General features: G+C 42.6%; 2 protein-coding genes across 2 annotated transcripts; one reads left to right on the top strand and one right to left on the bottom strand.

The window, feature by feature from the left end:
- Positions 1–14,833: 14,833 nt before the first annotated feature.
- Positions 14,834–40,274, top strand: npy8ar (neuropeptide Y receptor Y8a). Its single transcript, XM_021590663.2, has 6 exons — positions 14,834–15,059; positions 35,250–35,869; positions 35,998–36,239; positions 36,325–36,471; positions 36,851–37,067; positions 37,276–40,274. The coding sequence occupies exons 2-6, from the start codon at positions 35,561–35,563 to the stop codon at positions 37,489–37,491; spliced, it is 1,131 nt and encodes a 376-aa protein (XP_021446338.1). The 5' UTR covers positions 14,834–15,059; positions 35,250–35,560; the 3' UTR covers positions 37,492–40,274.
- A 22,984-nt stretch (positions 40,275–63,258) lies between these two features.
- actr1 (actin related protein 1, centractin) lies at positions 63,259–71,694 on the bottom strand. The gene is made up of 11 exons (XM_021590661.2): positions 71,455–71,694; positions 69,187–69,251; positions 68,988–69,063; positions 68,728–68,853; positions 68,457–68,581; positions 68,151–68,367; positions 67,908–68,000; positions 67,581–67,755; positions 67,356–67,417; positions 67,155–67,195; positions 63,259–65,256 (listed from the first exon to the last, which is right to left on the bottom strand). The coding sequence occupies exons 1-11, from the start codon at positions 71,500–71,502 to the stop codon at positions 65,154–65,156; spliced, it is 1,131 nt and encodes a 376-aa protein (XP_021446336.1). The 5' UTR covers positions 71,503–71,694; the 3' UTR covers positions 63,259–65,153.
- Positions 71,695–72,089: the final 395 nt, after the last annotated feature.

Here is a 72,089-nt window from a genome sequence, read left to right as displayed (position 1 = left end):
TTGGTGATCCTAACTGACCTACAACAGGGGATTTTAACTAGGATTAAATGTCATGAATCGTGAAAAACTGGAGTTTAAATGTATTTGTCTAAGGTGTATGTAAACTTCTGACTTCAACAGTATATGTATAGGTGACTAGGCATCAGGATATATGATAGACAGAGTAGCAGCAGCGTATATGATGATTGTGTCTCTCTCTCTCTCTCTCTGAGAATCTCTTACAGACTTTATAATGTCCCTCTGTATAATTCGATATCTGCCTGAATCTCACTCTGACTCACTCTATAATAATCCATTTCCAGAAGTGGGTGGCTATCGACCAGCACAGAACCTCAATGTGAAAATCAAACCAAGTTATTTTTATTATTTTCACGCTTCATTTCACTCACCCACATGCACACAGCAGTGGCGGTTGGTAACGTTTCTTGTTGTTGTTATGAGCTCGGCCTTATTTCTATTACAGCATATTGGATGACGGTCATTCCTATTCCATTCACCCAGCTCAATGTAACATCGATAGGTTTAGGCTACTACATGACACGAAAATGTTCCCTGTACCCATCATGGGGTTGCTACAACCTATCATATGAATGAAAGTTTACAACTTAAGTGCACAGGTCGAGAATTTTTTGTAATAAAGGTGACAGACAGTGACACATTCAATACCACCTTGCACAATCTTGCCTGCATCTAGCTGATCTAGGGTGTAATCATTAGTCCAATATTTGCAAATGAGAGTTTCTATTGGACTAATTCAGGTATGTTTATTCCCGTTTCGTTTCGTTGGCTTCCATTTAAGAAACATTTTTCAACAGAATCGGCGGAATGAATACACCCCTGATATATTGTAAAATACATTTTTGGTTACTACATGATTCCATGTGTTTTTTTCATAGTTTTGATGTCTTAACTACTATTCTAATAATACAAATAAAGAAAAACCTTTGAATGAGTAGATGTTTCCAAACTTTTGAATGGTACAGTGTATTTACAATCAGCAAAATGATCATGATGTTTATATTTGACTGCTATTAGAGTGAACTGTGTTTGCGTGTATTGGTATTTGTATTTATCATGGATCCCCATTAGCTGCTGCAAAGGCAGTAATGTTTTTAAAATGTATAACTGCCTTAATTTTGCTGGACCCCAGGAAGAGTAGCTGCTGCCTTTGCAGGAATTAGTGGGGATCCATAATCAATACAAATCTACTTGTACATCTACTCATTCAAAGGTTTTTCTTTATTTTTATTATTAGAATAGTAGTTAAGACATCAAAACTATGAAAAAAACACATGGAATCATGTAGTAACCAAAAATGTATTTTAGATGTTTGATTATTCAAAGTAACCACCCTTTGCCTTGATGACAGCTTTGCACACTCTCGGAATGCTTTTTGAACAGTCTTGAAGTAGTTCCCACATATGCTGAGCACTTGTTGGCTGCTTTTCCTTCACTGTGTGGTCCACCTCATCCCACCATCACACCTTCTCCTCCATGCTTCATGGTGGGAACCACACATGCGGAGATCATCCGTTCACCTACTCTGCGTCTCACAAAGACATGGCGGTTGGAACCAAAAATCTCAAATTTGGACTCATCAGACCAAAAGGACAGATTTCCACCGGTTTAATGTCCATTGCTCGTGTTTCTTGGCTGCAATTTCATAGGCTGGTAACTCTAATGAACTTATCCTCTGCAGCAGAGGTAACTCTCTGTATTCCTTTCCTGTGGCGGTCCTCATGAGAATCAGTTTCATCATAGCGCTGGATAGTTTTTGTGGCTGCATTTGGAGAAACTTTCAAACTTCTTGCATTATTTCGTATTGACTGACCGTCATGTCTTATTAAAATAATGATGGACTGTCGTTTCTTTTTCTTATTTGAGTTGTTCTTGCCATAATATAGACTTGTTTTTTTTACCAAATAGGGCTGTCTTCTGTCTACCACCCCTACCTTGTCACAACACCACTGATTGGCTCAAACGCATTAAGAAGGAACATTAACTTTTAACAGGGCACACCTGTTAATTGAAATGCATTTCAGATGATTACCTCATGAAGCTGGTTGAAAGAATGCCAAGAGTGTGCTAAGCTGTCAACATAGCAAAGGGTGGCTACTTTGAAGAATCTGGGGTGATAAATTAATGAAACCAAAATACCTTGCCTTGGAAGAGTTCCAGTGTTGGTTAACCATAATCAGCTAGCGAACATAGCATCCCTCTCTGTTTGAGCCGCTTGTTTGAGTAGGCTAAACTAGCTAGCTGCATTTGTAAAGTGAAAGTAAAAAAATATATATACAACCAAATAGCTCTCTCTCAATTTTGGAATAAATTAATTTGTTCAAAACTGTTAAACTATTGTCTTTCTCTCTCTTTGAGTCAACTACTCACTACATTTTATGCACTGCAGTGCTAGCTAGCTGTAGCTTATGCTTTCAGTACTAGACTCATTCGCTAATCCTTTGATTGGGTGGATAGCTGCTAGAACTCTGATAGGTTGGAGGACATCCTCCGAAGTTGTCATAATTACTGTGTAAGTCTTTTGAAGGGGGTGAGAACCATGAGCCTTCTAGGTTTTGTATTGAAGTCAATGTACCCAGAGGAGGACAGAAGCTAGCTGTCCTCAGGCTACACCATGGTGCTACCCTACAGACTGCTTCTGAGGCTACTGTAGACCTTCATTGAAAAACAGTGTGTTTTAATCAATTATTTGGTGACACGTGAATATATTTAGTATAGTTTTATCTAAAAAGGATAATTTAGTTAATGTTCACTATTTTATTTAGATGTGTCACGCCCTGACCTGAGTATTCTTTGTTTTCTTTATATTTTTGGTTAGGTCAGGGAGTGACATGGGTGATTATATGTTTTTGTCCTGTCTAGGGGTTTGACCTGTCTAGGAGTTTTGTATGTTTATGGGGTTGGGACCAGTCTAGGGGGTTTTGTATGTCTATGGTTGCCTAGATTGGTTCTCAATTAGAGGCAGCTGTTTATCGTTGTCTCTGATTTGGGACCATATTTAGGCAGCCATATGCTTTGGGTGTTTTGTGGGTGATTGTTTCCTGTGTCAGTGTTTGTGCCACACGGGACTGTTTCGTTTCCATTCACTTTGTTATTTTGTATTTCTGTTGTGTTCAGTTTTGTGCTATTAAAACATGGACACTTACCACGCTGCGTATTGGTCCGATCCTTGCTACTCCTCTTCAGACGAAGAGGACGATATCTGTGACAAGATGAAATTCACTGAGTTGAATGGTCATCCCCTTCCTCCTCTGTGGAGCCTCCACTGGCACACATATGCCTACATATACCTACAGCCTACTGATGGCACACCCTGATCTGTTTCACCTTGCTTTGTGATTGTCTCCAACCCCTCCAGGTGTCGCCCATCTTCCCCATTAACCCCTGTGTATTTATACCTGTGTTTTCCGTCTGTCTGTGCCAGTTCATCTTGTTTGTTCAAGCCAACCAGCATTTTGTCTCAGCTCCTGCTTTTCCCCCAGTCTCTCTTTTCTCACCTTCCTGGGTTTGACCCTTGCCTGTCCTGTCTCTGAGCCCGCCTGCCTGACCACTCTGTCTGTCCCTGAGCCTGCCTGCTGTCCTGTACCTTTGCCCTTCCTCTGGATAACCAACCTCTGCCTGACCGGACCCTGAGCCTGTCTGCCGTCCTGTACCTTTCCCCCTCTTCTCTGGTCTATTGACCCCTGCCTGCCTTGACCTGTCTATTTGCCTGCCCCTTTGGGATTATTCAACTATTGGTTATCTGACGTGGTCTGCATCTGGGTCTTACCTTCATATCTGATAACTCACACACATCTACTAGTGCATTTATCTAATTCAATGATTTCCCTATGGAACCAAACCTCATTCATCTGACCCCTCACCTTTACATTGTAATAACATCTGTCCCACACATACGCTTACAGTTGACACCCCTGATCATGCTTTGTCAATCTCATCAGGTGTGACTAGGCAGTGCATGTACGCATGCACATACATGAGAACGACCTGAAGTTCAAGTAATGGGTAGGACAGACGTGTTTCATGGCGTTAGAGAGAGGGGGAGATAACATTTTTCAGATGGAAGGATAGCAAGGTGTGATAAGCTTCTCTGGCAGTAGACGATTGGGTTCACATCAAATCAGTTTTCTGATGGTTTGGAGAATATCCCACCAAACTTGCACAGAACATTACCATACATTTGGTGACACTTAACTCTTCTAAATGCAAATATGCAGTGAGCCAAGTAATCATAACTTCTTTTAATAGGAAATATTCAAACATGTGTTTGGAGAACTGTCAATGTTTTGTGTTCTCTCTCATTCCATTTCATTAGAGACGACACCCAGCGACACTCACTCTCTCAGCGGACAACTGTATGTTTTAAACATTGGAATAAAACCCCATAGAATAAAACCCCATCAAAAACTTCCCAGCTAACAACCAACGTTCCCACAACTTGAGAGAATGTTGGAGGTGTTTAGTCTCGTTAGGTCGTTACCTAACGTTTTCAAAGGAATGTTCCAATGACATGCAAGGACGGTTTCCAAGAGACCATCCCCTTAATGTCAGAACAGAACTTACCCAGAACGTGGTTACCATGTTCTCAGAATATTCAATATTAACATTCTAGACACATTTCACAGGAACAATGGAAGAACAGTCATGATGAAGGATGGAGAGAGAAACTATTATTCAAATGGAGAGAAGAGATGATAACAGGGTGTGATAAGCTTTTCTGGCAGGAGAAGATTGGGTTCACATCAAATCACATTTCATGCGCCTGCTCCCCCTCTCACCCCTACTTATCCCTCCATGATCCCATCTCTCCTCTCCTCTGGCTGTGTAATAATAGAGCGTTGGGCTCCAGGCTGTGTCACTCCCAGGGGAAGGAGCTAAGATGATTTCCCATCCTAGAGGTCTCCAACTGGGGCTCAGATACCCATCAACCAGCCTGTGTGGAGCGCTGGTACTGAGAGAGTGTTACTAAGAGAGAGAAATAGAGAGAAGGGGGGGGAAAGGAGAGAGGGGAGGAAGACAGAGGAGAGAAGAGACAATAGAGACTGTCCTTCAGATCGATGAAGATGCAGCTAATAAAAAAACACAAATCATTTCTGAAGTCTTTTTAATGTCACTGAGAGAAAACGGTTGGGGTGGATGTTGTGTTGATGAGCAGAGAACAGGATGTGTGTGTGTGTGTGTGTTGAGATGATGGTTGGCTGCAGAAGTCCTGTCTGCTTGATTTCACACTCACGGCTGCAGGTGTTTCTGAGGGCTCTAAGCTGCAACGAGCAAGCGAGCAATTGCGCTCGTCACACACGCACACAGGCACGCACGCACACACGCACACAGGCACACACGCACACAGGCACGCACGCACACGTGCACACAGGCACGCACGCACACAGGCACGCACGCACACACGATCATTTTTGAAAACATTACATGCGCTATTCATTATGTGGGATGAATGCTGTAACAACACAGAATAAAAACTATGAATACAAATTATTTGATGGTAGTGACTGCCCATTACTGCTTATCACTTATTAAACATAATTCGTTCACTTTCCTTTAATAATATATTACATTTTTTTTTATTTAAAGACTTTATTATTTCATTCCAAGTCATCATCTCATCTCTATAGAGCTTCTGCCTATGCACTATTTTAGCAGTTCTTCAAAGTAAATAAGCCATACCTTTATTACTGCCTAATGAATAGCAATTATCAATAATTTTGACCATGTATTTTCAGGTAGAGATACCTCATGAAGCAACTGCTCTCTATCCCTCTTGATCACGCATTTTTCTGTCTCTTTTATGTAGCAGGCAGAAAAGAAACATAGACCGGACAAGTAGGCGGGCAATGGATTATGGTCATTGTAGTTAATTACTGTGTTTTCTGCGCTAAACTATGTTGAATATTGGACTGTTAGAAACTACAACTCCCTACTACATTGCACGGTTCGGGCTTGATCTGATTCATCTCTAGAGAAACTGTGAAATGTGCACATTGAGCTCACAGAAAAAAACACAAACAAAATGGAATTCAAATAATTTGACAGATGTCAGTCAATTAGTTGTTTAAAAAATGAAAAATAACCAAAATGTCAGTTAATTGCTCAGCACTAATGGCCAGTTTGTTTCATATATGAATGGGACCTGGAGATGATTGAGAATGTGTGTGTTATTTCTGTACCCTGATATGACATCACCCATCGCTGATATGGCCCTGTGTGTGTGTGTGTGCTGTTCGTCTCCCACCTTCATCCAAAGTAGTGGCTGATGTCACAGAGCGGACACACACACGCATACACACACACACACACACACACACACACACACACACACACACACACACACACACACACACACACACACACACACACACACACACACACACACACACACACACACACACACACACACCCTCACGCCATCTGGCCTCTGATGAGATAAATCATCCTCTGTGTGAGTCAGTCAAAAGATCAAACCATTATAATCTGTTGAAATTATCTCTTAAAGTCTGACTATTACTGTGGCTTGTCTCTGTTAAAGCCTTTGCAGACTGTACAATTTTAGCCATGTTATGCCTGGATTTTGCTGTCCAAGACAAGATGTCGTGGGCAATGTCGTGGGCAAATTCTTGGTTGTAAACGATTGTCGGACATCTTGGCTCGTTCAGTGTAACAGGGTTTAGGTCCGCCGATTAAGTACCACCACGTGTGGTCGTAGGCTCAGACAAAGTTCTGGTCGTGTCAGAATTTTTTGGCCTTTATCATGTAGTGTGTGGCTGGTGTTACAAGCTGATCCCGGTGACTGACCAATAGGAACACAGCCGGCACTGAGTATGCACACAATAATACGATTATTGTGAATGGTCAGATTGATATAATAGTTCAATTTAAACATTACTAACATGCTGTGCAAGAAGAACGATTTCCCTAATAATCTTGTTTACATGACACATCTGAAATCAGCCTACCTGTTGTGATTTTGATAAATGCGTAAAATCGCCAATCAAAATAAACGTTCCACCACAGAAGCCATGTTATTTTGGGGAAGCCTTCTTTGATTCTGAGTTCGGACATGCAATGAGTGTACAATAAATTAGGAACTCCTGCTCTTTCCATGAATCCAGGTGAAGGCTATGATCCCTTATAGAGTACCACAGTACGAGTCATAATACCCATAAAATCTAGTTGTCAAACAAGGAAATAGTTCCAATTGTTTTCCACCATTCATTTTTCCCATGGGGGAATTTAGAAACACTTCAAATAAGGGCTGTGTTTCTTGTAGGCTTGCCCTGGCGTGACATTTTGATAACTGTGTAAATCTCTCTAGGACAAGGTGATTTTTATCAATATATTTGTCTGTATTTACCCCACCAAAAATGCACAGAATATGGTCGCCATGTTCTCAAAATATAAGATATGACTAGTGTAACTTGCTCTCTTTTACTCTCTCTCTCTATTTCTCTCTCTCGTTCTGAGAATCTCTACAGACTTTAAAATGTTCCTCTGCCTGACTCTCACTCTGACTCAGTCTGAAATAATCCATTTCCAGAAATGGGTGTCTATCGACCACAACAGAATCTCAAACTTAAAATCAAGTTCCCGACCTGTTCCGGGGATGTTCCTAAAGTCATGGTCCCGAATAAATGTTGTCAAGCCCATACATTTCTTTGTCTGTGGGCAAGGTTAGGGACACCCCACATACACAAACAGTGTTTCAACACAGAGCTTTTTCAACTTACATATTTGACACAATTTGACATCAGGAATGGGTAACTTTGATGGGGGGTGGGGGCCACAAAAATATCTGAACTCATGAGGGGCCACAGTTGCTCATGTGTCTGCGTACCCACATGTGTGCACCCCTGACTTAATTTATTGATTTGAGGGTCTTCAAAAGAGGGACAGCGGGCTGCATTGCTGAAACAATTCAATCAAATCAATGATGAGAGAATATTTAGATTAACGGATAACAGAAACAAACATGGTGGCATAGCAGGACGATCGGAATGCCGTGACATGTTGAATAATATTTACTGTACAAATTAACATGCACTATGTAACCAGGTGTGTCAAATATGTAAGTTGAAAGCATTGTATGTTAAGAGCACTGTGTGTGGTTGTCTCTAATGTTGCCACAGACAAAAATCTGTAAATAGACGATCTGTTTAACAATCAGGGCCTTGATGGCCTCGGCAAAAGTAACAAGGGGTGGTATGTAAAGAAACACATTTTATGGTGGAAAACGTTTCTTTGGGACCATCAGGGGACATCCTATAAACGTCTTAAACTGCCCCGGAGCAAGCTGGGAACTAGACAAAACAGAAGGCCCTATGTTTTGCACGTCATTGGTTACAGGAATGGTCTTGCAGAGTTCCAATGAATCGTGTCCAGAACCTTAATATTGATTATTCTGAGAACATGGTAACCACTTTCTGGGTAAGTTCTGTTGAACATTAACGGAATGGTCTCTTGGAAACTGTCCTTGAACATCACTGGAACATTCCCATGAAGACATTAAGTAATGACCGAATGACACTCTTAAATGGAACATTCTCGAAAGATGTGGGAACATTTGTTGTTAGCTGGGATCTTTGTGTCTCGCTCGCTCTCTCCCTCTCTCTCTCTCTCCCACCCTGTTTCCCTCCACCCCTCTCTCTCTCTGTATTTCTCTCTCAGTATGCAATCCATCTCGGAGAATCAGAAACTCATTATCAAAGTAAATTGCGAACAATTGTGAACAAAGGAAGCTCTACAATCTGCTTGTTTCATTTCTCCCAAAGTGGCTTTTTTGTCAGCATAGGCAGCACTTATTCTGAACAATGTGTAAACTCAGATTGCACAGTGAAAGGTGCATCACTGGAACTTGTATATAATATTAGCAATGATTTCCCCCCCTCCCCCAACATGATGTGGCCCCCATAGAGACGTGAGGCATCGTGTCCATACAGACACCTCAAAGAGAGAGTAGAGGCCTGTTGAGCACTGACACACGCACACTGATTCCCAATTACTCATGGCAGACAGGAACTCTACTTACATCTGCCTCAATGTAGCGTTTGTAAAAGACAGCTGTGGTTCAGCTGGGCTTGAACCAGCATCCCCAGGAATAGGGCAACCAAACCTGGCCTATAAAGGTGTAGACCTCTGGTCAGGGTTTGTAGTGTACCCACATTCAGCCAGATACATCACAAAAATGTATTTAGGTGAGAGAGTGGCTAGCTGACAGGTTGACATGATACCAAGGGAATGCGTCCCACAGGAGGTGATTGATCTGAGAGGAGAGGTGAGGGATATTCTGTCCTTTTACACTTGATAAATATTGACAGGAATAAAAATTTCTGGCAACAGTGGACATTCCTGCGGTCAGCATGGCAATTCCACGCTCCCTCAAAACTTGAGATATCTGTGGCATTGTGTTGCGTGATAAAACTGCACATTTTAGAGTGGCCTTTTATTATCCCCAGCACAAGGTTCACCAGCTTCTTGATATGCCAAACCTGTCAGGTGGATTATCTTGGCAAAGAATGAATGCCCACTAACAGGAATGTAAGAACTTGCAACCAAATTTGCAAGCAACCATCAAGAGTTTAAGAGCGTTGCCACAATCATGACTAGCCATTTGGTGAAAATAAAAGTACAGTGCATTCGGAAAGTATTCAGATCCCTTCACTTTCTTCACATTTTGTTACGTTACAGACTTATTCTAATGGGTTAAATGGTTTCTTCCTCATCAATCTACACACAATACCCCATGATGACAAAGAAAAAATCGTTTTTTAGAAATGTTTTGCAAATGTATTAAAATAAATAACTCCAATATCACATTTCCATAAGTGTTGAGACCCTCTACTATGAGACTCGAAATTGAGCTCGGGTGCATTGTCTTTCCATGGATCATTCTTGAGATGCACCTTTGCCAGAGATTATAGCCTCGAGTCTTCTTGGGAATGACGCTACAAGCTTGGCACACCTGTTCTTCTCTCTCAAGCTCTGTCAGGTTGGATGGGGAGCGTTGATGTACAGCTATTTATAGGGCTCTCCAGAGATGTTTGATCGGTTTCAAGTCCGGTCTCTGGCTGGGCCACTCAAGGACATTCAGAGACCTGTCCCGAAGCAACTCCTGTGTTGTCTGGCTGTCTGCTTATGGTCGTTGTCCTGTAACCTTCACCCCAGTCTGAGGTCCTGTGAGCTTTGGAGCAGGTTCTTATTTAGCGTCTTTCTGTACTTTGCTTCGTTCATCTTTCCCTCGATCCTGACTAGTCTCCCAGTCCCTGCCACTGATTAACATCCCCACAGCATGATGCTGCCACCACCATGCTTCACCATAGGATGGTATTGGCCAGGTAATGAGTGGTGCCTGGTTTCCTCCAGACGTGATGCTTGGCATTCAGGCCAAAGTGTTCAATCTTGGATCCATCAGACCATCTTGTTTCTCATGGTCTGAGAGTCCTTTAGGTGCCTTTTGGCAAAGTCCAAGCAGGCTACCATGTGCCTTTTACTGAGGAGTGGCTTCAATCTGGCCACTCTACCATAATGGCCTGATTTGTGGAGTGCTGCAGAGATGGTTGTCCTTCTGGAAGGTTCTCCCATCTCCAAAGAGGAACTCTGAAGCTCTGTCAGAGTGACCATTGGGTTCTTGGTCACCTCCCTGACCAAGGCCCTTCTCCACCGAATGCTCAGTTTGGCAAGGCAGCCAGCTCCAGGAAGAGTCTTGGTGGTTCCAAGCTTCTTCCATTTAAGAATGTTGTAGAATGTTGTATCCTTCCGCAGATCTGTGCCCCAACACAATCCTATCTCATGGCTTGGTTTGTTTTTTCTCTGACTTGCACTGTCAACTGTGGGACCTTATATAGACAGGTGTGTGCCTTTCCAAATAATGTCCAATCAATTGAATTTATTACAGGTGGACTCCAATCAAGTTGTAGAAACTTAAAGGATGATCAATGGAAACTGGATGCACCTGAGCTCAATTTCGAGTCTCATAGCAAAGGGTCTGAATACTTATGGAAACATGTTTTTTATGTTGTGTTTTATTATAAATTTGCAAAAATGTCTAAAAACCTGTTTTTGCTTTGACATTATGGTGTATTGTGTAGATTGATGAGGATATATATATATATATATATATATATATGTATATATTTTTTTGAGGATATATATATATATATATATATATATATATATATATATATATATATATATATATATATATATATATATATATATATGTATATTTGTTTTACCTATTTCTGAATACAGCTTTAACATAACAAAATATGGATAAAGTGAAGGGGTCTGAATACTTTCCGAATGTGCTATAAAAGCTTGGTCGCTGGCAATACCTTTCATATATAAAGAAAAGTAGGCAAGAAAACGTCTCGGTTGGTTTGAATGGTGTATTAGTTCACTAAATGCTTTTTGGGGGGTGGGATTGTTTACTATACACTTTAAAAAGGTAAGATTTCAACTGTCTTCAAAGATGGGCTGGGAGTATGCTGTCCTAGCTTCAGGAGGAAGCTGGCTCCACCATTAGAGTGCCAGGACAGAGAAGAGCTTGGATTGCGCTGAGCGGGAGCTGCCCTCTCATAGGGGTGGGAGGGCCAGGGGACCAGAGGTGGCAGAGCCCTGTGGGAGACCAGAGGTGGCAGAGCCCTGTGGGACACCAGTAATGAAAGACACAGATCCTCTCTACGCAGTGGTGGAAAAAGTACCCAATTGCCATACTTGAGAAAAAGTAAAGATACCTTAATAGAAAATGACTCAAGTAAAAGGATTTCAAAATCCTTATATGAGGCAAACCAGACGACACAACTTTCTTTTTCTTGTATTGTACGGATAGTCAGGGGCACACTGCAATACTCAGACATAATTGACAAACGAAGCATTTGTGTTTTAATGAGTCCGCCAAATCAGAGGTAGTAGGGATGACCAGGGATGTTCTCCTACGAAGTGTGTGAATTGGATCAATTTCCCTGTCCTGTTAAGCATTCAAAATGTAACGAGTACTTTTGGGTGTCAGGGAAAATGTATGCAAAAAATATAAATAGTAAAGTACAGATACCGCAAAAACAACTGAAGTAGTACTTTAAAGTATTTAAAAAAAAACTTTAAGTACTTTACACCACTGTCTCTATGTCACCTGGTAGGAGTGGCCTGCCAGGCAGGATGCGATCCAAGAGTGTGCAGAGCATGAGACGCCCAGCCCTGAGAGGGTGGAGAGGAGGATCTGAAGATTCATGGTGTCGAAGGCAGTGGATAGATCTAGGACAGGGATGGGCAACTTTGATGGCGGTGAGGACCACAACAGAAATCTGAAGTCACTGCAATGCATCTGTTTTACAGCGAGTTCCATGCAATTCAACACATTTGACCATAAGGTTAAGAGAAATGTTTGCCGTTTTAAATTAATAGGATATCTGAGTGAGACTAACTAACAAAATCAATGGGGACCCCCCTGCCGGTAAGTCGACCATGATTACTAAGTTTAGATAGTTGGCAGCTAGACTAACTTACCAATCTAAAAACATTTAGCTGATGGGCTAATTGAGTGACTATCAGTGACTGACATAACCAGAGAAAACTGCTGATGCACAGCCACATTTTGAAATTGCACCTTGTGTATTCTACTGCTGTAACTTGCAACAGAAGGTCGAGACTCCAACTGACTTTTTACTTTCATGCATCCGAGGGCCTTCAAAAGGGTGGCCGTGGCCTGCCGGTTGCCCGTCCCTGATCTAGGAGGATGAGAACAGAGGAGAGAGTGTCAGCTTTGGCAGTACGGAGAGGCTCCATGACACAGAGAAGAGCATGCTCAGCGACCTGTCTTGAAGCCTGACTGGCTAGGGACAAGAAAAATGTTCTGAGAGAGATAGTAAGAGAGTTGGTCGGAGACTCAAGTGTTTTGGAAGAAAAGATTAAAGGAATTACCGGTCTGTCGTTTTGGACATCAGAGTTTTGGTTTTTGAAGGTGGGGAGCAATTTCTGCCTGTTGAAGTCAGAGGGGACGTAGCCAGTGGCCAGGGATGAGTTGATGAGGGAAGTGAGGAATGGGAGAAGGTCTCCACAGATGGAAAAGAGTTTCCTATGGTGGAGGCAAGAGCATGAAATTTAGAGTGATAGAAAGTGCCTCTAGCAGCGGATACAGATGAATAGAAGGTAGAGAGTAGTTGCCAAAGCTACAAAAGAGCAAAATGAGATCAGCTGAAAATAACTAGGTAATAAATAGCTCAGCAGAACCATCTTTGTTTCAGCGACAGTCTTAGTTTTGATGAGACCGCCGTTGACACAGACAGTATTACCAAAACCACAACAGTCAAATTGCCCTGCCCTTTAATCCTGGTTGATGTGTCAACAATCATCTGCAAGTTATGAGCAGTAAGCAGGTCACACACCAAGTAGGCTACTGCGAAGACAGGCAGCACTTAAAGTAGATGGTCCTAGTTAGCAAAAAGATAGTACTAGACAGAGGTGGAAAAGGTATCCAATTGTCAAACTTGAGTAAAAGTAAAGATACCTTAATAGAAAATCCCCCAGTAAAATACTTGAGTAAAATTCTACAAGTATTTGATTTTAAATATTCTTAGGTATCAAAAGTAAATGCAACTGCTAAAATAGACATAAGCATTAAAAGTAAAAGTGTTCATCATTTTTATCATGACACTAGACGAGACCCAAATGCAGACACAGGAGGCAGATGGTTGGAGTTTAAGATGTTTATTAAATCCAAAGGGAATAGGCAAGAGAATGGTAGTGGACATGCAAAATCTGATCTAACTAGATCAGAGTCCAGGAGGTCAGGGCAGGCAGAATGGTCAGGCAGGCGGGTACAGAGTCCAGAACAGGCAAGGGTCAAAACCGGGATCACTAGAAAAAGGAGAAAAGGCAAAGCAGGAAAAACCGCTGGTAGGCTTGAACATACAATATGAACTGGCACAGAGAGACAGGAAACACAGGGATAAATACACTGGTACAGAGACAGGAAACATAGGGATAAATACACAGGGGAAAACAAGTGACACCTGGAGGGGGTGGAGACAATCACGAGGACAGGTGAAACAGATCAGGGTGTGATCATTTTAAATTCCTTGTATTAAGCAAGCAAACAATTTTCTAGATGTTTTAATTTACGGATAGAGAGGGACACACTCCAACACTCAGAAATAATTTACAAACAAAGAATTTGTGTTTAGTGATCAGAGGCAGTAGGGATGACCAGGGATGTTCTCTTGATAAGTGCGTGAATTGGACAATTTTTATTGTCCTGCTAAGCGTTCAAAATGTAACAAGTACTTTGCGTGTCAGGGAAAATCTATGGAGTAAAAAGTACATTATTTTATTTCGGAATGTAGTGAAGTAAAAGTAAACATTTTCTAAAACATAAATAGTAATATACAGATACCCCAAAATACTACTTACTTTACACCATTGGTACTTGACAACAACAAATGAAGACAACAATTATACTTAGATATCAGGAGTCAACCAGCTATAGAACAAAGCATACTGTGTCCATTCCCGTTAAACTCTTTATTTTTCCCTAGTCTAGGCCTATGTTTGTCCCTCTCTAAGAGTATCCAATGACAATCGGCTAAATAAGACGCGTCTGACTATTAACTACGTTTGACAGTCTCTTCTAGATAAAAGAAGAATATGCACAAATATGATGACTCATGCCTTCATATGTAATTTGAGATTATTAGACATATTCACACCAAAATTATCTTCCTCTTGATTTAATAATCTGTTTAAATGTCTTAGAAGAAATGCACGTTTTTCCCAAGAAGTTACCTTATTACCCCTCTCTCTCTCTTATCATAAGACTCGCTGCCGACTGCCCCCTACTTGTCTCTCCCCTCCCCTGTTTCTCCCCATGCTCCTCTCGTTATAAAGCCGCGTTTACGCGCAGTGAGTCCCTCCACACAGCACAGCCCAGAGGCGGCAGCAGAGAAGCACCGATATATCACACACAAGAGAGAGAACGCATCTGTTCTGTCCGTGTAGCCTACAGCAGGTGACTTGGCTGAGCATTCGGAGATAGACACAAGGTAAACGTCCTCTCAATCTCATTCAGACATTTGGTTTCATTCTTCACCGAGATGTGTGTTGTCCAGCTCTGATGCGCCTGTATTCTCCGATGCTACCGTTTATTTATGAGTGTAGTTGTTGTCTTCTTGAAATCTTGTGTTTTTTTAAGATGTTGTCAATCACTTGGTTTCGGGTAGACAGCTGTTTCAGCACGAGGGAACCATACTGACACTGATAAAGCGTGAATGGTTCTCACTCAAGTACAGTGATCTGATTTACTGATAGCTAATGAAGTATAGAGAGCAAGAGAGAGAGAGAGTTCCAGGCGTGCTGTTTACCCAGGCTACTCCTGAGAAAGGATCAATACCAGACATCGTGTAACTCTTTGTCTGTGTGTTATAACATGCACAGTGTTGAAGACAGACCATTTTCAGTAAAACACATGGTAGTGTAAAGCAAACAACACATTTCCCAGAGCAGGCCAAAAACATACACCATGAAGTCTTACACAATAACACAGCAGCTAACACTGCAGAATAGGACACTGAATATGGAGGGCATGACTGCAGTGGGAATCACTGTGTGTGTGTGTGTGTGTGTGTGTGTGTGTGTGTGTGGCAGCTATGCCATTAGTCATAGAGTCAGACCACAATAAAGTGAATTTGGAAAGTATTCAGACCCCTGCACATTTCAGCCTTATTCTAAAATTGATTAATAAATAAATTGTTTTCCTCATCAATCTACACACAATACCCCAATACCCCACAAAGTGAAAAGAGTTTTTTTGCAAATGTGTTAAAAGTTAAAAAAAATTAAAAAAAAACAGAAACCTTATTTACATAAGTATTCAGACCCTTTGCTATGAAACTCGAATTTGAGCTCAGGTGTATCCTGTTTCCATTGATCATTGTTGAGATGTTTCTACAACTTGATTGGAGTCCACCTATGGTAAATTCAATTGATTGGACATTATTTGGAAAGGCACAGAACTGTCTATAAAATATGCATGTCACAGCAAAAACCAAGCCATGAGGTCGAAGGAGTTGTCCGTAGAGGTTCGAGACATGATTGTGTCAGGGTACAAATCTGAGGAAGGGTACCAAAACATTTCTGGAGCATTGAAGGTCCCCAAGAACATAGTGCCCTCAATCATTCTTAAATGGAAGAAGTTTGGAACTACCAAGACTCTTTCTAGAGCTGGCCACCCGGCCAAACTGAGCAATTGGGGGAGAAGGGCCTTGGTCAGGGAGGTGAGATTGAACTCTTTGGCCTAAATGCCAAGCGTCACATCTGGAGGAAACCTGGCACCATCCCTACGGTGAAACATGGTGGTGGCAGCATCATGCTGTCAGGATGTTTTTCAGAGGCAGGGACTGGGAGACTAGTCAAGATCGAGGCAAAGATGAACGAAGCCAAGTACAGAGAGATCCTTGATGAAAACCTGCTCCAGAGCACTCAGAACCTCAGACTGGGCGAAGGTTCACCTTCCAACAGGACAACGACCCTAAGCACACAGCCATGACAACGCGGGAGTGGCTTCGGGACAAGTCTCTGAATGTCCTTGAGTGAACCAGCCAGAGCCTGGACTTGAACACGATCAAATATCTCTGGAGAGACCTGAAAATAGCTGTGCAGCAACGCTCCCCATCTAACCTGACATAATTTGAGAGGATCTGCAGAGACAGGCGTGCCAAGCTTGTAGCGTCATACCCAAGAAGACTCGAGGCTGTCACTGTCAAAGGTGCTTCAACAAAGTGCTGAGTAAAGGGTCTGAATACTTATGGAAAATGTGATATTTCAGTAAAAACATATATTTAAATTAGCAAACACTTGTGTTGCTTGATGAGGGAAAAAAAACAATTTATAACATTTTAGAGTAAGGCTGTAATCTTAACAAAATGTGGAATAAGTCAAGGGGTCTGAATACTTTCCGAAGACCGAGTATGTGTGTAGCTAAATGTATTTACAGTTTTATTCACGTTTTCAAGTACTGGTGACAAGTAATGCATTCTGATTATTGCTTAGATTGTAATGGACACGTGATTTGTGTAAAATACTTTTTTGAAGGTTGTACTGATTATAATGAGCTAATGTTAAGCTATTTGCCAGGTATGTGTGGAGCCATGTTTGTTGACATTATACAATGTGTTCTGGGTGTCACGTAAATGTCGCTCTTTCCAAAGATATTATTATGAGGTGAAGGAATGTGTCAATCATCTCTCAAGTAAACTTCCCGGAAGTGAATGAAGGGACGTGAATGATCGTAGACGACACACCCCCTTCAACATGCACACTGCAAACAGACCAAACTCATCTTGTCTCCTCTTATTATCTTTGGTTGATACAAAAAAAACAATCATGGCGGCGCGCACAAACTAGCCATCGTCGGATTACTTTTATTTTCTAGAAAGTATTTTACTCATTTATTTTGATCAATGCTAAGGTTACCTGTATTGTGTTGAATTATAAACAGTAATTGCTATTAGCTAATTTATATTGTGGTTTCTGACAGCAGAGTTATCTAAAAATTATGGCTTGAGTTACGTCAATCTCCCCTCAGTTAGTGCTAGGACTAATGTAGCCTACATATTCCGGTTTGGATGATTGTGTATGCCGTCACTTCTTCTGTGAATGTCTGAACATTGCATCCCCCCAAAAAAACAGTATGGCTAGCTCAAATGCCGACTGTTGCCTCAATCGAAACTGTATGTTCTAAATAAGCATTCTAATCACACCGGTTTGAGGGTACACTGCAGGGACCACTGTAGAATGATCACACTTGTTTGTTGGTATGTGTTGTGGTAAACCGTGGGGTGTTGGGTTGAGCATGCAGAGATTGATACAGAGACAGGGAGGTTTTAGTCCGCAAAACAACTTTACTAGGACAGAAAAAAACAAAGAAAATCACTTAAGTTTGGCGCGGTCCTTCTCCTCTACTTTTGCTTTGTGTCGGTCTCTCCCCGTTATCTCTCACGGTGTGCCACAGTGCTCCTTTTATTTGGCCTCCACGGCTGGTTGGCACTTTCCGCTAAATACCTCCACCTGGAGCTGTCCGTGTCGGGGTGCCCAGCTCCCGTATTCCCAGCAGAGTGAGCCAACGTCGCCTCACGTACCTCCCCTCTATTACCCTCCCCCAGGGTAGACCTCCTGGGATACCCCCCCCCCCCAACCCCTGACTGGGAGGGAGGCATACTCAGGGTTAGGTTTGCATCCCTCCTGGAGAGGGCATCCGCATTGCCGCGCTGAGCCCCCGACCTGTGGATTACAGAAAAAGAGAATCGCTGGTGGGTGACACGGTCATTCGTGTCCTTACCTCTTGCCATCCACACAAGGGGGGCATGGTCAGTGATCAGGGTGAACTTCCTCCCGAGGAGGTAATACTTGAGGGTGTCCAGTGCTCTCTTCACGACAAGGCACTCCTTCTTGACAATCCAGTGTTTCTTCTCCCTCGGGAGGAGATGCCTGCTGACATACATGATTGGGTGCTCCTCACCTTCCTCCTCTTTGGACAAAACAGCCCCTACCCCTGTGTCAGACGCGTCTGACTGGACCAGGAGGTATTTTAGGAAAGTCTGGGGTGACGAGTACCGGATGCGAACATAGTGCATCCTTCAGGGCCTGGAACTCCGCCTCTGCAGACATCTTTCATCACACGAGACATGAATGTGGTGCCCTGGTCCATCAGAATTTCCCACGTAATACCCACCCGGCTAAATAAATGGAAGAGCTCCCGTGTGATACCTTTGGCTGCCACCGTGCGTAGCGGGATTGCCTCAGGATACCGGGTGGCGTAATCCACAATTACAAGGATATATTGGTGTTCCCTCGCGGTTTTCATCAACGGACCCATTAGATCCATTGCCACCCGCTTGAATGGCACTCCTATAATGGGCAAGGGAACCAAAGGGTTTCTATAATGCACCCTCGGAGCTGTGATCTGGCACTCCGGGCAACTACGGCAGTAGTCCTCCACGGCGCGCTTGACTCCGGGCCAGTGGAACCGGTTCCCAAAACGCTCCCTGGTTGTCTCCATCCCCATGTGTGCCCCAATCAGGTGGGTGTGGGCAAGCTGCAACACAGTCTTAACATACTGGCTGGGTATGAGTAACAAGTATTTTGTCTCCCCATTACGCTTTACTACCTGATACAATAAATTATGCTTGATGGCGAAGTGGGGGTAACGCCAGTGGGGGTAGCGCCAACCCCAAGACACAGTACACCATCCACCGCAATCACCTGGCCCCTAGCGTTTGGGGTCTTATAACTGGGCAGTCCCGACCTGACCCGTGAAGATTCCCGTGTTGGGAGGTCCATCTAGGTCCTGCATCTCCATAAAGGGGAGCCTGAGGTCTTCCTCACACGGTGGCTCGCTTGTCGGAGCGAGCCTCCTGGTCCGACTCGGCCCAGTGGGTTGGGTTGCACAGGCTAACGTCCTTTTTCCTTTTCTTCCTACCTCCCTTGCGTGCCTCCCCAGGTCACTCCTCCACAGCGCCTGGAAGAGAGGGCAGTCTCGACCGAGGAGAATGGACATGGGCAGGTCACACGCGCATCTGGCACTCCCCCCTTGGGGTGGTTATCCTCACTGGCACCTTTGGGTACCTCTTCATGTCCTCGTGTACACAGGACACTGTCACCTCCTCGTCTCCCAGTTCCTCCTTCCCCTCTCGTGTGAGCCACTGCGGGTGGGCCAGGGTTACCATGCTGCCGGAGTCCAGCAGAGTGCGGACAGCTCCAGGTGAGGTGCTCATAGCAGCGTCTCTGATCTGGGTCCAGCAGCCACCGACGTCGTCAGTTTGGGTCACCCTCCCGCTTCACAGCCTCAGCTGGTTCCGTCCGGGCCCCCTTCAGCCGCTCGCGCCTCTTTGTGTTGTTCTTCCCCCCCGCTGCGTCGCCTCTCTCCGCTCGGGCCCCTCTCAGCAGGTCCTGGGTGTTCTGGTGAATTTCCACAGCGGTCAGCAATTCCTCCAGGCTCTTGGGGTTCTGCATGTTCAGTCTTCTTCATTTCGTATTGCAGGGCCCGAAAGTATTTATCCAGGACGAGCTTGTCAAGCATCGGGAGGGATGGTACTTCCATCAGTAGCCAGCCCGTGGTCAGGCGCACCAGGTCGCTCATCTGAGCATGAGGGGAAAGGGTCGGGTCAAAGTCCCTGTCGTGAACCAGTTGTGCACAGCGTGCGAGATTGAACCCATAACGGCTCAGGATCTCCCGTTTGAGTCCCTCACAATTCGCGGCCTAGTCAACATTCAAATCAAAGTAGGCCTTCTGGGCCTACCCAGAGAGGTAGGGTGCCAACAGGCTGGCCCACTTAGGCTTGGGCCATCCTTCCCTCTGTGCCGTCCTCTCGAAGGTGCACAAATACGACTCCACGACTCCACCTTCCTCCCTTAACTGAACCAGGAACGGATTCGGGTCAGACTCCTGAGCCCTCCCAACCTTCAAATGGGCTACCTCCACTGCCAGTCTGCGGTTTTGTTGGTGCTGCTCCTCCAGTGCTTGCTCCTCGAGAGAGACTGTTGCTTCTACTGGCTGAGGATGAACAGAGAAACATAGAAACGTGCAACTTTCACATATGTTGATGTTGGGTTGGTGCTGGAGATGATGAATATGAATTTTAAAAATGCCCCTTTAAGTTAATGGTTAATGTTAGGGATAGGGTTAAAACAGAAACAACTTGACAGTTAACCTCTAGCGACGAGCAATCCCGTATCTGGGAGCGTAATCATAGCCTCAAGCTCATTACCATAACGCAACGTTTCCTATTCATGAAAATCGCAAATGAAATAAATATACTGAAACACAAGCTTAGCCTTTTGTTAACAACACTGTCATCTCAGATTTTCAAAATATGTTTTTCAACCAAATTGTAAGAGTATTGATAGCCTAGCATAGCATTAAGCCTAGCATTCAGCAGGCAACATTTTCACATAAACAAGAAAAGCATTCAAATAAAATCCTTTACCTTTGAAGAACTTCGGATGTTTTCAATGACGAGACTCTTAGTTAGATAGCAAATGTTCATTTTTTCCCAAAATATTATTTGTGTAGACGAAATAGCTCTGTTTTGTTCATCACGTTTGGCTAAGAAAAATACCGGAAAATGCAGTCACTTACAACGCCAAACTTTTTTCCAAATTAGCTCCATAATATCGACAGAAACATGGCAAACGTTGTTTAGAATCAATCCTCAAGGTGTTTTTCACATATCTATTCGATAATCTATCAGTGGTGGCAGCTGGCTTCTCATCAGAAACAAACGGAAAAATACTGCAGCTGGAGATTACGCAATAATTGCAACGGAGGACACCAAGCGACCACATGGTAGATGTAGTCTCTTATGGTCAATCTTCCAATGATATGCCTACAAATACGTCACAATGCTGTAGACACCTTGGGGAAAACGCGGAAAACGTAAGCTGACTCCTAGCTCCTTCACAGCCATATAAGGAGTCATTGCCATGAGGCGGTTTCAAAAAATGCGGCACTTCCTGATTGGATTCTTATCTGGGTTTCGCCTGTAACATCAGTTCTGTGGCACTCACAGACAATATCTTTGCAGTTTTTGAAACGTCAGAGTGTTTTCTTTCCAAAGCTGTCAATTATATGCATAGTCGAGCATCTTTTCGTGACAAAATATCTTGTTTAAAACGTGAACGTTTTTCATCCAAAAATTAAAAGAGTGCCCCCTATATCGAAGAAGTTAAGTTTAGGCATTCATTCTGACTAGTTAAGGTAAGGGTTAAGGTTAGGAATTAATTCTGACCACACAACTGGGCAGTAGTCCAGGTGCGACAAAACTAGGACCTGTAGGAACTGCCTGGTCGATATAGTATATAGTAAAAAGGTAGTGCACTATATGGGGAATAAGGCTCAAGTGGAAAGCACTATACTGCATGTGGAATGGCGTGTCATTTGGGACTGCATTTCAGTCTAAGCCAAAGCCTCTGTATGTGTCAGGTCATAACTAATGTCATGCTGTTTCTTTACTGTTGTTCAGAACTCACAGTGATGTTCTCAGTTAATTATCAACCTAAGCCAATTGATATTAGATTATATTCTGGGAGCTGTAACTTTATGAGTTGATATGAATAATAAACCATTTAGGACTCCTGATGGTTGTCATCAGACTGTAGTGTGTGTCTGCGTGTCTCTGTGTGTGTGTGTGTGTATGAGATTGTCTTGAGACTCGTCCTTGTAGAAAACAGTGAGAGGAGAACAAGATCTCTCTCTTGAAACGCAAAGCGGTTGCATCTCATTTTGTCATATAGATGAGTACACTGTGAATGAAGCAACATGTGATGGGAGCTAAGGCTTTAATTCAGGGAGGGAATGCTCTACTGGCAATCTTGAACTGTACTGTTAGGCTGCCCACTTCCCGGCAACAAGGTGCATGATGTGTGATGAATGTATTGTTGAAGAAAAAGTTGAGTCGAGTTGAGCAGAGGCAGTTTTAGGATATCCACCCATGGGGAACATTTGTTAGCAGGGCCCAGAGAAGAATTGGCCTTTAAAAATGCATTTGTACTTAATTTACATGATAGAAGCTGAATATTTTTTTAATACTACACAAATTACCGAAATGAGTTGCTCTTTTGACGCTGACAAACTGAGATCAATCTGGTCTTGAATTCAAAGACTGATAGTATTATTGTGTGTGTGTGTGTGTGTATATATATATATATATATATATATATATATATATATATATATATATATATATATATTTGCCATATATACTGTATATTGTAGGCTAGAGTAGACTGACTCACCTAATGATGAAGTTGAAGCCATAGACTACTACTCAAGGTGATGGTCGATGCATGCGTCTTTGCAAAATCCTATCCCAAGATGAGCTTCTTTGAAAAACAGTGCCGCTGTTCGCTAAAAATTGTGAGTTGTTGAGAAATAGTAGGCATTTTCTCTCCAAACTGTCTGTTTTTCCAGCGATTGTATATTGAAATTTGCAAAAGACAAAGAGCCACAACCAACCATTGAAATAAAATCCATAGATGGCAGTTCCCATTCAAGTCAGGACTGGTAGCCATATCTAGTGTACCCATGACTTTAATAGTCAAATTGAAAGGGTAAGAGGTTCCAAAACCCTTTTATACACTGAACAAAAATATAAACACAACATGTAAAGTGTTGATCCAATGTTTCATGAGCTGAAATAAAGGATACCAGAAATTATCCATACACACAAAACGCTTTGTTGTGCACAAAATGTTGTGCACAAATTTGTTTACATCCCTGTTAGTGAGCATTTCTTATTTGACAATATAATCCATCCACCTGACAGGTGTGGCATGAGAAGCTGATTACATTTAGCATGTAAATCCTGGTGGGGCACCCCCCCCCCCCCCGACAATATTTTTTTAATGCATGTCAGCAAAGCAACTACACAACACAATAACAATACATGAATTGTACTATATTGGTGACAAATGGTGCCCACAAACTGTTAGGGCCTACATAAATCTGTCGCAACAGCAGAGCTTTCTTTTCAGCACCATGGAGTGAATCCTTACCACTGCTACACCTGGTTATCAGCGGAGCCTTGTCTGGCAGTGAAACAATTCATTCAGCCTCATTTACTGCCTTTAAAAAAACATAGCTGATATGGCTGACTTCCTTAAAGGAATGTGGTTTCTACTGACAATTGAGATGTACAAACTATGGCATAAGGGAACGATGAGCGGATAAGAGTAATTTCAATGGAGACATTAATGAGCTACCTAAGACGGACGTAGTCAATATAACTATTTCTTCAGCACTGAAATGTACAGCGACAGAATTCAGAACATGGGCCGTTCTTACAGTATTCTCCCTGTACACCAAGTCAGAATAAATAAAGGGGGGATATATTAGCCACTGATTCCTTCCAAACCACTCATTATTGAATTTTGCGATTTCCAACTTGTTGTGTAATGTTTATTTCCAGTGGCCGATGAGCACCTATAACATCTCTTCAAATGACAAGGATTGAAAATGATTTGCCGACTTGATTCACGACGACTGCTTGTCTAGCTTGCTAGCTAACATTTTGAAAGTATGATCTTGACATGATCAGTCCAATCAAAGCTACGGTAGATATGTGATTTGACGTCATTTTATGTGGCAAGTTACCTTGGATAGGCACTTCTAACGTAAACCTATGGCAGCACCCAAGGGGCTTGAATTTTTGAGCTCTCTCCATAGATTTTGCGGTGGTGTATTGTCCCCCAAATACTTATTTTCAACCATAATTTGCAAATAAATTCATTCAAAATCCTACAATGTGATTTTCTGGATTTTCTTTTCTCATTTTGTCTGTCATAGTTGAAGTGTACCTATGATGAAAATTACAGGCCTCTCTCATCTTTTTAAGTGGGAGAACTTGCACAATTGGTGGCTGACTAAATACTTTTTTGCCCCACTGTATGTTGAGCACTTGTTGGCTGTTTTTACTTCACTCTGCGGTCCGACTCATCCCAAACCATCTCAATTGGGATGAGGTCGTGTGATTGTGGAGGCCAGGTCATCTGATGCAGCACTCCATCACTCTCCTTCTTGGTCAAATAGCCCTTGCACAGCCTGGAGGTATGTTGGGTCATTGTCCTGTTGAAAATGAATGCTGTGGTAGCCATGCTGGTTAAGTGTGTCTTGAATTCTAAATAAATAATTGACAGTGTCACCAGTAAAGCACCCCCCACACCATCACACCTCCTCCTCCATGCTTCACGGTGGGAAATACACATGTGGAGATCCATTCACCTACTCTGCATCTCACAAAGACACGGCGGTTGGAACCAAAAAAAATTAAGATTTCCACCGGTGTAATGTCCTTTGCTCGTGTTTCTTGGCCCAAGCATGTCTCTTCTTCGTGTTGGTGACCTTTAGTTGTGGTTTCTTTACAGCAATTCGACCATGAAGGCCTGATTCACACAGTCTCCAACAGTTGATGTTGAGGTGTGGCTGTTACTTGAAGCATTTATTTGGGCTGCAATTTCTGAGGTTGGTAACTCCAATGAACTTAACATCTGCAGCAGAGGTAATTCTGGGTCTTCCTTTCCTGTGGCTTTCCTCATGAGAGCCAGTTCCATCATAGCGCTTGATGGTTTTTGCGACTGCACTTGAAAAAACTTTCAAAGTTCTTGAAATTTTCCGCATTGACTGACCTTCATGTCTTAAAGTAATGATGAACTGTCATTTCTCTTTTCTTATTTGAGCTGTTCTTTTATTTTTACCAAATAGGGATTCTTTTGTATAACCACACCTACCTTGTCACAACACAAATTGGCTCAAACGCATTAAGGAAAGAAATTCCACAAATTATATTTTAACAAGGCACACCTGTTAATTGAAAGGAATTCCAGGTGACTACCTCATGAAGCTGGTTGAGGGAATGCCAAGAGTGTTTAAAGCTGTCATCAAGGCAAAGGGTGGCTAATTTGAAGAACACTTTTTTGGTTACTACATGATTCCATGTGTTATTTCATAGTTTTGATGTCTTCACTATTATTCTACAATGTAGGAAATAGTAAAAATAAAGAAAATCACTGAAATGGTCATTACACAGATGCACCTTGTGCTGGGGACAATAAAAGGCCATTCTAAAATTTGCAGATGTCTCAAGTTTTGAGGGAGCGTGCAATTGGCATGTTGCCTGCAGGAATGCCCACCAGAGGTGTTGCCAAAGAATTTAATGTACATTTTTCTAGAATTTAATGTACATTCTAGATGATTATGTGCTTCCAACCTTGTGGCAACAGTTTGGGGAAGGCCCTTTCCTGTTTCAGCATGACAATGCCACCGAGCACAAAGCGAGGTCCATAGAGAAATGGTTTGTCAAGATCAGTGTGGAAGAACTTGACTGGCCTGCACAGAGCCCTGACTTCAACCCCATCGAACACCTTTGATTTGAAATGGAACGCCGACTGTGAGCCAGGCCTAATCGGCCAACATCAGTGCCCAACCTCACTACGTCTCAGGTGGCTGAATGGAATTAAGTCCCCGCAGCAATGCTCCAACATCTAGTGGAAAGTCTTCCCAGAAGAGTGGAGGCTGTTATAGCAACAAAGGGGGGACAAACTCCATATTAATGCATATGATTTTGGAATGAGATGTTCAACAAGCAGGTGTCCACATACGTCTGGTCATGTAGTGTATGTCTGACTATGTACCATAGAAAAACACATTTAAAAAGAGAAACAAAACAAACCATTGGTGACAGAATATAACCTATAACATCTGTGCGAGTTCACGACCTCGGTCACTCAAGATGAACTCAGCCTAAAACCGTGGGTGTTGAAGATGTCCATCGTCGCTTTGGAGGTGGCCTCGCCAGTCTCATCCTTGATAGGTATCATACAAAACGAGAAAACATTTTTGGTTCCAAGCACCCTTAATGGGTTACAGAAGGGAATTTAGAGTTAAGCACATTCTCTTTCTTTACTGGCCTTAATGTGTATTGCTTCCACCCACTTGGTAAAGTGGTCGGTCGTCGTCAGAAACAACTGATGGGCTTCAACTCCAGCGCCACAGTCTTCACCCTCTCAAACTGCTGGTAGGCTAGACAGGGTACTGACCTTTTAAGCACAAAGTGACAAATTTAAACATTGTGTGTTCTTTGATTATGACAGTCATTGAAATCATAATAATTTCAGATATAATAGAATGTGATTGTTACTTCACTTGCCCAGCTGTCCACATCCTTGACAATCACACAACAGAAGAAGCGTAGGTTTATTTTGGCAATCATGCGCTTCACTCCAAAATGGCAAGCATGCATCTCGGTCAGCACAGCCTCCTTCTAGTCCTTAGTGAAAATCAGCCTCCTGTCTGGCTGGCCATCCTTCCCCCGTACATGTGATTGCCTAACAAATTGGAAGAGAAGAGTTGTTGAAATACTCAAGTCTAAGTACATTTGCACTGCTGTCTTTCACTCTCTGTTTCTCTCTCCGTCTCTCTCTGTCTTCCACTCTCTTCCCACCTCTCTCTCTCTCTCTCTCTCTCCCACTTTCATCCTTTCTCACCCCCCCACCTCTCTCTGTTTGTGTAGTCTAGCTAAGAGACCTAGTTAAGGGCAGTTGGAATTACCATAATTGCTTCCACCTATCCATTTGTTTGATCAGGTTTAACTTATAACTCGATACCACAATATGACAGACATATAACTAACTGCATGTATAGCTAGCAACATGTAGATGACCAACTAGCTAGATGGAAAATGGTTGTTGAAAAATGGTTGTACGTAGCTAAATCCTTCCGGTTATCTAATAGAAGTTAACTGCTTAACGTTACCCTGAATTGTGAATTTCTGTTGTCAAGATCAGGGGTGTCTTCATAGTACTTCGCCTGGTTGGAAGAAAATAATTGAGGTGCAAGTTACATACAAACAGAAAGCTACAATAACAGTTAGTTAGCTAGCTAACATTAGCTAAATAAAACTGTCTGGCTAGCTAGCTGACTAGGCAGGTTGAGCTAAATAGGTACATTAGCTAGCAACGTCAATCTGAAAACAGCTAAAATTATTTCTTCCTATTTAACAATATTTTCTTATATAAAGACATTTATATGGTAAAGAAAGAGTGTTCTCTTTCCAGTCTTCTCGGTCCTCCGAAGCAGTAGGTAGCAGGTAACAGTTAGTCGCCGTCAAAAACACTGTCCTTGGGGAGCAATTCTGAGCTAATAATTTTGCACAGACTGAGCAAGCGCTGATGAGGTGAAATAGAACTAGAACTGCCCGCGTCCTCTGTCCTCCATGACCGCTAGGTAAAATGGAGCCAAGCAACCAGCAGAGCAACGGATGCTTTGGTTCATTACGTAGACCGGTCAGAATGTTGCAAGTTCTAGCAACAGCCCTAGCAACAGAAGCTAGAACTCATTGAATCCCATTGTGAGGCATGGGGAGACACCTTTTGGCAGGTGGACACTATTTGGAATGACAGGCCCCCCACAGGCCTGGGCCCAGGGGCTTCAGCCCCGGTAAACCCCTGCATTAATCCAGCCCTGAGGCAGCCTGCTGTGAGATACTCAAGTCATTAGGGATGTAGTGGGAAAGAAAAGGTGGGGGGAGGGGAGAGGGGTTAGGAGATAAATGGGGTTAGGAGAGGAAATAAATGGGGTTAGGAGAGAAGAAGGGGTTAGGAAGAGGATCATAGCCCCATCCCTACCTTCAGGCTATGCTCAAACCCTACACCCCAATCCGAGCACTTCATCTACCACCTCTGGTCTCTTGGCCCTCCCACCCCAGATTCTGCTCACGCCAGTCCAAGCTCTTCTCTGTTCTGGCACCCCAATGGTGGAACCAGCTTCCCCCTGAAGCTAGGACAACAGAGTCCCTGCCCATCTTCCGAAAACATCTGAAATCCTACCACTTCAAATAGTATCTTAAATAATCCCATCCACCAGCAAATTGATCTGACCCATTCGGATCCTCACAGTACAGTCATGACAGAATATTGAATGAGTCCATATCCAGCTGTAGGAAATGTCCATGTGTGATATTCGGAGTAATCCCAATATCATATATGTTTAAAGGACATATCTGGTTTGAGATTTTTTCAGGATATGGTGCATATCCACAAAACTCAAAATATGCATTGGAAATGGTCTGTATTCTTTAGAATATAAAAAACATGTCATGTAAAGATATCCCCTGTAATGGACCGTTTTCGCCCAGTGACTAAAATGTAAGAGAAGAGGGGTTAGGAGAGGAGAGAATAGGGGTTATGAGAGGAGATGGAAGGAGAAAAGAGGGGAGGTGAGTCAGTTTCTACTGTTTGAGAGAGAGAATACTCCTGGCTACATTTTCGGCTGGGGTTAAGGCGGCGCTAGTGTCAAACGCATGTTAGTTTGTAATTTTGTAATGTAAAAACTGGTGCACTGGCATTTTCCAGCCCTAATATTTTCCAGCCCTAACGCCAGGTTCAGTAATTTACCTGTCTCATATCAGCTCGCTTGTGCTCAGATAGGTGTGGTGGAAATATTTGAGGTGTGTCCTTAAAAGCATGTTCCAAAGTACTAATTTCAGGCAGCGCTGATCTAATATATTAGACCAACCAAAAGCTGGTTTTAGCGGTAACAGTTGGTTATGGCATGAATTTTGACTGCAGAAACGCAGACTATGAAGCGGCTGTGAAGCACACTGCCCATATGCGCATGAAACAAGAGTAGCCCAATGTGCTTTTGGTGCCTGTATACTTCGTATTTAGAAACCTACATAAAAAAAAAAAAAAAGTTTTATTTGATTAAAATCCAAGCATAGCCTCCCCTCCTCACAATTAATCCTTTTTTTCTGCCCAATGCAATCTCATAGTAATCAAGACTGTCGATAATGGGTTTGGCTCCGAAGACCGCTTAAGTTTGAAAGGAGCGGTAGGCCCACAATATTTTAGCCATGCAGTTCCCGTTTTGGACGTGCGTAAAAAACCCTCCATGATGTAGGCACGTGTCCATGCCCATTATGAAATTAGCGATAAGTACCTTGGTGAATACCGGTGAACCTCGTATTTAGAAGTTATCTGTAACACGGAACACAAACCGGCTGATAGAGCACGTGCACAATTTATTTTGCCCCCCCACACCAAACACGATCACGACACGCAGGTCAAAATATCAAAACAAACTCTGAACCAATGACATTAATTTGGGGACAGGTCGAAAAGCATTAAACATGTATGGCAATTTAGCTAGCTAGCTTGCACTTGCTAGCTAATTTGTCCTGGGATATAAACATTGAGTTGTTATTTTACCTGAAATGCACATGGACCTCTACTCCGACAATTAATCCACACATAAAACGGCCAACCGAATCGTTTCTAGTCATCTCTCCTCCTTCCAGGCTTTTTCATCTTTGAACTTACATGGTGATCCATCTAAACTTTCATTGTGTTACCACCACAACCGGCAACAAAGTTCATCTTTCAATCACCCACGTGGGTATAACCAATGGGTATAACCTATTTCTATAAACCAATGAGGAGATGGGAGAGGCAGGACTTGCAGCGTGATCTGCGTCAGAAATAGGAATGACTTCTATTTTAGCCCTTGGAAACGCAGACTCTCGTTGGCGCGCACAAGCAGTGTGGGTGCAATAATTGAATAACATGGATTTCTAAAATAATTTTGGGACGCTCGCGCACGCCACGTTTCCGGTCTGGTCAGTATGTTATTAGGCCTATTATAACAAAGGCTGGTTCAACAGTAACGTGTGTCTTTTTTATCATTACATTTTACATTTATTTTTTCGTCTAATGTTATTACAACCAAACCTATTAGGATTCACCTTCCTGGTTTTATGGTGACAACATCCGTGGCACACTTGCAATGCAACTTCTGGAGGTGTGTGACTGCGATCTGATCTGTAAAATGGTTGCGATTATGTTCATAAAACACAGGCCTATTTGGGAGCGGTATAACGGTGAGTGGACATTCTCCCTTTCTCTTTATATTGGATCTTTGCCCAGCTACTGTGAACATTTTGGATATGCATAAAAAAGGTAATATTGTATGCCCACGGGGAGAAATGATGATGCCTGTAAGTGTGTCATAGCCTATTTAAAACAAGTTGTGTTGTTTTAGAATTTGATTGAGAATGATTTGTTATTTTTTTATGCCTTATCAATAATTAATTGAATCTTGCTTATTGACAATGTTTTGGCATGTCCATGCTCAACCATAATGTAATTTACAGCAGGCCCCTATATCAGTGTGAATGTAATTTACAGTAGGCCCCTATATCAGTGTGAATGTAATTTACAGTAGTCCCCTATATCAGTGTGAATGTAATGTACAGTAGGCCCCTATATCAGTGTGAATGTAATGTACAGTAGGCCCCTATATCAGTGTGAATGTAATGTACAGTAGGCCTAGACCCTATATCAGTGTGAATGCTATTGAGGCCATGCCATTTAACTAACTATAATGCACTAACGTTGGATTTGGAGTTGATTCCAAGACAATACATAAAATACCATAAATTCACAACACATATTTCGCCATGGAGCACTTTCTCAAATATTTCTGACACACTCCTGAACCTACACTGCCGATGTTGCAGGTTTTCCCACTTACAAAGCATGTAGAGGTCTGCAATTGTTATCATAGGTACACTTCAACTGTGAGAGACATAAATCTAAAACAAAAATCCAGAAAATCACATTGTATGATTTTTTAAGTAATTAATTTGCATTTTATTGCATGACATAAGTATTTGATCACCTACCAACCAGTTAAAATTCCGGCTCTCACAGACCTGTTAGTTTTTCTTTAAGAAGCCCTCCTGTTCTCCACTCATTACCTGTATTAACTGCACCTGCACAAGGCTGGGATGGGCTACAGGACAATAGGCAAGCAGCTTGGTGAGAAGGCAACAACTGTTGGCGCAATTATTAGAAAATGGAAGAAGTTCAAGATGACGGTCAATCACCCTTGGTCTGGGGCTCCATGCAAGATCTCACCTCGTGGGGCATCAATGATCATGCGGAAGGTGAGGGATCAGCCCAGAACTACACGGCAGGACCTGGTCAATGACCTGAAGAGAGCTGGGACCACAGTCTCAAAGAAAACCATTAGTAACACACTACGCCGTCATGGATTCAAATCCTGCAGCGCACGCAAGGTCCCCCTGCTCAAGCCAGCGCATGACCAGGCCCGTCTGAAGTTTGCCATTGACCATCTGGATGATCCAGAGGAGGAATGAGAGAAGGTCATGTGGTCTGATGAGACAAAAAATATAGCTTTTTGGTCTAAACTCCACTTGCCGTGTTTGGAGGAAGAAGAAGGATGAGTAAAACCCCAAGAACACCATCCCAACCGTGAAGCACGGAGGTGGAAACATCATTCTTTGGGGATGCTTTTCTGCAAAGGGGACAGGACGACTGCACCGTATTGAGGGGAGGATGGATGGGGCCATGTATCACGAGATCTTGGCCAACAACCTCCTTCCCTCAGTAAGAGCATTGAAGATGGGTCGTGGCTGGGTCTTCCAGCATGACAACGACCCGAAACACACAGCCAGGGCAACTAAGGAGTGGCTCCGTAAGAAGCATCTCAAGGTCCTGGAGTGGCCTAGCCAGTCTCCAGACCTGAACCCAATAGATAATCTTTGGAGGGAGCTGAAAGTCCGTATTGCCCAGCGACAGCCCCGAAACCTGAAGGATCTGGAGAAGGTCTGTATGGAGGAGTGGGCCAAAATCCCTGCTGCAGTGTGTGCAAACCTGGTCAAGAACTACAGGAAACGTATGATCTCTGTAATTGCAAACAAATGTTTCTGTACCAAATATTAAGTTCTGCTTTTCTGATGTATCAAATACTTATGTCATGCAATGAAATGCAAATGAATTACTTAAAAATCATAATGTGATTTTCTGGATTTTTGTTTTAGATTCCGTCTCTCACAGTTGACGTGTACCTATGATAAAATGGCAGACCTCTACATGCTTTGTAAGTAGGAAAACCTGCAAAATCGGCAGTGATCAAATACTTGTTCTCCCCACTGTATAGTGCTACCTGTAACGCTCTTCCTCTGACGAGGAGTAGCAAGGATCGGACCAAAGCGTAGCATGGTACATGTTCATGACGATATTTATTCAACTCAGAACACTAAAACAAAAATAACGAGAATAATACGAAACAGTCCTGTCTAGTGACATACACAGAGACAGAAAATAATCACCCACGAAACACAATAGAAAACACGCTCCCTAAATATGGTTCTCAATCAGGGACAACGATTGACAGCTGCCTCTGATTGAGAACCATACCAGGCCAAACACAGAAATAGCTAATCATAGAAAAACTAGCATAGACAACCCACCCAACTCACGCCCTGACCATACTAAAACAAAGACATAACAAAAGAACTAAGGTCAGAACGTGACACTACCGCCTGCGCTTAGAATTACCTACGCAGATAGGACATGGAGGGCTCTATTTAAACAAACCTATTCCACTAGAACACCTATGGAGACACAAACGCTAATGTGTGTGTCTGTGTGACAGGGTTCGTTGTTTTATCCAAGCAGGGAGTTCTGGGGGATGTTGGATGGAGGATATTTGCTTGATTATTATCTTCCGCTGGATAAATTGTTTCCACCGAGTGACTCAAGACTCTTGTCTTGCACACACATTAAGAAAGACGCTTGGCGAGACTGAGACGTGTTCTTCAGACAGACAAATCCGATTGAAATCACTGGTCCTGTAGCATTTTGTTTTCTACCTTCTATAATAAACCAGCCGTATGCTGCTCATCAACCCTACCTGCTGCTTTAATGACTGAACAATATCGTCAGACAGAAATAGAATGGGGAGAGAGAGAGAGAAGGGTTAGGAAGAGAGAGCGGAGAGGGAGAGAGAGAAGCAGGAGGGAGTTAAAGAGAGACAGAAAATAAAGGAATTGGCGGTAAAAGAGAGGGGAGACAGTGGACGACATGAGGGAGGGAGTGAGGGAAGAGACGGGGGAGTGTTAATTCTTGATGAAAGCGACTGGTCATTTGCGAGCAAAATATTCACAGCACAGTAAAAAGACCCAGTAGAGAGTAGCTAGCAAAACAGAAGAGATATTAACGTTGTTTTTCCAGATTAGTGTTAGCGATAAGTGTCTGAGTTAATGAGGCGGTGTCATAAACATGATGTATTGTCTTTTCAAAGTAGGTTTAATTAAACAGCTTTCTCTAACCAGGACACCGCTGGCCTGAGGGAGAGCGTAAAGCATGAACCAGATAAAGTAGAGGGGAGAAACGCTCACTGTGTTTGCGTACGTACAGCGTGTGTGTGCATGTGCATATTTGTGAGTGTTCATACTTGCGCGCGCGTGTGTTTTATATGCACGTGTGTTTGTGTGCATCCGAGCATGCATGCGTGTGTTTATTAAATGTGTCTGGGAGCGCATTGGTATTTTTAGAGAGGCCAGGGATTTCAGATCAGGGAACATTCTACTAGAGTTTATCTCTGTTCTACAGCCTACTCTATGTTTATGTTGTCGAGCCATAGCTATACTGTTGTATGTATCTACTACAACTGTCTAGACTAATCGAAGGAGACACACGGGCGTGCATGTGTGCACGCATGCACACACACATACAGACACACACACACTTATTTTAGGGTCATATTAAACCATTTGTCTCTAGTGTTTAATCTCATCAGAGGAGCCAGTAACTAACACCATTAACCTGAGGGCAGTGTGTGTGTGTCTGTGTTCGTTTTTGCATCTGTGTGTGTTCCCAGTCTAGCTATAGTTGCCCACATCTCTCCTCTCCTGTAAGTGTGTGCTTGTTTCCTGTCCTAATGGGTAGTGTATGTATGATTGCATGACTACATGCCTCATCTGAGCTGCATTCTCTCTTTCACGCAAATGAGCCAGAAATTACTGTTGTTGTCCAGCATTTAGCTTTGTGTTTGCTTGCACGTGCGTTTGTGTGCGTGTGTGTGTGTGTGTGTGTGTGTGTGTGTGTGTGTGTTTTGTGTGTGTGTGTGTGTGCGCAACCTGCTGGGAAAAAAAGAAACAAACAAAAGACATGAAAGATGTTCTGAGGAAAGAGAGATGATAAGATGGTTACAGTGGGGAGAGGGAGACAGACAAAGGAGACAAAGAAATAAAGATGAGAGAATGAGAGAGGAAAAGAGAGACAGTGAGAGAGAATCTGCAGTAATTGTCAGTCACACAGCGTTAAACAGAGACCTGCTTTCTTGAGGGAAGATAGACCGACATAATTATAGTCTCCCCTCTGCTTTCTCCTCTTTTAATATCTATCCCTGAGCTCTTCAACACTGGCTCGAGACTTAATACATTTTATGCATATTAAGTGGACATTTTTATATATAGTGGACAATGAAAGCCTTTCCTCCCTCTTATTTTCTTCTTCACTTCTTATTAGTTATCCCCCTCTTCTCTCTTTTTCTGTTCAACTTTTTTCAACTACTTTTTTCGAGTCTCAACCCTTCTCATATCTTCCCTGTCTTCATCTAAACTCTCTTTTCCTTTTTCTCATTTCCTTTTTCATCATCCTCTTGTCCTCTCCTCTCTTCTAGTCTCTTCTCATCTCCTGTTCTCTTTTCAAATGTTCTCTCATCTTCTCTACATTCTCCTTCTTATGGTCTTTTCGAATGCTATATTCTCTTTTCCTCCATCCCCATGCCTTTAGTTTTTATTTGTAGATTATTCTCTACTCTTACACAGTAAATAGACTGAGATTATCTTCTATTGTCTTCCCTGTTTTACATATAGAGACTTTGAGCTGATCCTGAGCCAAACCAGTCACAGTGTCTCCAGCAGACCGAGGGACGGGGCTCAGCCAATCAAAGTGATTAGCAGACTCGGACAGCCAATCACGGCGACTCTAGCAACATGACGACCAACCAGCTGTGGCCAACTGAGAAGGGTATAGAAAGACTATAACTGCCTGTCTACCCCATCACCCTGTACCCCTCTACACCGCCTTGAACTCTCTCGAGCCCCCCATCAACTCCCAGTCACTACCCCCTCAGAGGGAGTTTAGTAAGCACCCTCTAACAGCCTCCAAAGCCCTTTCTTCCACCATGACCAACAACAGCAGCTCCCCTGGCATCTGGGAGACCACTGATTGGTCCGAGTCAGGCCAGTGCCCTCCCTCGGTGTGCGGGGCCACATTCCTTATTGTGGCCTACAGCACGGTGATCGCGGTGGGGTTACTAGGCAACGTGGGCCTGGTGTTCATCATTGGGCGGCAGAAGGAACTGCGTAACGTCACCAACATTCTGATCGCCAACCTGTCCTGCTCGGACATCCTGATGTGTGTGGTGTGTCTGCCAGTCACTGTCATCTACACTCTGATGGACCGCTGGGTATTGGGGGAGGCACTCTGCAAGGTGAGAACACAGTTCCTAAGTCTGTATGTTTGTTGGATAACCGTTCCGTGTTTGTTTGTGTCTGTAATCTTTTTTTTCCCCCTCCCGCTCCCTCTCTTCTCCCTCATATCTCCTCTCTTCCCTCTCAGGTCACTCCGTTTGTACAGTGTGTGTCAGTGACGGTGTCGATATTCTCCCTGGTGTTGATTGCGTTGGAGCGCCATCAGTTGATCCTGCACCCTACTGGCTGGTCCCCAGCAGCAGGCCACTCCTATCTGGCCGTAGGTCTCACCTGGTTGGTCGCCTGCTTAATATCCCTCCCCTTCCTATCCTACAACATTCTGACTGACGATCCCTTCCAGAACCTCACACTGCCCGCCAACCCCTTCAGGTTAGTGTGTGTGTGTGTGTTTGATAGTGCATGCCAGATGTAGCACTTTCTCTCTCTCTCTCTCTCTCTCTCTCTCTCTCCTCAGAGACCATGTGATCTGTATGGAGAAATGGCCGACAGATAGACACCGTCTGGCCTACACCACCTTCCTGCTGCTGTTCCAGTACTGCGTCCCCCTGCTATTGGTGCTGCTCTGCTACCTCCGCATTTTCCTACGCCTACGTCGACGCAGGTGACCCACACATGCACGTACACACGCAAGCAGGCACACACACACACAGACACACACAGGACAGTCAAATAATTGGCAAATGAATGAGTCGTTCATAGTCAATGGAGTCATTGTGAAGAAAAGTTGAAGACGAATGAGTCTGCTTACTCAGACGCAGGTAATACATCAAGACAGGATTCAATGAATGGTAGTCAATTAATTACCAATGGTGAATTGGAGAATGAAATAAATGAATGAGTTGCAGTAGTAGTCCAATGATTATCAAAGAGGATAGACAGTGAACAGTTGATGAGTAAATGTTAATGAAGTTCATGAGTACCTGGTATAGTGTGGTATAAATCCCATCCATCTAGTCTGTTCCTTTGTTTCTCCCATCCAGGGACATGGTGGAGCGGATCCGGAACGCCCGAGGAGCCCAGAGGATCAATGCTATGCTGGCGGCCATCGTAGCTGCCTTCGCCCTCTGCTGGCTGCCGCTCAACGTGTTCAACACGATATTCGACTGGCACCACCAGGCGCTGCCCGCCTGCCAGCACGATGCTTTGTTCTCTGCCTGCCACCTCACTGCAATGGCCTCCACCTGTGTCAACCCTGTGGTGAGTGGACTGGACTAGAATTGAACTTAACTGAATTGAAATTAAATTAACACAATTTTTATTCAACTCAACTGTATTGATACAAATTTTGGAAATGGAAATGTCATTACAAACATGTGCTGGTGCTGTACATTAACACCTTTTCTGCAAACACACACACACACACACACACACACACACACACACACACACACACACACACACACAGGTGTACGGCTTCCTGAACAGTAACTTTCAAAAGGAGTTGAAGGTTCAGCTGCAGCGCTGCCACTGTGGCTTGGGGGCGCCAGAGAGCTATGAGAATTTCCCGCTCTCTACCGTCGGCAGCGAGGGGATAACCAAGATGTCAACGCTGAACCGGGCAGGGTCAATGAGCACCGCGCTGCCTCCACGGGCCGAGCCCAGTGTTAGCATACGCAGCTAACGTCTAGCCAACAGAGTGGCTAATGCTAATGGATGAGTAGTGTAGCGTGTACAGCTGTCAGACAGGGTGTAAACAACAAGGATACAGTTCATATCAAGTAAGCAGCAAACAGACAAACCCTCAAATGAACAGAGCTGGCATAGAGCAGCTAACGCTAATGGACAGAGCTAGCGGCTGATGCTAAAGAGAGACAGAGTGGAAATAAGCAGCTGGACAGACAGGACAGACAGAGCTAGTTGGCCCCAGTTTCCATGAGGTTCAATCCATTTCTGAATTCCTATAAAGCATTGCAGGCCGAGCAGACTATGCAGGACTGATGTATGCACTTAGCTAAAATAAAAATGAACGAACAGATCCATACAGCTAATCAACGGAGCAGCTCGTGGACAGAGTGCACACATGCAGCTACGCTAGGTAGCACACAGCTGGAGAGACTGCGACAGAGTGACAGACCCAGGGACGTGTGGGCTCTGTTTCCATGGTGATGGGGTATTTCTGAACTAAGTCAGTTTGTTCCCAGAAGAATTGTCGTCACCAGAGTTTGACATCATCCTAGGGTGTTAAGCTGCTGTCACGCCAGTCAGATGGATGGATGGACAGACGGTCAGTCAGTCAGTCAGACAATTCCAAACTCAGGGCTGCCTTGAGCTGATATGACAGCTGTCTGTCTAACATCAGAATAACCCTGTTGACACTGACAGCCCTCCCTCTTAGTCGCTGTCTCCCTGTGAGCTGTTCAGTAATCAGAGAGATCAGTCTGAGACATGCTGACGAAAGAGGGGAGGAGAGAGAGAGAGAGTCCCTGATGTTGCTTACGCATTGCAGACAGATCGTACATACACAGAGCTGGCTGACCGGACTGGCTGTCTGGTCTACTGACTGTCTGGCTGGTCTACTGTCTATCTGTCTGGGTGGCCGACTGGCTGATTGGCTGGCTGGCTTACTGTAGATCTTCATCAATAATTTATGATTGTACAGAACAGTGGAAATGGATGTAAAAAAATATATATCATGATTTTTATATTTTTGTCTAAAAGTAAAACAAAATTCCAGTTCTTTCCATTTGTGGTGAAAGTGCCAAGGCTCCAGCTTGATGTTGTGCATCTGTAATTTTATATATGGAGTGTTTTTGTTATTGTTTTTGTTAGCTCTGATTTTTATGATCCAACCATATCGCTCATGTATAAAATTAGTATTAGCTTTGGTGTGTGTGTGTGTGTGTGTGTGTGTGTGTGTGTAAACCCTCTTAGGTGTATGTTCAGGATATAATCACCTCAGCCCTTCTCATTGGCTCCTGCTCCAGACATTGAGGCCTGTTTGGATCTTAACGTCAGGCAGTTTCCTGCTTCACTAGAGCCAATCATGTGTTAACATGTAATTGCTGCTACATGCTAATGTGTTAGCTTTGGCCGGTCCAGAAACAATCCTGGCCCCTAACTCCTGGGCCTTGAGTGCTGAACTAGAACAGGATCCTAGTGCAGATATGAACTCACCACTGTAGTACAGATGTCGGATTTGAATTTGATCACTCTTTTGTCCCTCTCTCGCTTGCTCAAACACTGAAGCACCAGACAATATTTTTCCCCCCTACTGCTACTGTAGTAATAGGTCCTATTACTCCAACATTCAAATGTACAAAAATGTATCTGAAATGAACCTATACATTATATAGCTTAATAACAAAAATAGAAATGGGTCCACTACGACATACAAGTGTATCCGAAATGCAGCCGTACAGTAGGCTACACCCAAACTATAGCCTAAATGAATTGCACACATAGGCCTACAACATGAGATGTTAAGGTGAAATTGAGGGTAGTGAGGTAGCCTACGGAACGTTATGTCGCGTAAGAGAGCGACTGATAACGAATACATAGGCAAAGAGGTTACGAGTCAACTATCGAAATGTAGTTCAATTGTGGCATGGGGTGGTCTAGCAGTCAGGGTTGCTACCTTCAGTGCCGTGTAGGCGCGGGCTTGGTTCTGGCACACACCCTTCTGACACCCACGTCCTTCTGACACCCACATCCTTCTGACACATATCATTCAAACCACCCGATTGACTTGATTTAGTGACACATTTCAAAGACACATTGACTTTTTTTATTTTTTAAAGAGACCATACCAGACACTAATATTTGAAAGACTTTTGTATTTAATGGGTAACATAAATAGGAATTGTGAATGTGAATATGAATATCAAATAATAACAGTAGGCTACGCCAACATTAGTTTCCATTCGTACAAAGTGTTGGGGGTAAAATGCCACAGTCGATTTGCCGTGGTAAATGAGGAAACACTTGATTTCAATTGTACTGAATATTTGTTAAACACATAACTCACCCTTAGTCTGTTCGAAAAGGACAGAGGCCTTGGTTCAATCGGATCAATTGTTAACCGGAGAAAGCAGACACCCGCATAGCCAATGCTTTGGCGTTGTTGGAGATGGAACTGCACCCGAGCCATCAAATGGTGAGCAGCTGCTCTTGCAATCATTGTCATGAAGCCACACCTGCCACCCTTGAATTATGAAATTCAGAACGAGGAAGTGAACTGCACTCCGTGCAGCCAATGGCAATGTCCGCTTTAGGTATAATCAGTGGTGTCTATTCATGGGTGCCAAGGGAAGCCAGGCTTCCCGAAATATACAGTACCAGTCTAAAGTTTGGGCCCACTTACTCATTCCATAGTTTTTCTTTATTTGTACTATTTTCTACATTGTAGAATAATAGTGAAGACATCAAAACTATGAAATAACACATATGGAAGTAACCAAAAAAAGTGTTAAACAAATAGCCACCCTTTTGCCTCGATGACAGCTTTGCGCACTCTTGCATTCTCTCAACCAGATTCATGAGGTAGTCAACTGGAATGCATTTCAATTAACAGGTCTGCCTTGTTAAAAGTTAATTTGTGGAATTAATTTCCTTCTCAATGAGTTTGATTCAATCAGTTGTGTTATGACAAGGTAGATAGCCCTATTTGGTAAAAGACCAAGTCCATATTATGGCAAGAACAGCTAATAACAGCAAATAAGAAAAGAGAAATGACAGTCCATCATTACTTTAAGACATGAAGGTCAGTCAATCGGGAAATCGTCACTCCTATCAAATCCCATTGAGAGCATACGTCATTGACAGAAAAACTTGAATTGTTGCATCTCATTGTGTTGTCCTCCGGTGACTAGCTAGCCGTCTAGCTAAAATTGTAATTTTCCTAAATTAGCCATGGATGGAGATAGGGATTTGGACTTGTGGTTTTACTTAATTCTCTGCACTGTTCAATGATTATAACGAAACAAGATTCTCTGGTCTGATGAAACCAAGATTGAACTCTTTGGCCTGACTGACAATTGTGACATCTGGAGAAAACCTGGCACCATTCCTACTGTGAACCATGGTGGTGGGGATGTTTTTCAGCGGCAGGGACTGGGAGACTAGCCAGGATCGAGGCAAAGATGAGCAAAGTACAAAGAAATCCTTGATGAAAACTTGTTCCACAGCGCTCGGTACCTCAGACTGGGGCTAAGCTTCACCTTCCAACAGGACAACGACCCTAAGCACACAGCCAAGACAACGCAGGAGTGGCTTCGGGACAAGTCTCTGAATATCCTTGAGTGGCCCAGCCAGAGCCCGGACTTGAACCCAATCGAACATCTATGGAGGGACCTGAAAATAGCTGTGCAGTGACACTCCCCATCCAACTTGACAGAGCTTGAGAGGATCTGCAGAGAAGAATGGGAGAAAATCATCAAATATAGGTGTGCCAAGCTTGTAGCGTCATACCCAAGAAGACTTGAGGCTGTCATCGCTGCCGAAGCTGCTTCAGCAAAGTACTGAGTAAAGGGTCTGAATACTTAGGTAAATGTCGTAAAATTCTACAAATCAGTTTTTGCTTTGTCATTATGGGGTATTATGGGAACAAAAAAAAGATTTAATCAATTTTAGAATAAGGCTGTAATGTAACAAAATGTGGAAAAAGTCAAGGGGTCTGAGTACTTTCCGAATGCACTGTATATGTGTACATATAGGTAGGGGTAAGGTGACTAGGCAGCAGGATACTAGGGTCCCTTCGGTAGGGCTTGCAAACCATAGTTGGTTCGGCTGTGCATCCTGCTGGAAGCATGCATTGTCCAACCTAATCCTGAAGGTCCATCAATATAGGGCTTTTCAGTCTCACAAGGCCGTGATCCTTTGAACGTGTATTACCATGAATAAAACAGAATATTCCTCATTTAAGTTCATACTGTATGGGTTAAATGGAATAGTAACTGAAATATGGACACTGACTATAGGCCTATAACCTCTCACGCATATAATATATAATATAATTATGCACTTCTTGCAGAAAAATTATACAGCAAATGCTAATTTTGTCTTGGGAACAAGAGAGGAGAAATATGATACTTTTCAGCGTCTCTTGAGAAAATGTAAATGCGCATGTAATGTGTTATCTTTCTTTGACCCTGTTATGCAAGCAGACAGTATTTCAACCACATAAAATATGCACCCAAGATGAACTGAAGTCTTTCATCATTTTCTCAGCTTTTTCATTTTCATAAAACCAGTCAAACTGATGACATTGGACATTTTGCACAGGACCAATCTTTCCACTGTTTTGAAATTATTGTTATTTCTCCCAGGTCCCTAAACGAAACAGACAATTTTACCTGTGTTAACTAGATTACTGATGCATTCATTATATCAATGTAAAACATTATTCTGGTGAGGACTACTTTATTTAGTAGAGACTTCTGGGGAAACAAGTTAGGCTTACATGCAGCTTTTCTTCTGTCCGATCTAACTATAGTCCGACATACAAATGGCTTACCAAATGTCGGAAATTATAATATTCCAATCAGATCATCATCACACAACACCCATGATATGCAAAACTGAACCTGCGCAGACTGTGAAAAACAACAGTAAGCGGGATAAGAAGTTTACATGCCACAGTATCCCGTCTAAGATCAGCATATCACTTATATGGGTTTCTCATGTCCGGATACAAGCTTTTTCGGGTTATTGTTAACGGGATATGATGTTTATATCCGTCAACTTAGAAAACAGAGTACTTGAGTATCCTGAATAATAACGGGATATTGGTGTGCATGTAAACGTGGACATTGTCATCCAAACCCAACCCAACATTTACTCGTTGTGACTCACCCAGGTTCCAAACTCCTTTTTAGATGAGACTAACTTTATGTCAAAAATGATCCTATTTACAGTTTGTAGTCAATGTTGTCACTAGAATAAATGTTTCTGACTCATTTTGATGCAACAGAGGCTGTTTTCAAAGGGATTAGTTATTTTTTAGGGGCAGTTGCTCTTGAAAGACTTTGGTCGTAAGCAGGACTAAGGTAACACAGACATCTTTTAGGGCGCAATAATGAGGTAACCAATATGGTTGCAATTGAGATCAGCTGTGCGGGTTAATTTAGCTGTTATTGATGGTTTAACGAGACATCAATTGACGATAATCTAGTGCCATCAATGGTTTGCAATTGGCCTCTTGTTTTTGATTTATATTCTAATACACTCTTTATGCTACCCGTTAGCCTGTCCATTGTTACTGTAATGAAAGGTGTGAGAACCGATAATAGCCTACTGTTTGTGTTTCCCTGGCTGAGTTGATGAGCTGACTTGAGCCATCGGTTGATTGACAGATGTAGGCCTACTGTAGAACGATAAACCTTCCTCCAGTGTGGATGCTCGCCCATGTTTTATAGTTAGGCTATTTACAGTACCTTCAGAAGGTATTCATACCCCTTGACTTGTTCCACATTTTGTTGTTTTACAGGCTGAATTCAAAATGTATTACATAGGTGAGAGAGAAAAACAAAATCTATCTACACACAATACCCCATAATGACAAAGAGAAAACATGTTTTTAGACATGTTAGAAAATGTATTGAAAATTAAATACAGAAACATTTAATATACACAAGTACTTACACCCCTGAGTCAATACATGTTAGAGTCACCTTTGGCAGTGATAACAGCTGTAACTTTGCATCTCAGGAACATTCAATGTTCCTGGTAAGAAACCCCAGTGTATATTTGGCCATGTGTTTCAGGCTATTGTCCTGCAGAAAAGTGAATTTGTCTCCTCGTGTCTTTTGAATTGTAAACTGAACCAGGTTTTCCTACAGGATTTTACCTGTGCTTAACTCCAGTTAATTTATTTTGTATCCTTCCCGATGACAAACATACCCATAACATGATGCAACCACCACTATGCTTGAAAATGTGAAGAGTGGTACTCAGTGATGTGTTTTGTTGGATTTCCCCCAAACATAATGCTTTGTATTCAAGACATAAAATTAATTTCTCTGCCAAATTTTTTGCAGTTTTACTTTAGTGCCTTATTGTAAACAGGATGCATGTTTTGAAATATTTGTATTCTGTACAGGCTTCCTTCTTTTCATTCTTTCATTTAGGTTATTATTGTGGAGTAACTACAATGTTGTTGATCTATTCTCAGTTTTCTCCTATCACAAGCCATTAAACTCTAAATGTTTTAATCCCGGGGCAGTTTCCTTCCTCTCCGGCAACTGAGTTAGAAAGGACGCCTGTATCTTTGTAGTGACTGGGTGTATTGATACATCATCCAAAGTGTAATGAATAACTACCATGCTCAAACGGATATTCCATGTCTGTTTGTTTTTTATACCATCTACCAATATCTGCCCTTCTTTGTGAGGCATTGGGAAACCTCCCTGGTCTTTGTGGTTGAATCTGTTTGAAATTCACTGCTCAACTGAGGAACCTTACAATTATCTGTATGTGTGGGTTACAGAGATGAGGTAGTCCTTTAAAAATCATGTTAAACGCTATTATTGCACACACAGTCAGTCCATGCAACTTCTTATGTGACTTGTAAAGCACATTTTTACACTAAACTTATTTAGGCTTGCCATAACAAAGGGGTTAAATACTTTATTGACTCAAGACATTTCAGCTTTTCATTTTGTTATTAATTTGTAAACATTTCTAAAAACATAATTCCACTTTGACATAATGTGACGTATTGTGTATAGGCCTGTGACACAAAATCTCAATTGAACGCAACAAAATGTGGAAAAAGTAATGGGGTGTGAATACTTTCTGAAGACAATATAGTTATGGTCTGGTGTGGATATCCCTTACTTTTAGTGAGATTTCCATTGCTAAGCAGTCCGCCTACAGTAGCATAAGCCTACTGTACTTTCAGTTTGATGCCGGCATTTGAAGTCATCCTTATTATGGATTTTAAAGCATGTATTGTATGGCTTTAACATTTCATTCCGTCAAGATGTTGCATTTCAGCCAAAGAAAATGTTGTTGAGCTGAGACACTTTTCTTTGATGTGTAAAATAATCAGACTATTCATTTTACTTCTTGAATATTATTTTTTTTCATTAACTTGTGTGCCTAAATTAATTGAAAAATCAACGATCCAATCGTGGAACTTTTCCACTCAGTCAGTATGTGAATCAAAAGTCAAGGGGAAAACGTTCACTGTATCAAAGACTTAAAAGTCCTCTGAAGTGTTTCATTTCCTACTCAAAATCTTCAGACCTGAATTCCAGCATACAGAGTTTATTTTCTATTTCTTTGTTGGTTTTCTCTTTCAAAGGTGGAACATAGCATATATTGTTGCTTGCTAGATTTGTTCATGTTCTATGAATCAGTTTAGCCTACCTTGTATTTAGCCTAATCAGGTTTTATGTTGGACGTGTGCTCACAATCAAATTGTTATTGTCCAATGATTTATTCTTTCTAAAAGGTATTTTTTTTACATGTTCGTAATTTTGTAGCTTTTATTGTAGAGATAGAACAGTGTTGGGAAGACGGGGAAGCTGGGGGAGTGAAAGGGAAGTGGAAATGTACTGTATTGTTTACCTTGAACATATAATAAAACAATTGATATTTAAAAACATTTTAAAAAAGATTTTCCCTGACAAAATAAAATACACATTTATTATAATCCACATAAGAATTCACACGAGACGTGCTGTATCCTGCAGGTAGCCTACATAGGCTACTTGAACTGGTGCAGTCTAAGGTACAATGTATGTAGCCCCGCTACTTTTATAGCCTCGCTACTGTATATAGCCTGTCTTTTTACTGTTTTTTTATTTTCTTTACCAACCTATTGTTCACCTAATAGCTTTTTTGCACTATTGGTTAGAGCCTGTAAGTAAGCATTTCACCCTAAGGGGAATGAATACCTGTTGTATTCAGTGAACGTGACAAATAAACAAACAACGCTTCCAGTTGTCCCCTGGCGGCGATTCTAAATATTTCTTCAGACTTTCAAATCCCCTTTTGCTGCAGGATTATTCTCCTTCTGCGACAAAAAGGGGTCAAATTTAAGATCCGACATCTGTAGGCGTGCTACAGAGGGTCATATCATATTGACGATGTTTCTATTCCACAGTCTATCTGGTCATGCTGTTGATACTCCTGTATCACATATTGATATAGCTCCAGTTCTCATGGTTAATCGGGCATGGAGGATAATAGATTGGAATCTGAATGTATTGGCGAGAGATTAAATGTTTACAGAGAGACAGAATGATGAAAAGAATACTACTGTAAAGTACTGTTAGTCAGACTGGTTGGTATGACAACCACAAGGAGTTGTCTTAAGCAGAAACGATCAGGCTGTAGATCAGAGGGATAAAAGGATAACAGGTCCTGGATCAGATGGAAGAGGGTTAGATTGAGGGAAGCTTCTGTACTCTACCTCCCAGACTTGAACTGTCATCCTTTCTCTCCACTGTATCTCTCCACTGTACTTGCATGCTTTACTCACTTACTGTATTCTGACAAATTACTGTGCTGCTGTAAAAATACTGTACTGAGAAATATGGTACTGAGAAACCGAGCATTCTTATCCTGAAGTGTTGGGAATAACCCTGCCTCATACTTGTTGTAGATGTTCATACGTTGAAATAAGAAATCCTGAATTTGAATTCCTGTTTCAGAATAGATGTAATTGTGGTGTAGGCACTTCCAACACACTTCACCGAGTCAGAGTACAAAACATGCCATGGAAAAGAAACACGACACACATGCACAACAGTGTGTGCACAACACGCGAACACAAACACACACACACACACACACACACAGGGGAGTTAAGACTGCCATCACCAGCCGTTCAAATCGCACACAACAATTTGACAAGACACATTTGACTCAGCATCTCTGGATGATTTCCTTGCCAAGAATATACTGTTTAAACCATCAACTCCAAGGGCTAAACACCCACGCACGCACACACACTCACACAGTGACACTCACACAGTGACACATACACGCACGTAGCCATTTTGCTCCTCACACCTAGGTGAGGAGAGAATCACGGTTTATTTCTGGTTTTGTTTCCAATCCTTTTGAATTCATCTGAAAAGAAGAGGCGCCAACTCTAGATATGTTACGTTGTGTTTCTATCTGTGATATGACGATCTCCCCCTTGCCTTGGTGCCCCATGGTGCATCACTCTGTATGTTGTGGAGGAGTGTTTGGTAGGCTGATGCATGTTGCTGGTTAATTTAAGACACGTGCGCATGCACACACACATACTCACTCAAAGACATGAGTTAAAAGATAGATAACAGGCGGTTAAGGCTGTATGAGTCACAACAACATAAACATAATCATCGTGTGTGTGCGTTTGTGTGTTGCATAATCACCACCCTAAGTGTGTTTGCCCTCACTAATGATCACACACTCATACATACAGGGACCTTGACATAGATTGCAGGTACAGCAAACACAGACATTTAATGACACTACAGTGTGCTGGACATGACTACAAGACATCTGGACAATTGATGTGTGTGCTTTTGAGTGTGTCTGTACCGTAACTTTCAGAGAGAGCAGTTTATTATGTTGAAGTGGACTGAGATTATTTTCAAATGCACTTTAAACCAAAAAAAGAATGTATCTTTCTTTTTCTTCTCTTTTCTGATGAACGTAACAGAGCCTCACGCAGATGTAGCCTCTGAGCCAAGCTTTCCTTTTAGATGTCTTCATTGATTTCTAATATACTTTCCATTTTAGATTTTTATGAGGCTGAAATGTTCTGTAAATGTGTTTGAATACAAGAGTCCAACCTGTATCTCTGTGGTTTTGTGTTTCTTCAAGGATTCATAGCTAAAAATGTCATTTTTTGGTTTTGCTGGAATGTCACAAGTCAGGTGAGGATACTCGGCTTGAGAGAGGGATGGACAGGAGTCAGGGCTTAGAGAAACAGGATCATCATGTTTGAAGAGAGCTTGTTGCCTCCTGCTAGTATTCCTTTCCCTTCCTCTGTAATTCTTGCAGATCTGAGTCTCCATGGAGCAGATTACAGTGGCTGTGGAGTAAATCTGTGTGGGGTTTTTTTCTCGCACACATGGGCCTGCTTGCGTGTGCGTTTGTGACAGAGAGTAAATGTGTTTGTGTTAGGGTGTTACTCTCTCCTCTTTCTGTAGTCTGTCCCTAATATTTCAGTGGTTCTTTCCTCCCTCTCGCATGGCGGAAGATTTCATGGATGGCTGCAGGAACAGGTCTCTCACCTCACTGGTGTGTTGAACATGATGAGCGAGAGAGAGAGGCTAGCAATTACTGATGCAATGCAGTTTCCCTGACTTCACTTTCTTCCTGCTCCCCCTTGTCGTTCCCCGGGCCCCACACTCTGTTCTCTCCTCATTTATCTCTTGATAACTCATCCATAATTCATCATGTTATTTTCCTTCAAAATAAAGACAGAACATCAGAGACGTGCCAGACAATTTTTTTATTTTATTTATACTCTCTTTCTCTCTGTTCCCCCCTGTCTCTCCCATCCCCTCTCTGTTCCTCCCCCTCTCTCTGTCGTCCCCTCCATAAATACCATGACAACACCATGGTGAGACAGACACACACACCCACACACTCACGGAAACACACTGCCAGGTCTGAGTGTATGCCAACCACTTGCTTTAAAACATTGAAGCATACTCTTTTATAACCTTGTCTGTCTCTCTGTGTGGTGGGGACTGGGGAACTGGGCATGAGACGTTTGCACAGTCACCAGCGCGCGCACACACACACACACACACACACGCACAACGCCACAGCAAAGATAACTGCATAGCAACTGTGTTAACACCGTTAACACAATGCACACTTGAACTGTCCCCGACACTACGATGGCCCTCCACTCATACTTGTTCTAATAGCTGTCCGCTTGGACATACCATAGATCGGTGTTTGTGTGCATAATAAATAAATCAGGTTTGATATATCCCTCAGAGAAGAACCCCCACAGACTGCCACTGGTAAGTCTGGCTTACTGCTGCTCGTTACTCCTCACAGTTCCTCCAGCCCCTGTTGTAACAGAGACACCTGGTGGTGAGAGACCCATTGCCAGACGAGCTCACTGATGAAAGCAGCACGTCAGCTCTGTACTGTAGAGAACGCTTCAAAAAAACAAGAAATGTCTTCCAAAATAAACACTTTATTTTTTTCTTTTTTAAACAATATCAGTCTCAGGTGGTGATTGTCAGTGTCCCATTAGGATAGAGTCCCCGCATCAATGGGAGACAACACAGTGCTAAATGTAAGCTTCATTCATATCACTGATTACAAATGGATTCAACGAACAAGCACATAATATACACATGCATCACTCATTAATCCTTCACTGTAGAGTAGTCTCCGAAACCGGGAACCAAATCTCACGTGAGCGGCATGCTGCACGTCTGTACACAATCAGACTGCTGTAGAGATACTGTATGTTTAAGGCTTCAACATTTACAGCAGTATGCCGGTGAACTTTGATCGCTGAAGGGTTGGCAAAATAAAGCTAATGACACTCCTACCTTGCTCTCACACTTGTAATATAGACATCTTCCCGAGTTCTGTTTCAGTCTCTCTGTCTATCTATCCTTCTCCTTCACCAGTCTATCTTTATCCTCCATCTGTCTGCTGAACTCCCTCAGCATCTTTGTCTGTGAGATCATGACGTTCCTCTGTAACTCAGGTAGAACGATCTTCAGCAGGTTTCTCTCTGCTTCATCTCTGGCCTCTCCACGGTTCTCCATGATCTCCTCAATCTCCTGTCTGCGTCTCTCCTTCCTCTCCCTCCTCTCATTCTCTCTAAATCCCTCCATATCCTCCCTACTATCAGACTCTCTCTCTTCAGCTCTGTCTCCAGCTCTTTTCCTCTCTATCTTCTTTCACCTGTCTCTCCAGTTCAGTGGGCCTTTCTCTGAGTGTTCTGGTATCTTCCTCATATATCACCCCTCAACTTTAGAGTCCTGCAGCTCCCTCTCAACCCTCTGTCTCATCTCTTTCCTCTCTCTGTGTGTATTATTACTTCCATATCTCTGACCTGGGCCTCTGCCTCCTAGTATATCTGACTGCTGTAGAAGCTCTTTCTGTTTCCTGCCTACATCTCCACTACCTGCTCCAAGAACTCTGAGACCTGAGTGCCACGGGCCCTGTCCTTAATGTTGAAAACATGGCAATTGCTTCCACATTTCTCTACAAGCTGCTGGAGGTCCTAGCTCCCTGCTTGGAGACTCTGCACAATGCTCTACTGGTAGGACCAGGAGGAAGGCCTGGGGTCCCGGGGCAGACAGACTGACACAGAGCCACACATCCTGTCTCATATCCTCCAGAGAGAGTCCAGGGCAGATTCAGTCTGGAGTGTCCACCAACACCAATTGTCATTTACATTGAATTATAAACTGGGTGGTTCGTGCCCTGAATACTGATTGGCTGACAGCTGTGGTATATCATACAACTGGTATGACAAAACATTTATTTTTACTGCTCTAATTACGTTGGTAACCAGTTTATAATAGCAATAAGGCACCTCGGGGGTTTGGTATTGCGTAAATATATCATGTTTGGACAAAATTAGATTTTATTTAACCCTTATTTTACCAGGTGAGTGGACTTAGAACACATACTTATTTACAGCAACAACCTGGGGAATAGTTACAGGGTAGAGGAGGGGGGATGAATGAACCAATTGGAAGCTGGGGATGATTAGGCGCCCATGATGGTATGAGGACCAGATTAGGAATTTAGCCAGGACACCGGGGTGAACACCCCTACTCTTACAATAAGTGCCATGGGATCTTTAGTGACCACAGAGAGTGAGGACACCCGTTTAACGTGCCATCCATAAGATGGCACCCTAAACAGGGCAATGTCGCCCTGGGGCATTGGAATATTTTTCCTCCTACTGGCCCTCCAACACCAAATCGAGCAGCATCTGGTCTCCCATTCAGGGACCAACCCTGCTTAACTTCAGACACAAGCCAGCAGTGAGATGCAGGGTGGAATGCTGTTGGTCAATATAATAATAACCTCACAATATAATAGTTTGACTTAGTTTCATAGTTATGTTGATGTAGGTTCTGAAAAGTGCAAACAATCAAACACTATAAATGGATTGGATTATTGGAGTGATGTGTGATGTCATGCCTGCTCATTAATACACAAATAGTGTTTGTGTTCCCCTCCAAATCCCTTCCCGGTTTTATGTTGCATCGAAACATTTCTTTCCATATTTCCATATTTTCTCACCAGAACATTGCTGTGGTTCTCCAATTCTCCAAAAGTCGTTGAAATTGTTTCGATAAATTGGAGATATTTTGGGGATACTTAGCAACAACTTCTTTATGAGCAGGGTGTGTCAAGTTGACACGCCGGAAAAGTCAGGGCTAAAATAAAACCAACCACCCACTGGGGGAAAAATGGTTGAATCAAAGTAGTTTCGAAGTAATTTCAACCCCCCAAAATCTTTGATGACGTTGAATCAACTTGGAAAAGTGAGTTATCAACGTAAGGGCATTTCGTATTTTTTTCATCCAACTTTTAACCTAAATCCAATGACGTGGAGACATTTTTAGTTGATTTCCCTTTAAATACACGCTAGTTGGAAACTCAGTCAAGTGTAAAACAAAATCAAGACTCTCCTTTCAACAGATTGCTTATATTCACAAATGCAAAAAAGAACACCTACGGGATTTAAAGCAGAGAGCTCGAATGTTTACAACCAGAGTGTGACTTCTGCTTCCTGTTATAGTGAGGAAAAAGAACAATTGGCAATCATGTGTGACAACCTACAAAATGGCTTCCAACACTCTACCCAGCAAACTGGATACAGTCTATCACAGTGCCATCCGTTTTGTTACCAAATCACCTAATACCACCCACCACTGCGACCTGTATGCTCTAGTCGGCTGGCCCTCGCTACATATTCGTCGCCAGACCCACTGGCTCCAGGTCGTCTATAAGTCTATGCTAGGTAAAGCTCCGCCTTGTTCACTGGTCACGATAACAACACCCACCCGTAGCACAAGTTCCAGCTCACTGATCATCCCCAAAGCCAACACCTCATTTGGCCGCCTTTCATTCCAGTTCTCTGCTGCCAGTGAATGGAACGAATTGCAAAAATCGCTGAAGTTGGAGACATTTATTTCCCTCACTAACTTTAAACATCAGCTATCTGAGCAGCTAACCTATCGCTGCAGCTGTACATAGTCCATCTGTAAATAGCCCACCCAATCTACCTACCTCATCCCCATACTGTTTTTATTTTATTTACTTTTCTGCTCTTTTGCACACCAGTATCTCTACTTGCACATCATCATCTGCTCATTTATCACTCCAGTGTTAATCTGCTAAATTGTAATTCTTCACTCCTATGGCCTGTTTATTGCCTACCTCCTCATGCCTTTTGCACACACTGTATATAGACTTATTTTTTCTACTGTGTCATTGACTTGTTTATTGTGTTATTGGCTTGTTTATTGTTTACTCCATGTGTAACTCTGTGTTGTTGTCTGTGTCACACTGCTTTGCTTTATCTTGGCCAGGTCGCAGTTGTAAATGAGAACTTGTTCTCAACTAGCCTACCTGGTTAAATAAAGGTGAAATAAAAATACATTTCAAAACATCTGAAAATGCTTTTGGCCCCATCAGGTGGCTAAATAAACCTGGTGCAAGGTGTGGTAACTCTCTACAGAGACTTAATTGACTGCTGCTGCACACTACACAGCTGGCGGCAATTAGGGCTGCATCAGCAGCACATAGGCCATGCAGTGGCATTCACGTTTTAGGCTTCGGCTCTTTCACCAAATTGTGCCAAAAACAATGTTACTTGGAGCTTCATAATCTGCAAATTAGTGACATCTGGTGGTCAGCAATAAAGTAGCAGCGTGTAAATATCAGAAATATGTATTTTTCTACCGTGTTTTCATCAAAACTTCATGGTGCTGTGTTAAATCGTTGGCTTTAGTGGCCTGTAGACAGTTGGAATACCATATTTTGCATCTTCCATCAAGTTGACTATTTTTCAAAAACGGCATCTATAGCATTTTCTAGGATAGTTAAGACAGAAGCTTATACTAAACTAAATTAAACTAATGATTTGAACAACAGTGCAGTAAGTGTGGTTTCAAATTTTCTAAATAGTGTGTCTTCAACAGGTTTCGACCACTAAACACATGCTTCATTTGTCAATTCCATTTACTTTTGATACTAGAATATTTAAAACCAAATACATTTAGACTTTTACTCAAGTAGTATTTTACTTGGTGACTTTCACTTGGGTCATTTTCTAGTATCAAGTATGACAATTGAGTACTTTCTCCTCCACTGCTCATAACCACGTCCCTGAATGTTCCCTACTCTACCTGCTAAACTACCCCATCAACTTTTGTACAAAATCCTGACTATGTTTATAAGTATTGTGTCCAGTAGGTCACCGTTTGAAAGCAGTTTGGAATAGAAGAAGCTCTGAAAACACGGCGAAATCAGTGGGATCTTGCATTACACAATACACCATTTGAAAAAGCATGTGATCAAACGAAGCTTCGGACATCATTGATGACTTACTTCTAATAAAGTGATACAAGTTTCACAGTCATATTGTTGCATTTATATACTGTATTTCAATGCAAATTCAGGGGCACTTCTGAAATATTTTGGAGCACCCTCTGGCACTGGCCAGGATGAGGAGCCATCTACCTCCTCAGCCACACAGGCCTCTTCAGAAATTATCTCGGAGCCTCAGGATGAGGAGCCATCCTCCTCCTCAGCCACACAGGTGTCTTCACAAATGTTGTCTGAGGATGAGGATAAAGACCCATTTGCTTCCACTTCTACCCAGCAGAATTTTTCAGGTGTGTGTGTGTGGGGGGGAGGGGGGTACACGCACATATGTTTATGTGTGCATCCCTGCATAACATAAACACAATAAATACTTTCCCTTTTGCAAAGTTTTAATTTTCCATATTGTCGGTAACAATGATGATTTTATTATTACTGGGTGTGTGGGATGTTCCACCACTATAAATGCTGTGAATAATGTGTGTAAACGAATGCCCATGTGCTCTCCATTAGAAACTCCTGTAGCAGCATCCCCACCAAATCCTGCTGCTGAGGATGAACCACTGTCTACAGACCCTGCTGACTGGCCTTCAGCTCTGACTGACAGAATTCGGACACAACTAGTTTGCAGAGGACCAAGTGAGCTACCACCTAACTTTGTTCTCCAGAGGAATGAGAGTGATGGAAGAAGTTGCCACCACCAGTATTTCAGGAAGACCTTGGTGAGTGGTGAAAAAAATCCCTAGAAGTTGGTTGGTGTATTCTGAAAGAAACAACAGCATTTTCATCTTCTGCTCCAAACTCTTTTCTAATTGTATTTGGCTAGCTCAGGACTGACAGACTGGGAACATGCAAAGTCTTTGCTGACTTCACACGACAGCAGTCCAGAACACCCAAACTGCATGAAAACAAGGGTAGAATTGGCAATGAGGAACAAAAAAGGGGAAACAATTGATAAGCATGAGATGGCACTTATGGAGGATAAGATGGAGAGAGGTGTTGACACGTCTGACTGCTATTGTGCAGTCTCAGACAACTAGAAATCCTGCACTAAGGGGACACACAGAAACACTGTGCACTCCATCAAATGGAAAGTTCCTCAAAGAAGTTGAACTGATGGCACAATTTGATCCAGTCATGAAAGAGCACCTTAACCGTGCCTTAAAAGAGACCTTGAGTCACACCACCAGCTACATTGGCCAAATACAGAATGAACTCATTGATATGTTGAGCAGCGAGGTCATTTCAATAAGGGTGAGTGATTGGCAAAATGATTCTCTATCATTCTAGATTTGCACCTCAGATGTCAGCCCCATCTGACGACTAGCAGAGCAGCAGGCGGTCTACACTCATTGAGAGCGGGCTCCAGATTCCTCCTGTGGTTGGCGGCTGCAGTACATATACAGTGCATTCGGAAAGTATTCAGACCCCTTGACTTTGTCCACATATTGTTATGTTACAGCCTTGTTCTAAAATCGATTAAATAAATAAAAGCTCTTCAGTAATCTACACACAATACCCCATAATGACATAGCGAAAACAGGTTTTTAGACATTTCTTTACATTTATTCAAACCAAAAGCCATGAGGTCGAAGGAATTGTCCGTATTGCTCCGAGCCCAGATTGTGACAAGGCACAGATCTGGGGAAGGGTACTAAAACATTTCTGCAGCATTGAAGGTCCCCAAGAACACAGTGGCCATCATTCTTAAATGGAAGATGTCTCTCCAGAGATGTTCAATCCGGGTTTAAGTCTCTGGCTGGGCCACTCAAGGACATTCAGACATCCCGAAGCCACTCCCCTGTTGTCTTGGCTGTATGCTTAGGAGCGTTGACCTGTTGGAAGGTGAACCTTCGATCCTGACTAGTCTCCCAGTCTCTGGCGCTGAAAAACATCCCCACAGCATGATGCTGCCACAACCATGCTTCACCGTAGGAATGGTGCCAGGTTTCCTCAAGACGTGACGCTTGGCATTCAGGCCAAAGAGTTCTCCCAGATTGCTCAGTTTGGCCAGGTGGCCAGCTCTTGGAAGAGTCTTAGTGGTTCCAAAAAAACACTTGATATAAGGGCTGTGTTTCGTGTAGGCTCACCCTGGCATGACATTTTGATAACCATGCAGATATCTCTTGGACAAGGTGACTTTTATCCATATATTCCACTCTATTTCCTCTCAGATTATTAAATAATAATTAGCATCAAAGGAAACATCATGCAAGACTACAAATCCTTGTAAGCTATTGTTAAGGGAATTTTTTACCTATAATGACTAATTATGTATACATTTCAATCAGGACTGACTAATCAGAATACTAGTGTGCTACTGTATATGTACTAATCAGAATACTATATATGTATGAGTTTTCTTTCTTGATCCCAGTACTTAAGATAATGTGTGTGTGAATGTGCTTATCTATACTGACTGACCTTGGCTCTAGGCGAGGAGGGAAGGCTTGAGAGCTATAGGGCCTTTCTACCAGTGTCAAGAAGAGACGGAACATTTAGAAAACGCTGAAGTCATTTTCAGTTTATAACCTGTGGTAAAATGTGTGTGTACTCAGTACTCTCTTGAATAAAGGCTGTTACTTGACTTTAAGACCAGGGCTCTGTCCATTCCTATAAAATAAGGGTCTTACAAATTCTTATGAATTTACAGAGTGTTTAATTTTAATTGGGAATTAAAACAGAGGAATTAAATTCCTTCAACAGCTCTTGCATGTCATACCTAGCTAACACCTTTGTTAGCAGGTATTGTGTAAATGTAAAGCTTGAAGAAGACAGTTCATAGAATTGTCAATTTAAGGCCTTAGCAGCCTGTACGATTTTAGCCGTCTTTATGCCACGATTTTGCCGTCCCAGACAACATTTAAGTTGTGGGAAAAATCTTAGGTTGTAAACGATTGTCAGACATATTTGCTCCTCAGTGTGGTAGGGTCTAGGCCTGCCGATTAAGTACCACTATGTGTGGTCGTAGGCTCAGACAAAGTTCTGGTAGTGTCAGAATTTTTTGCCCTTTATCGTGTAGTGTGTAGCGTGGCTGGTGTTACAAGCCGATCCCGGTGACTGACCAATAGGAACACGATCAGCACTGAGTATGCGCACAATAATGAGATCATTGTGAAGTTATATTAATATAATAGTTTGATATAAACATTTACCATGCTGTGCAAGAAGAACGATTTCCCTAATAATCTTGTTTACATGACACATCTGTAATCAGGCTACCTGATGGGATTTTGATAAATTCACAAATAAACTTTCTACCACAGCGACCATGTTGTTTTGGGGAAGGCTATTGGATTCTGAATTCGGACATATAACGCTTGTAAGATACATAGGCCGACTTTCAGTTTTTCCAAACTCACTTCACTCGCGTATAAGCGTTAGAGCCGGGACGATACCAGTATCAAGATACTTGTTAGAGTCATGGCAAGGAAACAAAACACAAAGCAAACTTAATTAACTTCTTGAGGAAAATGGACCTTATGTTGGAAACAAACATATTCAGAGCATTCTCTCAAGCTTTCAGAACGTTAGTTGTTAGCTGGGATCTTTGTGTCCCTCTCTCCCTCCCTGTCTCTCTTTCTACTTCCTCCCTCCCTTTCTCTCTGTATTTCTCTCTCAGTATGCAATCCATCTCTGAGAATCAGGAACTCATTATCAAAGTAAATTGCGAACAATTGTGAATAAAGGCAGCTCTACAATCTGCTTGTTTCATTTCTCCTAAAGGGGCTTTTTCTCACAGTCGGCAGCAGTTATTCTGAACAATGTGTGAACTCAGATTGCACAGTGAATGCAACTTCCCTGGAGTTTCTAAAGAACATTAGCAATGATTCCCCCCCCCCCCCCCCCCCCCTCAAGGTTTATAGTGTCCTCACATACAGGGAAGCTCCACTGAACAAAAATATAAACTCAACATGTAAAGTGTTGGTCCCATGTTTCATGAGCTGAAATAACAGATCCCAGAAATGTTCTATACACACTAAAAGCTTATTCCTCTAAAATAGTCCATCCACCTGACAGGTGTGGCATATCAATAAGCTGATTAAGTAGTTGGAGTCATTCAGTACTCAATTACCATCTCATTTTGATGAATCATCAATTCATAATTACTGATTGGTTTGTTAATTGGTTGTAGATAGCGGTAGTGTAGTGTGTGTGTGTGTGGATGCATTCACAGACACAGCGATCAGCTTGTTGAAGGGTGAACTGGGAGCACAGGGCTATAGAGGGGGGACCAAGGAGATGGCAACAGAGAGGGCTTTGTCATGAGCCCTATACTACAAATCAGGTTGAATCAGTAAGCGAGGTAACTCTGGTCAGCTCTGAGTTCAACTTGGGATAACCGGTACCATGAAAGTGGCTCACCTTGTAGCCAGGTAAATTTGTATGGCAACAAATTCTTCAGAACTAACTTGCTCCAGGGCAGGCAAGCTTAAGTCCTAACTCCATTTATCCTGAATAAAGTGTCTGAGCCAAGAGTTGAGGACTATAATGAAATCAAACACCCTCCCTCTCGGAAAAGATTGTGTCATCATCCCCTTCGTTTGAGGAAAACAAGTGATTCAATATTTGATTAATCAAAAAATGATCATGTTAAAATATCTATCACAATACACATTTAGTTAGGACAGCGTTTGCTTCCCTAAACTGTATGTTTTTAGCGTGATTGTATTTTGATTGTTGTGAAAGGCAAACTCACAGCCGCATACCAACCATAGGCACATAATCCATAGATGGCAGTTTCCATTCAAGTCAAGACTGGTAGCCTTTGGTAGTGTACCCATGAGTTTAATAACAGTCAAATTGCCAGGGTTGGAGGTACCAAAACCCTTCAATGGGTTATACAGTATGTCTATGGCCCACAACAAAACAAGCTGTTCCAGAAGGATCGAGTGAGAAAAAGGTGCTTGTGCATTGATGAGCACACCAAAGCACACCAAAGACAGCGTTAACAATAATTCAAATCAAACTTTATTTGTCACATGCGCCGAATACAAGAAGTATAGATCTTACTGTGAAATGCGTACTTACAAGCCCTTTAACCAACAGTGCAGTTCAAAAAGAGTTAAGAAAATATTTAACAATTCATCTAAACTAAAAAATATATAAAAAAATGTAAAGTAACACAATAACATAACAATAATGAGGCTATATACAGGGGGTACAGCTATATACTGAGTCAGTGTGAGGGGGTACAGGTTAGTTGAGGGTAATTTGTACATGTAGGTAGGGGTGAAGTGCATAGATAATAAACAGCGAGTAGCAGCAATGTACAAAACAATTGGAGGGGGGTCAATGTAATTGTCCGGTGGCCATTTGATTAATTGTTCAGCAGTCTTATGGCTTGGGGTTAGAAGCTGTTAAGGAGCCTTTTGGTCCTAGACTTGGCGCTCCAGCATCGCTCGCCGTGGGGTAGCAGAGAAAACAGTCTATGACTTGGGTGACTGGAGTTTCTGACAATTTTATGGGCTTTCCTCCGACACCGCCTATTATATAGGTCCTAGATTGCAGGAAGCTTGGCCCCAGTGATCAAATCAAATGTTATTAGCCACATGCGCCGAATACAACAGGTAGACCTTACAGTGAAATGCTGAATACAACAGGTAGACCTTACAGTGAAATGCTGAATACAACAGGTAGACCTTACAGTGAAATGCTGAATACAACAGGTAGACCTTACAGTGAAATACTTACTTACAAGCAATAATGCAGTTGAAAAAATATGAATAAAAATAAGAAATTAAAGAAACAAGTAGTTGAAGCGCAGCAGTAAAATAACAATAGTGAGACTATATACATGGGTTACCGGCACAGAGTCAATGTGCGGGGGCACCAGTTAGTCAAGGAGATTGAGGTAATATGTACAGTTGAAGTCGGAAGTTTACATACACCTAGGTTGCATGGCACAAGTAATTTTTACAACAATTGTTTACAGACAGATTATTTCCCTTATCATTCACTGAATCACAATTCCAGTGGGTCAGAAGTTTACATACACTGAGTTGGCTGTGCCTTTAAACCAGAAAATTATGTAATGGTTTTAGAAGCTTCTGATAGGCTAATTGACATCATTTTAGTCAATTGGAGGTGTATCTGTGGATGTATTTCAAGGCCTACTTTCAAACTCAGTGCCTCTTTGCTTGACATCATGGGAAAATGAAAAAAATCAGCCAAGATCTCAGAAAAAAAATTATTGACCTCCACAAGTCTGGTTCATCCTTGGGTTGCAATTTCCAAACGCCTGAAGGTACCACGTTCATCTGTACAAACAATAGTACGCAAGTATAAACACCATGGGACCAAGTAGCCGTCATACCTCTCAGGAAGGAGACGCGTTCTGTCTCCTAGAGATTCACGTACTTTGGTGGGAAAAGTTCAAATCAATCCCAGAACAACAGCAAAGGACCTTGTGAAGGTGCTGGAGGAAACAGGTACAAAAGTATCTATATCCACAGAAAAACAAGTCCTATATCGACATAACCTGAAAGGCCGCTCAGCAAGGAAAAAGCTACTGCTCCAAAACCACCATAAAAAAGCCAGACTACGGTTTGCAACTGCAAATGAGGACAAAGATTGTACTTTTTGGAGAAATGTCCTCTGGTCTGATGAAACAGAAATAGAACTGTTTGACCATAATTACCATCGTTATGTTTGGATGAAAAGAGGCTTGCAAGTCGAAGAACACCATCCCAACCGTGAAGCACGGGGGTGGCAGCATCATGTTGTGTGGGTGCTTTGCTGCCGGAGGGACTGGAGCACTTCACAAAATAGATGGCATCATGAGGAAGAAAATTATGTGGATATATTGAAGCAACATCTCAGGACATCAGTCAGGAAGTTAAAGCTTGGTCGCAAACGGGTCTTCCAAATGGACAATGACCACAAGCATACTTCCAAAGTTGTGGCAAAATGGCTTAAGGACAACAAAGTCAAGGTATTGGAGTGGCCATCACAAAGCCCTGACCTTAATCCTATAGAAAATGTGTGGACAGAACTGAAAGAGCATGTGCGAGCAAGGAGGCCTACAAACCTGACTCAGTTACAGCAGCTCTGTCAGGGGGAATGGGCCAAAACTCCCCCCAACTTACTGTGTGAAGCTTGTGGAAAGCTACCCAAAACGTTTGACCCAAGTTAAATAATTTAAAGGCAACGCTACACAATACTAATTGAGTGTATGTAAACTTCAGGCCCACTGGGAATGTACTGAATGAAATAAAATCTGAAATAAATAATTCTCTCTACTATTATTCTGACATTTCATATTCTTAAAATAAAGTGGTGATCCTAACTGACTGAAGACAGGGAGTTTTTACTTGGATTAAATGTTAGAAATCGTGAAAAGCTGAGTTTAAGGTTGTGGTTTTAGGGTTGGACCACTTTAAAACACACGTCGTTCACATAATTATGTCCGTATTGTTGTCAAAGATATGTGTAGGAAAAGCGTGAGATAATCAGCAACATTCAGTCCAGTTTATTGCCATCAGATAATAAAGTCTGATTGGTTCCTGAGGCTTGGCTCTGAACATTCTGGTTCCAAAGATCAGTGACAATGACAAAATCACCAACTCAAACTGATGTTACCACCACCCCCTAGTGCCACTCCCTGTAGATAAGAGATGGGTGTGCACAGGAAAAGTAATAGCCTTTTTTTGTTTTTATTTCACATGAATTTATTGATATACAGTACGTTTTACTAACTTCATAAGTACTGTTCAAGTAACAAGCACTTAACAATAAACACATGCATTCACTCATCATTCCTTCACTGTAGAGATGAGTTTAAACAGGAAACATACAGTCTGTGCACTTGGATTGATTAAAACATATCAATATTGTGGGGTAAATACAGTGTCGTTCTCTCTCTGCCAATAGTAAACCTTCTCCAACACTTGAGTAAAAGTCTCACTCATCTTTAGAGTTCTCCGTCTCTGACTCTCCCAGGTCGTCCAGCCTACCTGACACAACACCCCTAACAAGCCTATCCATCCTAAAAGTGTGCAGGGCAAGGTCACTAATCTACCTTGGTTTGGAATTGTGTTATAAATTTCATCAAGACCTTTACAGACGTCCCTCCCCCTCCTTCTCTAGACCCAGTAGACAGGACCAGACGCTGACCGGTATTCCCCATGTTCACCATGACACACACCACAGTTCAGTGGACAGCAGATCTGATCTGGTTCTACACATGGACTGTGATGGTGAATCCTATCAGATTGTGAAGAAGCCAACTTGATGAGTTTCTCCTGACCCAGCCCAACATAATTCACTAAGTGGAGGTCCCTACATGCTCTTTCTTCTCTTCAGTGGAGGTTTGGGGTCACTTCTCCCACTGCAACATACCACAGGACACTGGTCAACATATTGACTCATCAGAGACCCATTTAAGACGGTTGTTAAATAATGTTGGATCTTATTTGGTGTCAACATTAGACATCATCTAAGAATTTTTCCTCAACAGAGAATAAACATTATCTTTCAGATTATGTGCATTTGATTTCATATTTTTGATAAATGTAGTTTCTTTTCAGGACATCTCCCTGTTTGTCAATGTGCCGGAAGTTAAAAAACAATTGCAATAAATATGCCCTTGTCGGGATACATAAGGTGAACATATCTAGCATTGCAACAAGGGAAATAGCCTGTGTGGATAACGACCATTAGATACAGTCAAAATGCGCTAGCAAGCTAAACATCCATGCCATCTCTATGGGAATGCTAACTGCAATAACGTTGGCATCGTCGTGCTTGCACTAGCTACAGGAAAACATACATTTAAAAAAATGCAATATTTGTCCTCAACAATAACATATAGTAGTTACAGTATATTAAGCCAACACCTAGTGACCTCGTCAAGAGATTTGGACCTCTTGGCATAACGGGTAAGGTGTTGGCTTCACAGTCACTAGATCTGGGCTTGAGTCCCGGTCGGGGCTACCTCCCGAATTCACTATATGCTTCAAGTTCTGTGCACTTTAGTACAAAGTCTTGACAAATGTAATTCACATTTACTGATGGTTTTGCTTGTCTGTCAATGAGCCGGCAGTTGAAAGACAAACGCACGATAATGCAACCTACTCCGAGAGCGTTTGGGGAGCATATTGTTAAATGTAAGCAAGCGGATATACTTTGAGCCTTGAAAACACACTGCTGTTCACAACACCTCTACTTCTTTATAGTATTAGTGTCATTGGTACAAAACAGACATAAGTATTTACCCACCCAATATCCCTCCTGATCATCCATTATCTACCACGGAGAGTCATGAATAATGATAATTATCATTTAAAACAAAATAGTTATCACTCACTACCTTCAAATCACTATCTGGCACGTCATTCAATTAAATGCCAGTGAGATGTAATATGCATCAGAGGGGCATGAGCGTTCATCACATGTATTACTAATGAGAATCAAATGCTTCGGGACATCAAGCCAAGCGTGATTGTAATATGCATTATAACTAGTTCATATTCAGAATTAATATTGTCTATTAATCCTAACTACTGTGCATGAGAAGGTAGAAGTGTGCTGTACAAGGAAACAGACGTTATCGTTTAGATGTTCATAAGCATGTACTGTAGTGTACCGCACTTCCAAAGCACTTATCTCTAACCGATAAACCCACTGCAACCTCCTTCTGTTCTCCATGGATGACCTTTTAGTAAGTGAGAAAAGATCCAGAGAGCACTTCGTTTAATAGGACGCTTATAAGTGTGGTATGACTTTGTAAAGCATTTGTGTAGAGCTTACGAATTTAAAAGCCTTTTTATGTCTGTTTGTTTCATAAAAGGTGACCCAAGTTACAAGTGTAACTGAACTGGGTCACAATGTCGAAAAGACTTCATAGCAGCCTGTTGGTTATGGTTCTAATTAATTATATATAAAACACAGACACCTCCAACAGCAGTCATTAACTTATTTATTATACTGAATTTACAAAATGAAAAGTAAAAGACTTGAATAAACAGTATTGTACATTTTTATTCCTGTATTTAATGATCTTCTTTTGAAAAGTGTTCCACTGTACACAAGGCTGATGAAGTTTAGAACCTTTTTAAAAACACCCAGAAGATAAAGTGGACTTTCCCGGTGTCGGGGCACGGAAGGAAGGCGGACACAGGTTCGGACACAACCTCTTTACTGCCAATGAGATGCAGGGAACCCAGTTTACCCATAATAACGCCCAGACTTCTACTGGTACATGAGGGGGAATAGATGGTAGAAACGAACTGATAATACTCTGCCATCTTGTGCTTCTACATGCTTATTATGGTCTTACTACAGTCTATAGCAACTAAACATCGCTCAATGTTTCTATCCCATACATACACTTAAAATAACAGTTGCATATTTAACAGTTAATCCCCACCATGGTTTAAATAGAGCCTTTGGAGATGAAGAACTAAAATGTTTTGTCGGAGGAGGATCTCAGTGGCCTTCCCTTGACCGCTAACACTGAGATTAGAGTTCAACCCAGGTTTAGGATCAGATAAACAATCAAACAATCTGAAGGTTAACCAGTTGGGTGATGAATACATCTGACCCTGCTTCAGTGGTTAGGGGAGAATTAAGACCTCAAAATGTAACCTGTCCAGGTACACAGCTCTCAGACCAGTCTCTCTGTCCAACACAGAGCACTAATAACTGGAACACATCTGATGTTGGCCTAAATGCAAACTTTTTCAGACAGCACTTTGTCAGACACATTTTTTATAAGGCATTCAAGTTTAGCTTTCATATCTTTAAACGGTCAATTAGAAATAGTAATGGTCACAATGTCTAAATCCCCATATTGGGTTTTGTACTGAGTGAGGAGGGCACATCTCATCACTCCTCTGTTGTCAAACCATTTCACAAACACAGCGAACTGAATGGAGATACTTTATATTTTACCACATCAATATAAGGAAGCGTTAAACATCGCTGCCGTCTAAACATGTCCAGTAGTCATTGTTGTTAAACACCTGTAGGAGGGATGGCGGAGAGAGAAGTTCCTTTAATGTTTTATGAGCCCATGTCAAACACAGTGGTATTCTTTACCCCAGACCACACAGAGCAGCATGACCTATTCCAATACGAACTAATTCAACAAATGGAAACTAAAACAACGGTGACTTCAACATGGTGATTTGTAACCGTGATGACCGAAATATTTAAAAAATAATTGTAAAAAACAAAAGTTAATCTCTTCGGGTTTGGAATGAAATTCTTACAGTATCGAAAAAGAAAAAAACCATTCACCTTCATTGTCACTGAATGATATGATGCTAGGTATCGTACAGGGCAGGGTAGATAGGAAAGTCATATAAATACTTCAGGGTTGGGTAAAGCATTGCCCCCTTAAGAACAGAAAAACAGATACTCCACAGTATTGACAGATGCCCACACAGCCCCGGGTGTGTGTGTGTATGTGAGGGTTATCTTTAGGGTTCGAGGGGTGTGTGTGTGTGTGGAGGTGATGGAGTCACAGGTTTACCTGAAGGGGCACCCTGCTTTCTCCCTACACCTATGGGTGCGATGGGTGGCAACAAAAGGCATGCTGAACTGAGAGAGGTTGTATATAGAAACTCCCCTGGCCAGAGGATGGGGGGAGCAAAGGGGCGGGGAGCCAGCAGGGGGTGGGGCAGACACTGAGCTGTATGGCGTGGTAATGGAGGGCAATATGGGGGAAGTTGGAATTATCTGGGGCAAATTGGTAATGTGGAGCAACTGAGGGCTGATACAGGAGCATTGGATGGTAGTGTGAGGGAAGGTTGGGGACAGATAGCTAACGAGAGCAGTTTAAGGGCCGCAGTGTTAGAAGGTCTTCCTGTGGATGGCCCGTGCTCTGTCCTCCTCATACTCCTTCTTACTGACCCACATCTTCTTAAAGGTGTCCAACGACGCCAGGATGGAGCCACTACACAGAACACAAGAGGGATGAGAGGTGAGTGAGTGCCATCAGGTCGTAAATCACAGCTGGCCTGGAACATTGCTTGCTGCCTCCAGCCATTAGGGATTCAGTTTCAATGACTCAATATTTTGGACAAACACGGACAAAACGTCAACACATTTAAACTAGCAAGGGCAATGATCACAAATGAGTCATAACGTGACTAATAGGCTAGGTTATCTATTTGTGTGGCCATTTATTTAGCGAGCTACAAACACTGAGACTTTTTCACCCCCATGTCGTTTTTCTGCGGCTACAGCTAGAGATGCAGGTGTCATATGGTTAGCTAGCAAGACATATGAAGCACTTTGCTAGCTAGCGATGCTGAACTCGAACGACTGTTATCCGCAGTTAGCATATGTCTTAGTTGTCCATCCAATATATTTGGCATCGATCAAAATGGGCAGGGAGGCAGGCATGTTCCCATTCAGTTATTCAAAATGTGGGTTGGGACCAGCATGCATTGGGTGACAAGCATGCGTTGGCAGGCAAGCTGCAGAATGGCGAGCAGGCTACCATTCCCCATCGTTTATCAGTGCTATTTTAACGGCCAACCTCGAGCGGAAAAAGTTTCAGAGGGTTTATCTACTGTTCACTCGTTAGATTTTAGCTCATCTCGCTCTGGCTAACATTAGTTGTTCATCTTGTTGATGTGGATAGGAAACTGAGGGAGAGAGAGCCTAACTTTTCATGGTTGTTTGAGCAAAAAGACTGTAAAGTTCCCAAAAGTAAGAGGACTCCTGTGGTGTTTACATATTTTCAGGTGTATTTTGTGGGTTTTGGCAAATGCGTTCTAATGATCTAATGTCACGCTGTTCCAACTGCCTGTAAACACACAGTCCAGTTCAAAGTGAATGACGGCAGGCCTGTGTTGCATATGGCTTATTTGCAAATTGGACTACTGTAGCTCTGATTGGCTATGGCGCACCGGTCTGTGTAGAGTCCGGTCCTGGACAAGACAGATGTTTTTATTAGGTTTTAATTTACCTTGGTGTCTATCAATTTTCCAAACGCACGGCCGCTTTCCCACTCTATATTGCTATAGAATTTTCACAAATGCCTCACTCTACGTCATTCCCAAGCATTCTATGAAAGTATGAACACTTAAGATATGGTAATTTTCAAGTTGTCGCTTGTCAGAAAATGTAAAAATATGAACAGATTTTAATACGATTTCATGTTTCTAAAACCCTTTAAAAACAGCCCGCGCCATGGTTCATAAAATTATATAAAACGCACAGGAATTCGTGGTAGAAAGGTAGCTCCAGTAAATGGAGCATAACTTTTGAATGGTTTAGGCTAGAGACATACGGTTTTCAGCGATGTTAAAAGCGCAAGTATGACCGCCACTGTGCTCTGTTTTTCCCTCTATGGCACTCAGAGGCTGCGTGACAGCGGAGCCTAGTCAGACTGGTCTGTGCTAAAGAGGCAAAATGAAAAGACACTATGTATCCACTTTGCTCGCGCTGCTCCAATAATTACACACATGTAACAGAAGACTTGTCAATTTCTGCACACCCCGGCTCGCCATCGCGGCTAAATTAGATTTAAAGATGCACAGAAAGAGTGGACGGGGAGACGCAGGTGAGTAATGGTTGGTAGAGGATGCAGCTGGCTGATCACAGCGGACACACGTGATTTTGAATGGAGCACTGATCCTGATCTGACGTCATGCTATTAATTCCCTTATTAAAATGCGTAGGGATGCATTCTGTGCTCAGTCAATGATTTCCATACTTTTTTTTTTTTCTCCCCTCTTCGGATCTACATGGACAGCCTATTCTGAGATCAAAAACGGCGAACACCGCCAATAAGCAACGAGTTTGCATCCCTGGTGTGTGTGTGTGTGTGTGGTGATCTCTTACCCAATCCACGTGGAGTACAACCTCTCCTGAGGGGCGGAGATCTAGACATAAAACAGAGCAAGGGAGACAGGAAGTCAGCAGGGGTTTGCTGATGTGACAACATCCTGCCAACATATGCTAAAAAACATTGGGCGTATATACTAACATGCTGAGCTCTGGCCAAGAAGAGGCCCCTGGGCATGAACTTGTTAGCTACTATACCTTGATTTTCACATCTTTGGGAGCGAGCTTCTTCACTTCGCTTAGTAGCCTGTCACCGAAGCCTACAGCAGAAAAGACTATGTTAGCTAACAGGGTGTGTGTGTTTCTGAACAATGCTGAGCTAAGGAGCCTTAAACCACATGAGAAAACAACCACTTCCCATTCACAACATACTGGTATTAGTTGATGTTGAACAGTCAGTTTGTGTGCGTGTGTGTGTGTAACCTTTGAGCAGTGTGGATCCTCCAGACAGTACGATGTTGGAGAAGAGTGTGCGTCGGAGGTCCATGTCAGACTTCTGGATAGCGAAGGCCAGCACCTCGTGGATCCCCTCGCTCTCGTCTCCAATCAAGTCTGGCCTGAACAGCAGCTCTGGTGCTCGGAACCGGGCTGGACCAATCTGGACAGGGGGGCAGAGGTCAAAAGTCAAAGTTAGGGTCAACTGGGTGTCAGAGATTAGGCTCAGGGTCATCATGGTGATTATGATGTTGTTGATGTTTGTAATCCTTCAAAAGAAAACGAAAAAGGTGTGTGTGTGTGTTAAACACTAACATCCAGCGTGCTGCCGTCGGGGAGGGTGTACTGGGCCTTATCTGTCTCCAGAGTCTCATCCTTCTGGGGGTTCAGGGACAGGTAGCAGGCTCTCTGAGGACAGAAACACACACATTATCGACACATTCCTATAGACAGCTATAAAGCCCTGTGTTTCTTTTTGTTTGGTGACACGTGTGTGTGTGTGTGTGTGTGTGTGTGTGTGTGTGTGTGGGTCACACACGCACACAGTCCGTCTCGTACCTCTTTGATGGTGCGAACCACCTCAAACTCGGCGGAGGTGTGAAAGTCGTAGCCCTCCTTGCGTAGTAGCAGTCGGAGGTAGCGGGACACGTCCCTGCCAGCGATGTCCACCCTCATGATGGAGTGGGGGATGGCAAAGCCCTCGTAGATGGGCACCGCGTGGGTCACCCCGTCGCCCGCATCTAACACCACTCCCGTGGTGCGCCCTGTCGCATAGCTGAGCAAGAGAGGTATGAGAGTATAACATACACACAAAAGCGTGAGTGAGACACTACCACACACAAACACACAGTGAAACACACTCACAGACTGAGGACTGCCTGCATGGAGATAAAGAGGGCAGGGACATTGAAGGTCTCGAAGAAAACCTCAGCAGCCTTCTCCCTGTTCTTACTGGGGTTCAGGGGAGCTTCAGTCAACAGGACAGGGTGCTGGAGGGAAGGAGATAGAAGGACAGTTTTATCGTCTGTGACTAAAGCCAGTGACCGTGGCTACTGAAGGAAGCGTGTGGTCGACTGTTCGGCAATGACCACCAAAACAAGGAATGAGGTTGTGAAGAGAGGAGAGGAGAGCTCACCTCCTCTGAGAAGGTCTGCAGCTGTTCCTTGGAGTAGACGTACTGCCAGATCCTCTCCATGTCGTTCCAGTCCTTCACTATGCCGTGCTCCATGGGATACCTCACTGACAGCAACCCTCTGTGCTCCTGAGAGGGGAGGGGGTAAGAGAAGGGTTAGATAGAGGCTTGTTGAGACAGGCCCACTCATAGTGTGTGTGTGTGTGTGTGTGTGTGTGTGTGTGTGTGTGTGTGTGTGTGTAAGCCTATGGTGTGAAGCCTACCTCTGCTTTGGGTCCGATGAAGAGGTCCCCCTCCAGGGCTCCTGCCATTACACGCACATGCTTGGGACGGCCCACACTGGATCACACACACAGTGGAACACAACAGAGTCATAAACACAACACAAATCCCTTGGATGCTATCTGACTGAATATCAGCGGTGTGGTGTTGGTGTAGGATAAGTAAAAATGGAGATCTTACTAGTTGGGGAAGCAGTATTTGGGGATCTGGTCTCCAGCAAAGCCAGCTTTGACAACGCCTGAACCCTAGGGAGAGAAAGAACGATATAGGTAAATAGGAGTAGAAATTAAAACAGAGAGGAGAGAAATGGGTCCATATTGAGCTAAAAACGACTTGTGTTGTCTGTCCCCACCCAATGCAATTAGCACTCCTCATGTGTGTGTCTCACAAGACACCGCCTGAAGCTGAAGAAGGCATCATCCCTCTCTGGATGAGATATTACACTTTGCAGCCTTTGTCTGCTGGGTCATGGCAGCATCACAGTCCCTTCTTTATAATTCAACTTTTCATAAGGGTTTGAGTACCATTCTAGTAAAACAGTATGCTACTTTTATAGCTTTAAAAACAGAGCCCATGACAGGCCTCAGAGCTAATCAGGGCAACAGATGACACAGGTAGTAAGTAGTACTACGTTGACAACAACCTGCAAGGTCGAGTACACTCATTCAGGATAAATATTCTAGCAAATAAAATTGAAAATGCACTTTCAAGTAGGTCTTTTTTGGATTGACTTTGTTCATTTTTAGACTGGTATGCCCTAAGGCGCATGATCAGTGACTGATGGCGATAGTTAGCGCTTGCTAATGCTGCTAGCTAGCAAATTTCTCTGGCAATGCAGGGCTAGCATCAGGGTCGTTCCACTTCAAAAAGCATAAGAAAATGGATTGACACCCACCATCTCAGATTGCTCTTAAAATACTGATATAGCTACTAACAGATACAATTAGCATTCCCTAAAAATCCCCCCCAAATTGTCAAAATCAATCCACATACTCCCCACGCCAATCCCACTCCAACAACCGGTAAACAGTATAAGTTATGTATGTTAGACAAGTAGTATGAAGCTGTGACTTGGAGTATTGCTTCTCCATACTATGTCATGTATTCCCTGTAAATCTGGTGATGTTTTTCCTCCTGTTCGGAGAATGTGTAATTGAAGTCGCTTGCAATATTTACCATTATACCAAGTTGACCACTAGATGTCATTGTTTCTGCTATACCGCCACACTATCCATTTGGCTGGACTCTTGTGTGTATCAAATATATCACAACATTTCCTTTGCAACTTTAGACGGTAAACCAATCGATTTAGCTCAATTCAAGCCAGTCCTCCATGAAAGCAATTCAGTTTGCCCATCTCTTAGCAACCTAATACTTCAACCCAACTCCCCTTGAATAGTCCAACAAGTGGCAGCTCTCTGAGAGGGCTATCCCTATTCAATTCCCATATGAGTACGTTTTCCGACAAGCCCAAAATGTTGATGGATAAATGGGCTAAAATAAAACAACACAAATGGTGCAAAAATGTTGTGACAACCCTAATAAAATAATGAATTGCATGGCAGTCTTATGTTTCCCATTTTTTATTAGTATCAGGAAACAGCTCTATATGTATGTGATTAGTGACATTTACCAACAACAACAAAAAACACCAATTGCAAAACCCCTATACAGTGTGTGTTCGGGACTTTCACCATTAAAGACCACCAGAGACCATAACATTGAAACCATTAGAACTCCTCTAGTCGAATAGTTTGCTTGTTCACCAGGAATGGTCTAACAAAAAATGTTAAATTTGGGTGCAATCAAATAGTTTAATTTCTCCAGGACAAAATTACATTTTATGAAAAAAATGTTTCAGGAATGTCAATCCTATCGGTTTCTAACTACTGCAAAAAAAATATCAGAACAATCGGAGATGGTGGGTGTCATGGCTTGCTGAAATGACATGGAACGACTCAGCATAGATGGCTAGCCGTTAGCAAGCCAAGGTGGGGTTCGTCTCCCGGCGAAATAATGTGTCTAGCCGGTGTTGCAGCTAGTTACCTAGTAGCTGATGTGACTATAATTTGATCATATGCATCTTGTTATTCTTCCAGCACAGAAAATATGATGGAGATGTAGCTAGCGTTATACAGCGTTTAAATGAAAAACCAAGCAACGTAAGCTGGATAGCTAGCACTCGCAAGCTGGTTCTACAGCACACAAGTTAGCTAGCAAGCTATGGAATGCAACAAAACTAAATCGACAAAGAGACATTCTACACGCCATGCACATGGGAAGAGCTAACTATCTAGGTGCAACTGGAATATATTGATGAATAGCAAGCTAGTACACAGTATTCAATACTGTCAGCTAACAAAGCTTCCGACACAATAAGCTAGCTAACCTTCCTGGCTAGTCATTTAGCGGGCAAGTCAGGGTGTGGGTGAGTGACATCATACTTACATTATCGATCACAACCGGCTGGTTAGCTATAATGTCATAGGACTCCATGACGAACTGATTGTTTAAGATATGTTTCAATAATTCCTTCAATAAAATGTGGCCTATTGGATATTTTAATCATGTAAATAACGCCCTGTCACTCTGGGCTCATGCGACTCGCTGCCGATGCTTGCTTTGATCACAACCCAACATGGTGTCTGGTTGTCTAGACGGACACAGGCAACAGCCAATCGCATTGCTGCCAGCTGGAGTTTACGTGCTCACTGTTAAACCCTCTATTCAGGGTTGTCAGTGGGTGCACCGTCTTTGGCTGGCTGGCTTTTCCATCATCTTCATGAATACGTTTATCTTCAGCTAAATCAACTTTGCTCCCTTGACAAGATGACTAGATGAGCATTAGGGAAGTTATATTTATGTGCATGTTTTTGAAATCATGGTTAATTAGCATTGGTAATGAGCTATTACTGAATATAAGTTATGTGTAGTGTATCTGTCGTAAATTCCAGAACACCCAAAAATGCTTAGATAAAAAACAAATGACAGTTTCTTTCTCTTTAAGAATAAAGTATCTGTAAATCAGAAGGACTGTTGTGTATTTTTGGCACTGAGGTATGGATTTTTGGCGGTCAGTAGGA

The sequence above is a fragment of the Oncorhynchus mykiss genome, chromosome Y (assembly GCF_013265735.2).
Source record: "Oncorhynchus mykiss isolate Arlee chromosome Y, USDA_OmykA_1.1, whole genome shotgun sequence".
NCBI lineage: Eukaryota > Metazoa > Chordata > Actinopteri > Salmoniformes > Salmonidae > Oncorhynchus > Oncorhynchus mykiss.
Note: the sequence above shows the minus strand (reverse complement) of the source record. Positions and strands in the feature narration are given on the sequence as shown.

Bases quoted from the DNA above. Each gene is read 5' to 3' on its own strand.
- npy8ar (XM_021590663.2), top strand. From the start codon at position 35,561: ATGACCAACAACAGCAGCTCCCCTGGCATCTGGGAGACCACTGATTGG. The intron at 36,472-36,850 runs GTGACCCACACA...TCTCCCATCCAG, and splicing joins CTACGCCTACGTCGACGCAG to GGACATGGTGGAGCGGATCC. The intron at 37,068-37,275 runs GTGAGTGGACTG...ACACACACACAG, and splicing joins CCACCTGTGTCAACCCTGTG to GTGTACGGCTTCCTGAACAG.
- actr1 (XM_021590661.2), bottom strand. From the start codon at position 71,502: ATGGAGTCCTATGACATTATAGCTAACCAGCCGGTTGTGATCGATAAT. The intron at 68,854-68,987 runs GTAGGCTTCACA...CTCCCCTCTCAG, and splicing joins TCATCGGACCCAAAGCAGAG to GAGCACAGAGGGTTGCTGTC. The intron at 67,756-67,907 runs GTTAGTGTTTAA...CCCCCTGTCCAG, and splicing joins CCGACGGCAGCACGCTGGAT to ATTGGTCCAGCCCGGTTCCG.